The 71,835-nt window shown below is 47.7% G+C and overlaps 2 protein-coding genes across 2 annotated transcripts; both read left to right on the forward strand.

The window, feature by feature from the left end:
• The first annotated feature begins 7,929 nt into the window (after positions 1-7,929).
• Positions 7,930-14,997, forward strand: LOC146201650 (uncharacterized). Its single transcript, XM_084599019.1, has 3 exons — positions 7,930-8,638; positions 12,198-12,314; positions 14,792-14,997. The coding sequence occupies exons 1-3, from the start codon at positions 7,930-7,932 to the stop codon at positions 14,995-14,997; spliced, it is 1,032 nt and encodes a 343-aa protein (XP_084455145.1).
• A 6,207-nt stretch (positions 14,998-21,204) lies between these two features.
• On the forward strand, positions 21,205-56,799 carry LOC146201651 (annexin A13-like). Its single transcript, XM_084583318.1, has 12 exons — positions 21,205-21,472; positions 32,373-32,626; positions 36,372-36,814; positions 37,982-38,057; positions 39,137-39,231; positions 39,350-39,557; positions 40,845-40,924; positions 41,121-41,177; positions 42,843-43,032; positions 47,510-47,568; positions 48,651-48,773; positions 56,537-56,799. Exons 2-12 carry the CDS (start codon positions 32,422-32,424, stop codon positions 56,624-56,626), a joined length of 1,626 nt encoding a protein of 541 aa, XP_084439444.1. The 5' UTR covers positions 21,205-21,472; positions 32,373-32,421; the 3' UTR covers positions 56,627-56,799.
• The last annotated feature ends 15,036 nt before the right edge of the window (positions 56,800-71,835 follow it).

A 71,835-nucleotide genomic window follows, 5' to 3' on the forward strand; every position in this document is an offset into this window, starting at 1 on the left:
TACGCCCGGACATGTCCTGTTTGCCAGGTAGCCAAGCCCCGGGCGGGGAAACCCGCTGGCATGATGGAGCCGGTAGTTAGCAACTATCCGTGGCCAGTGGTCGCGTGCAATATCATGGGACCCCTCCCTCGTTCCGACCGCTGACATCAATATATCCTGGTAATAACGGACCACTATTGCAAGTGGGTTGAGGTTTTCTCCCTTAGGAAGCTTGTGTCAGAACGGGAGAACGAGTCCCTACCACGCTCAGAGCAACATAACCGAGAGAGTGAATCGGAATGTTAAGAGTATGCTGGTCGCGACGACTGAGCAGCACAGAGATTGGGACGCACGGATGTCCGAACTGTCGTTCGCCACTAGAACAACCGTGAACAGGTCGGTGGGTATGACACCTGCTTACTTGAATTTTGGGAAAGAGATCGCTTTTCCGCTAGGGAACGCCCTACTTGACGCGGCGGGGCCCGTGCCCCCTCCGCTTACGCAGTACGCGGCAAGCTCCGCGAGCGCCTTGAGGCAGCGCAGCGCGCGGCTCGTGAAAACCTCGATGTCGCGCGCATGGAGCAAGCGGATCAGTACAACAAAGGTCGTCGTCACGTCGTTTTCAACATGGGCGACTTGGTACTGAAAAGAACGCACCCGCTTAGTAACGCAGCGCGTGGTTTCGCCGCGTCGCTAGAGCACAAGTGGGTTGGACCGTTCGAAGTTACGGCACGGACTACGCCACTCACCTGCCAGCTGCGGTTGTTGGAGAGCGGTGAAACCGCTGGTCCGGTGCACGTCGCAGACTTGAAAGCTTACCACCTTCGCAAGGACGATAACTGCGAAGCGGGGGAAGCTCAAAGCGATGCAGCGATTTCCCCCAAAGTATGGCATACAGGTAGCAACCCGGTTCGCAACCGACGCTATAACCTAAGGCAAAGGTAGTGCACTACTTTGTCTAACGTCTTTGCTTCTTTCAGAATGCATTCTGATAACATTTTGCAGCAGCCAGATGAAACACCGTCGCTGGGGCGGGAAACTGCACCCAGCGCATGGTTCAAGGAGGGGCCACTTAAACAGGGGGTATCCCCCTAGTTTTCAGTGGTTTGTGGCCCATCATTGTGACCAGCGCGGCCATGCTGGCCGTCTTCAACGAGTCTGGATTGGAGCCCGCTACCCAGGCCTGGAGTACGGGCCTCAGGAAGCCAGGTGTGCCCGGGGCGGAAACGCCTGCTGCAAAGGGGTCCCGGTGCATCCAGCACGGCGCGACGTGGAAAGGGGTCGACAGCGATGTAGAGTAGCAACTCAGGGCCGCTGCCAGGCGTACCCGTGGCCGAGCCCAGCTGCGCTGTGACCCCGAGGATGTGGCCGCTGCCGGAGAGGGACCAGCCGGAACAGTCCCGCCATGCCTGCTGCTTCTCCCGTCACATGGACCAGCTGAGATGGCATCCTGCCAGAGCCAGGCGACAAGCCTCCATATTTTACGCCGACTCGGGCTCGGACATAGACATGTCCCGGCTGTTGGCGGCGCCCGGGTCGGACGCTGAGGGGGGGGGGAGATGTGGGGCCGTGCGTCACATAACTTTAGGGCCCGTGGAGCGCCGCGGATTCAAAGGCCGCGCCACTTCCCAATACTCCCTGCGCGCTGCCTGTTTCCCTCTAACCGCTCGTTCGGGGATAACCGGTGCCGCGCGAGGGGGCTATAGGGGAGAAAACCTGTGCCAGGGGGCGCTGCGCCGCTCTGTGCGTCAGCGCCCTCCATGGAGACACCGTCAAAACCTCCGCGCAGTGCGGCCGCGTCGTCTGCTCCCCGCCGCATAGAAAAGCATGCTGTCGTCTGCTCCGCGCTGCTTTCCAGCACGTGTTTGCGCGCGCGCGCCGGGTTGTTTCTCTCCTCCTCCGGCCGCATTCTGGCCGCCATCGCGCTCCAACAAAGGGAAAAAAAAAGAAAAGCGAATGAAAAAGTGACTCGTGAAAGTGTTTTTCTCTCTTCTCTCTTTCGTGTTGAAACGATGGTTGTCGGCTTTTTTTAGGCATCTCGCACCTCTGTTTGTAACTGACGGTGCCGCAGCAGCCATCGCGGAACGAAGTGGGCCTCAAGAAACAGATATATGTCATTAATGCCATCACTCGGCGCTTATAAAGGGAAAACATACGTTAATCGTTCTATCCTCATACGCGATCCTGCTTCGGGAGCTCAAAACTGCACATTCGCTAGAGGAGATAACTGAACTAGGGATTGCACAGCGTAGCTGTGGAAATAAGAAGACAAAGGTTTACTTGGAGGGATGTCCCCGCCTGCATGAAAAGTCGTCAGGCTCTTCGTCTCGCTCTTCGTCTCGTGGAGAGAGGAAACTGCCGAACAAATGGCATGCCTCGGCTTCTCGTCAGTGATCCAGGTCGTTAAGAAACCTCTCATCATTAAAGGTAGATAAGTCATTGATATCGGATGGCAGCGCCACAGCATCGAACTCCCCCTGACCGCTGTCAGCAGGAACCGAAGGGTAAGGCGGCATGCTTTGTGCCTTTGTAGGGAACGCGTCCTAAACGCGCCGAAAACAGGCACCACGGCGCCGGCAGCATCGCCTAAAACGTCTGTCCCCAAAGAGTTGAATAGGCCCTTTTCAAGTGAGCAGTCACAAATGGAAAGGAAGCTCCCCAACCAGCGCCCGGAGCACTCGTCGGTGTGTGCACGCGTATCAATTCTCAACGAGAAGGCTGGACCCTTCATTCTCTGAACAAAATGGAAGAGACATCGAGAGGTGCCGCCTCAAGTACTTCAAAAAACCTGTCGCTTGCCTCTGCCTTCGAGTACTGAATTCGCGTTCATGTTTTTTTTTATCTGAGCCTGCCAACAAGCGCTCTTTGAAAACAATGTCCGCGGCGATCAATTAATCATGATTTCTCACTTTCGAAAGCACCGATAAAAAGCGTGCCTCCAGCCAGCCTCTATGTCAGCCGGAGCAGAAAGCAAAAATAAGAAACACCACTGGCAAAGAGCGCCGGCTTTGCGCGCACAGACGCACGACCATCCCCCCTCGTCCTCACTCTCCTTCTCCCGCTCCGCGTGCACATGCGGCTGCCTGTAGCACGCGCTCCCGAGCGAACGGGCTGCGCAGACTCCGCAGACAGCCGCGCGCAGCGCGGGTAGCGCGGGCGCGTATGCGCGTAGGTTTTGTAGTTCCTCTTCGCTCCGCTGGAAACCGAGCGCTGGCGTCGCGGAGCAAACTCCAGCTTTGGTTCCCTATAGACCCTTTACAGCGCGAGCGCATGGGCGCTGCCATATTTGATCATGTGACCCTTCCGCCATCGCCGGCCTTCTGGCTTTCTGGTTTGACGGCTACCGGCACGCTGATACTCGGCTGCACGGTGCGGCGTACCAGCTTTCGCTGGGGACACGAGCTTGTAGACAGGCAATAAACTTCATGTGAATGCGTATAGTATGTGTAGGTGCTAAAAAGTGTTTAATTTAACCACGTAGTTCATTTATTGCGTCCTCTTAAATGCCTGCATTGGCTAGAACGTTTCGACAAACCTATCAGTCGTCGACTCGGTTTTTTGTTTTGCTTTTTTTATCAATTCCCTCTCTAGTGCTCTTTGTGGAAAACGTGACTTTCTGTAAAACTGAATAGATTACAAACTGATTATTCCCTCAAACTTATTTTTTTTTTAATTTTCTTGCGCAAAGGGCGAACATGCTCAGACTATGCTGGCTGAGACGCATTATGAATGTTCATTTAAGATTGTGCATAATACTTACTGCTCAATATGGACGCGCGTGTAATCCCCGACAATGGATAAGATATAATTTTATCTCCTGTAAACGTCCTGGCTTCAAAAGACTATTACGCTGCTTGAAGGCCGCATCATGGCGCTCAGCGGCGTTCACCTGCGCTCGGGCGAAGGTGACTGGAAACTGCACTGGAATTCAGAACGCACAGTACGCAGCCCAAGCAAGCGGGGATATAAAAAAAAATCTTATCATGGTAAATTTCATCATTGGCCCGCACATTAGTTTCATAAAAGCATGCAGTTACATTTCAGCAGTACTTGTCTAATTAAAGTTTGGTTTTGTTTGTGCGGTGTTACGTCCCAAAGCGACTCAGGCTATGAGTGGAGGACTGCGGAAATTCCCATCCCCTTGGGGTTCTTTAATGTGCACTGATATCGCACAAAACACGGGCGCCTGGGTTTTTGGCTCCAGCGAAAAGCAGCCGCCGAGGCCGAGATTCGATCCCGCATATCCTAGGGAATTAGTACTATAATTAAAGTAAACAGATTCACTTACATGCCCACACTAACTTTCCTTCTCTGCGCAATCAATTCGTGTAACTGCATAGACATTGATAGCAACGTCAATTGGTACCTCTTAACGCCCTGCGAAAAAAACTCGGCAGCTGTGCAAAGACTCAATATCCAATTCCTAAGAAAACGTCAGGGTCGTTCTCGCATTGCCATGGCTACGGCCGGTGCTAAAACGAGCTGGGGCGTGAGATATAGCCATTCTCTTCAATTCACAGGCGCTTTCTTGTCCCAGAAAGGAACATGAACTCGTGATACATCTCCCAGAAAAACGGTTGCCTAGGCCATGATGTGCACCTTATGTAGAAAGCGTCTTCTGTTCTTCCGCCAATAAACAACAGGGTCATTAGCTCTACTTCCTCGCAGAATACTTCGACAATACAGATGACGCCTGCATCAAAGCAGCGCTGTTTAAAAACGTCAGCAGGTATTCTTACACAAGATACACAGCAGCAGTTAGCACTGCGCGCCGATGCGTTCCGAAGGCTAGCAATGACGGCCATCCTAGTGGCGGCACCTGTTAGGGAAGAGTGGAACTACTCGCTGTAAACGGTCTATAAAGGTAGGCACGCGCCGCCGTCTCGCCCTCTTCGCTCCTGCTCTTCGTTCCAGGGCTTCGCCCTGGCTCTTCACTGCCTGGACGCGCTGGCTGTTGGCTGCCTGCCCTCCCGGACGACGACCCCACACCGCCTTGGACGACCCCCTGCTGACGAGAGATTAAAGATGTTTGTTACACGGCCCGCTGTGTATTTGTCGTGCGCATCCCTCGGGCAGAGGAATCGCCCACAAAATATCTGCGGGCGGTCTGCAGGCTGCTATCCATGAAGCAGAGAAGGGGGGGGCACCGCTGCCGCCAGTAAATGACGGCGGCCCCGAGGAAGTCCTTCTTCGAGGAGTAGGGTGCCGCGGCCGCCGAAGCGGCCCGCCGGGCTAGGCTTCTAGGACAAGGTTGCTAGAACAATGCTCTAGGAGAGGTAGCGAGTGGTCGCTGACGCGGCCGGTTGCTGGGAGGGCTGCCTAGTAGTAGGAACCCAACACCAACACCCGCCAGCTCACAGTCAGAAGCGCGTTGCCTCAGACCCGGCGGCCGCTCAGAAAATGTCAAAAATACAGCCATCCGCTCAAAACTAACCCGAATTATGCGTCTGTACTAGTGTAATCGTGTTTTAAGAATGCAGTTGTGGTGCTTTTTCAATATTGTTGGATATTTGTTCAGTTTACCTTTAACAGGGTCAGTACGACCTGTCTCCCCACAGGCAGATCATATCACGTGCCCCTGCTGCTCGTGATGGATGGGCAAGGGATATGTCCTGGGGGCAACCTTGCGGCGCAATGATTAGTTCTAAATTGGCGCTTCTGTTCAGTACGGTGCCTTCGGTGATAGTACTTTGCCCATATTTTAATCGTGGCTGCATTGCTTAAAAAAACATTACATGATTGCACTTAGCTTCGCTTAAGAGCTTAATGGCGAAAGCCCGTCATCCTTCTCTTCTTCCTCTTGTGTCTACCTCTTCTTAATCTATCTTGTGTGTTTGTGTACTGGTTATAATTTCATTACTTTCTTTAGCTTTGTCGTAATAACCTACAGAGGAAACTATGTTGACGTCAGAACTTACTGCGACGTCTAGCTGAGGTATCTCGCGAACAAATCTCGCAGGCGCGAAATACTCACCATGAGCTTAGAAAGGTTCGCCTTAAAATAAGGCTCCCCGACTGTGCGCTTTGCCGCAGACATGCGGGCCCGTTCCTTCTCTTCGACATTCTGTTCGTCGCGAGCCCGCATGAGGATTACGATGAGCGGAGGTAATCGAATCATTTAGATGCGCAGCACATTATTATTAGTTGTTGCTGACCTTACAACAGATGGCACATATATACTCAGTAGGATCGGCCAGACACTGAGGGGAGAGATCGCTGTTCAGGTGTATATTTGCATGGCCAAAAATTAAGAAGGGTTCAACGCTGCCGAACCGAATATGGAGCGAAAGCATTAGCTGCGGGTGACCGAGCGTTGTTGTTGTTCTTTTTTTTTTCTTTCTCTTTTCCTTCTTCTCACGTCACACCACCTGTTAGGCGCAGCGCCGGCTCAGGGACACGGCACGCAGCGCCGAGCGGTTAGACCTGGCGTAGTATTGCTTTCGCAATAAAAGAAAATCGTCATCATCATCAGCATCATCGTCATCAGCCTGACTATACCCATTTCAGGGCGAAGGCCACTCCAATATTTCTCCAGTTGACCCGATTCTGTGCTAGCTGCATCCACTTGACCCCTGCGAACTTCTAAACCTCATCCGCTCACCTAACTTTCTGCCGCCCCCTGCTACGCTTTCCTTTCATTTGAATCCAGTTTGTTACCCTAAGCGACCATCGGTTATCCTCTCTTCGCACTACATCTCCCGCCCATGCCCATTTATTCTTCTTGATTTCCCCTAGAATGTCAATAACTTGAGTTATTTCTCTGACCCACTCTGCACGCTTCCTGTCTCCTAATGTTACCCCTACCATTTTTTGTTCCATAACCCTCTGCGTTGTCCTCAACCTAAGTAGAACGGTATGAGGGAAAACAAGACAAAAAGATACATACGCAGCGCACCACACACCAAGCTTGATCAGCGAGAAAGGAAGAAGAAAGGCAGAACGCGGGGGGGGTGGCGCGTGCACTGGAATCGCATCTCGCGCCTTGACGCCTTGACCCAGACGCCTCGGTGAATTGGAATCAGCTGGAGACCCGAAGGACACCGGTAGCCCTGTGAGTAGACCGAGACCTCGTACACCCTAGCGCTGTTGGTTCAATAATCGGTGCGAGAGAAGCAGCTACGAGCGAGCAATCTCGAATTTGACGTGTTGCGCGAGACCCATTTCATCAGGCTCACAGAAGCCTCGGTTCGAGAGGCTTAGCTACTAGAGGCCTTGTAGCCTTAGTATATTTCCCTTGGTTGATTTGGGACTGCTCTTCCGATAGTGAGGTGATAACTCGCTGATGCCCGAAAAAACATGACTCGGTAGCGATCCACTCGGCCTCGTGTAGGGGAGCCAAATTGCCCCTTCTCTAGTGAACACTTTTCGCAGCACTGCGACATGAGGATATTCCAAATCATCGTGTGTTGCGTGCTGTCAACTGATCGCACCTTTTAGCTGCCGTGTGGGCTCGTAGAGCTTTCATGCTTAGAAAAAAGGAGGGGGGGGGGGCAAAGCCTGCCTTCACTTATTTTCTCGCTTTTGTCGCCATTTAAATGTGCGTAGGGTGCCTCGATCCCCGCATCTCTGCTAAATCTGCGTGCCCCACCCACACCGCCGCGTTCTGGTTGCCTGCCGTTTGTGCGTCGCTCTTTTTCTGCCATTTATTACCTGCCACTAAGAAGAATCGCGCTTCGCAGATTTACATACCAAGACGTTTGGGCACCTGATTTTTATTTCAATTTTGCGATTTATATTATATTGGCAGCAGGTCCCAAAGCTTTCAAGATACCGCAGTGAAGGGTAACGATGAGGCTGTAAGTCCTCGAAAACGAGGAAGAAGCTGAGCGATTGGGAATGAAGCTTTCATGCACATTCTCTATTATGGCCTACCTATACAGACAGGGAATCGGTGTTGTACATTGCGCCCTGACGCCCAGCTCTTCGCGCATTGCAGGCGGTGTTAAAAGGATGAGTTACCCGTCGGGCCAAGCTTACCAGTCGTTCGGCACCACCACCACCCCCACCGCTGGCGGGCAGAGCTATCCATTCGTTCCCCAGGGCTACCAGACATCAGGCATACAACAGCTGCAGCCGCAGACGCGGCCGCTGCCGCAGCAGCTGCCACCACAGCTGCCGCAACAGGCCTTCGTCTCAATACCCAGCGCCCTGCAGGCAGCTGCACTCCAGCAGCAGCAACAACAACAGAAACAGCAGCAGCGCTACTCCGTGAGTAACCAGGGCTATTATCCTCCCGGAGCAGCAGCTGCCTACCAGCAAGCCTACCAGACGGCCGCCGCACTGCAGCAGCAGCTACATCAGCAGCAACAGCAGCAACTGCAGCAACAGTTGCAGCAACAACTGCAGCAGCAGCTGCAACAACAGCAACAACTGCAGCAGCAACAGCAACTGCAGCAGCAGCAACAGCAGCAGCAACAGCAGCAGCAGCTGCAACAGTATGCACGTCAAGCGGCGGCGACCGCGGCCTACCAGGGGTACCCGGCACAGGCTCTTTCTATGCCGCCACAGACAGTCCAGGCTCCCTACCAGCAGACGCCTGGCTATCAAAGTTCACGAAGCTACGCTGCCGTCCCGGCGACTTCCGGCTCGGCCTATCCGCAGAGCACTGGGGCAGCCTACACTACTACTACCTGGTCGTCCAACGCTGCCGCCGCTGCAGGTTCGTTTGAAACGGAATCATATGGGACTATGGCGCTGCGTGTTTGCGGTGGGCTATCTTAGAGCGCAGCCTTTATAAGAATTTCTTTGTGCAGGCTATTGTAGACACTCTCTATGGACTGTTTTAATCAATTTTTTTTTTAATGAAGGGAACAGGAGGGGGTAGAGGGGGGGGGGCAGGAATCATGCGTATTTAGGCATTACAGCCACTTCTAACGAAAGCCACCACGTTCTCAACATCATTAGCATGCTGGAAGCTATATTCCAGGTGTTTCAAGTAAATTTTAAATAGAGGCGTTTTGAAGTATAAAGGGGGCTTATGCATTCCATAATAGCAGTTTTGACGAACATCTGAACAAAGTGGTGATAACTAGTGAGATAAATAATTTCTGGTAACAAACTCTTGATTTCCGAGACTTAAAGCTTACTGCTAGTGATATCCATTTCACTTTTCTAGAATCTCGAAAACGCAAATGTGCCCTCAGCACTGTGGCTTAACCTTTTTTGACTATTTCGCGCGAGCAGTCATGCAGGCATTGCGAATTCAAAGTGCTGATGTGCCGCATGAGAAAGTACTAGAGAATATCTATAGGGACTGGAGAGCAACCATAGTTCCCTACAAGGAAATCAATACAATTCTCATAAGGAGGGGTGGCAAGCAGTCACGATTTCTCTAGCACTATTCACCGCTGGCTTAGATGAAGTACTTAGAGACCTAGATTTGGAACAGGGCTAATGAAGAACACTTCACTCATCTGCTGTTAGTAGCATATCGAATGCGCGGGCTGTATTGCGCCACCGAGCCTGAACCATCGCTGTGTCTTGCACTTGTTGACGGTGTTAGAGGTGTGACTCGGGTGCCGCTGGATGGATCCTCGGCCGCATCGACGCCCGCTCCACCTCCGGAAGAAGTGCCATTGAGCGAAGAAGTTAGGAGTTGAAGGACGAAAACTTTGTCTATTTACATTGTTAGTAGTAGGAACTAACTCCGAAGAACTGATGATGCCTGCACACACACATAGTTTTAGAGGGTCTGTGTTCCCCCGGTTCCCTAAGTGAAGGGCGGGCTCGTCATCGAGAGAGTGTCCTTATCGCTTTTATGTCACATGCATTAACGCACTTTCACTCTTGCAGACCCGCACCCTCAAAAGTTTCGACTTGAAGGTGAGGAGAAAGCCGTTGTGGCGGTGTAGAGAGCAGCATATGAGGTGCTCGCTGACTTCCGGCGTCTCATAGTCTGGGACGCACCTACGTCGATCGGTGTCTGTCGGCGCCCCATTGTCGGGGGCAGCCCTGCGTCTAATGCGCCACCGCGCGCCGTCGGCAAGACGAATTGGAGAAGCGTAGTGTAGATGTCAAGAGAGGAACTCGGCGTCTGTAGGCGCCTTTTGGTCTGGGCACCCCCATCGGCGTCGCAAGGGCTGCCGCGCGCTGTCGGCCAGGCGAAGGGGATGACCGCGTGGTCGCCTTGAGGGTACTGACCCATGCGGGAGACGCCGGGATCCACTTGAACCTTTTGTTTCCCGATGGCCAGACTTTGACCGCTGTCGCCGTCCGGCCGAACACCCCGCGTTCCTTTCCGGTGGGGAAACCTTGTCTCGATGGTTGAAAGCAGCAGCTCTCGCGCCCGTCTCGTTGTCACCATCCTTAACAACGGGTATACCTTAGGGGTGCACTAGGCGTGCGCACAGTCGCTTCTCAAGACCGAGTCATTGAAAACACTTTAAAGGAGGCCCACTAGCTAGTGGCGTCGACTGCTTTTCATGACGTTGCGGTTTGCCGCACTTGACGAAAGCACTCGGCCACCTGCAGAGTCACACTAGGGAATTAGCCACAATAATGAGTGTTGGTCGGTGCCATTGGCTTGGACCTCTTTGTGTGCCCTTGAGTTGTATCCAGTTATTGAAGTACCGACTATATGACATCTTGTTTATGTGATAGCACACGTCCAAGGGGGAACCTGACCTAATTAGCAGGTGAAGCTAACGGTTGGCGCGCTCTCGAGACCAAGACCATGAGATCTGGTTTTGGAAATTCTTGCACACATATATTTACGAAAGCTTTTAATTGGTCCTTTCAAAGTGAGAAAGCGCACGGGCCCATCATTTCAGCACACAGCGTTGACGTCCACTATGAGGCTGCTGTGCACCGATGGATAAGGGGGACGCGTTCAAATGCTCCGGATAACACGTATTTGGGCTCTGGCGCTGGCATAACTCGTCAGTCTCACTGCTCCTACTGCAAATATTAATCCACACGTCCTTGCGAACATGGCATGCCTCGAGTGGCTATAGTAGCTTTACCAGAGCCTGACATCGATCTGGTCACGTGGCATCGTGTGGAACAGGATAACATTTCGCTTGTTAATTTCGAAGGTCGAAGCAGGTGAACCAGGGAACAAGTGTCTTGATTGCCAGTTTGTCATCCCTCAACGGAATGTAACCGCTTAACAGCTGGCGCGCCACGTACCTTTCAAGGCATACATTGGAAAGCATGAGCAATCACTTAAGGCCAAAGGGCGCAGAAATGCCGGGATAATGAAGCATAGGGCATTGTGGGGATACAACAGGTATGAGGTTTTGAGGGGTATTTGGAAAAGGAATTATGGTGCCCAGACTTACTTTCAGAAATGCGGTTTTGTGCCTAAAATAAGAGGTACAGTCGACATTAGAAATAAATCAGAGAGCCGTTGGACGATTAGCACCAGGTGCCCACGGCAAAACCACAAATGAGGCGGTACAGGGAGATATGGGCTGGGCATCTTTCGAAGTACGGGAAGCTCAGAGAAAAATATTATATGAGGAACGCCTGAGGAAATTCGACAGTAACAGATGGACAGCTAAAGTATTCAAATACCTGTACTTAAAAAGCGTTGACTCACAATGGAGGAAAAGGAACTCGGAAACTAACTAATAAGTATGCTAGTCACAAGGACGGAGAAATAAAGAGCATTAAGCAACAGGTGAAAAACACAGAAGGTAAAAATGGGATAAATTCGATGGTAAAGAAACAGTGTGTGGAATTATACCGAAAGTGGAAAATGCAGATCAGGCAGAAGCTTTCTTTGATAACTCAAGAGGCAGTGCCCTACTTTTTGAAGCTAGAGCAGGGTGCCTTAGAACACGCAGCTACAAAAAGAAATTTAATAATGAAGATGACGCATGTGCTGTATGTGGTAACTCCAGTGAAACAATTGACGATATTATACTCGAATGTAATGGCATCCATCCGGAAGTTGATGCAGGCGCAGTCAGTGTTCCTGAAGCTCTGGGGTTTAGAGATACCAGTGGCCGGGTGAATAAACCGGCGGTGGAAACTAGCAAAAACGACTGGAAGAGTGGTGGCTTAAAAGTAGAGAAGTTACATAATGTTAGTAATGTAGAAACAAAAATTTAATAAATAGAATGATGGTTTAGTTAACCAATATAAATAAATAAGATATAGGGAGAAAAATGAGCATGATAGCTACTGCTACCACCCCGTTTCAAAGGGGACGCTCCTATATTTCTTCCATCCATCCAAGACTCTCTCTCTCTCTCTCTCTTTCTCCGTCCATACAGACAAGCAGTTCTCAAAAAGTCCGTGGGCCAGTTACCAGCCGACGGCCGCAGCGTGGTCAGCCCGGTGTCCCACGGCACTGAATGCTGACAGCGGCCGCCAAAATTACTACCCCTACGGTGAGCACTGTGGAATCTGGGGCATTTTGCCCTATGTTTTATCGTCAAGTTGTGAATAAGATATTGTCGATCACTTTCTCAAGACCGCCCCATAAGAACGTATACTGCGCTCTCGTACAGATTGTTGATTGGTCAACTTTGTTGTGCTGTTTACTTGGAATAGTCGCAAGTGATCACGGGAGTCATTTGGGCTGCTGTTTGCTACAGCATAGTTTTGAACGAGCGCACAGAAGACAATGACAATAAAAAGGGTGATGCACATCTTGAGGCTACTTACAGCCATTAATTGCAGCGTGGCTGAAAGCGAAAGTAGCGCAATAAATGTTCGAGAAGTCTGTGTTGTTTGTATTGAGGGCATTGTCACCTTTGCTGCCCTAGCCTTCTATGCGCTCATATAAGTAAATCGTAAGTTTATGGACTAAAACGGAGTTTAAACGAGTTCCACACACTGCAGCATCCTGGAAGACAACGAGTTTAGTCTTTTCCATTCGAGAGGTACATTTTTCTTCCTTTCATAGCGGTCTGATTTGCGGCGGTCCTATTGAGCAGCTGGACGAATTTAATTGATTTGGCTCTGCAGGTTAAAATTTCCTGCGAAATTGGGGGGGGGGGGGGTCATTTAGATATTTACAGTTGCAGACCACATTTTCTTTTCCACGGCCCCGCCTCTGTGGCTCAGTGGCTAGGCAATGTGCTTATAGCAATTGTTAAATGTAAAAAAAAAAGTTTATTGTTTGCCCTTCAGTGATGTTTGATTTGATTTGACAAAAATAAAGTGAAAAGGTATACGCTGCTACAAAGTCTTCACTCTAGATATCACTCAATTTATAAATCGGAGGGTAGCTGCTGTTCATGTATGCTTAACTGACTGGGAGGGGTGTTGCTGATAGCATCAGTGGACTGATTTAAGGAACTCAACGAGGAATCAGGTTGGCTAGTGTGTCAACAGATGCCCTGTTTGGCAGGTTTCCAGGCCAGTTCCCCAGTCTTGCATTGCGAGGTGGGGCTCCTGTTTTTCTTCCAGAGCACTAGGATAATCTTAGGCAGTTCTTGTCATTGCCTACGATGATTTCAAGCGCTACTTACTTATCCCCGATGAAACTCCGCGTTACTTGTTTTCACACTGAAGTTTTTTTTTTTTTTTTTTTTTTTTTTTTTTTTGTCCACGCGCGAATACAGCTACGCGTGATGCCACCAAAAATGTCTCGAAAGTTACCGCGCAAGTCTTGTGACACCACGACGACGTCGTGACGCTGACTCTGCTCTCTAAACCTTAAGCGAGAACTGATCAGGGCTTGGAAGTGCCCACTACTGGTAATGAATCGACGTATCACGAATGCCTGATATTATTATTTATGATGCCCGAAGTAAGCTTACATTACTTCACGTTATGAAATTCGATATAGCTACGTACATGATGTAGAACAATGCCGTGCTGGAGTTTGCTCTAGCCTGCAATGCCGGTTCGCGCCAGCATTTACTCCTGAGGAGCGAAATGAAATGGTGTTTGCAAATGATCACGCAAAGGACTGTTGTAGCAGTTGTGAATTGTTTGACTACTAACCAAGTGATTTTGGTGGCTCTGAGACCGATGGTGGCAAATCGGCATATCCTGCCCATAAGCGGGGACCCGTTTTCTCGGCCATATCTTTGTCGAGCCCGTTTGCATTTATTTAGCAGCGATGAATTATTGCTTGTGCTAACACCTTGCTGCTCGCTATATTTCAGTGTCATAGTACATACACATAGTTTTGTTTTGGCAGCCGTTCGAATTAACAGAACTGCGTTGTTTTTACCATGCTGCTATATTTTGGCTCATGTCCAAGTGAAGAAGCCCCGCGTACATTATTCCGGTTAGGAAGTTCTGCCTTTCTGTTCTTGTATTTGTGGGTTGGAACCTGAATTAGGCTGTGAACATTTAAAAAGCCAACTAGTTTTACAAGCAGCTTTGCCAGATCTGGCGCAAATGCAGTTTCAAAGCAGGAGAAGTGGCACTACTTGCTTATTTATACGGCTTCGAGTGATACACACATGTATATACAGTACACACACAAGCGTGCGTCGCTTTAATGCACATTGGCTTGTACTTTTCAGCAAGCGCTCTCCAAAGGTTTGCATCAGCCAAGCTCTTCCTGTGTTACTGCGGCAGAACCGGTTCAGTGTGTAGTTTTCTGCTTTTGGCTTCCAGATACTCTTGTTGAAGCGAAATCGGCAGAAGTGTGGTTCAGATCCAGCCGGTGCTAAGCGCGCCACCTTTTAACGTGATACCACCTACGTGTAGCTGTCAGCAGGCTTAATGGTGGTTGCCATGTTTTATATCGCCTCGAAGCGGCACCGAACTGAGGTGTATTAGTCTGAAATTGACTTCACAACCAAACTCGGTGATATTTACCGTTGTCAGTCGTCGCATACGACGACGTCCGTCTCCATGTGTACGTTAGTCAAAATTCGATTGTGGCGCTTTCCGGCCCTCGCAGGCACCACCACCTACCAGAGCACTGGCTACCCTTCAGGAAACAGCTACCAGTCAGGAAACGTCAACCCTTCAGGCAACAGCTACCCTTCAGGCACCGGCGCCCCTGCCACCTCTGGTTCAGCCGGATACAGTCTTCCGGGCTACACTCAGGCCTACCCACAAGGAGGAACCTACCAAGTGCAGACGCGCTATCCCACGACGCGCTAGGGGCAGCCCAGTCTTCCCGGGCCTAGCACGTACGATGATGTCCAGAAGAGAGGTTGGCATGAAGTTGGGGCTCGCCCTGCTCAAAAATTAAAAGTTTTTCCGAGGCGTCCAAGGGTGCCCGTTTCTTTTTCACATAAGTCAGCACCACTATGCACAAAAGCGCCTAGCATGCGCTACTGCTTTAGCGTGGTCCACATTTCGTTACGGTTGGTGGTGGAGTGAGAATGAGAAAAGTAACTCTGTTTAGTCCCTTAATCAGGATAACAAAGTAAGGTAGTCACCGTAATAGAAGTTTCTGAATTTTTCTTCGGTGATTTTGTATTTCAACATATAACTGATAACACGCAGCAGTCATTTAACACGTCGGATGCATTTTCGCTCACCTGGCTGATGCTGGCCTTGGTTACTCTGCTCACTTCGAGACTTGGGAAAAAAAAAAAGGTATAGATTCGAAACCGAAAAACATTGCTCACGAGAGTACTCAACTAGTTGCTAGTTGTCACCCGTTAATAATTAGGTGGATTATTAACGATGCACCCTTAACGGTGCGCACACTCCCCGACACCCTTTGAATGGGGGTAGCTGTTCCGATCGCTAAGGAGATGCCCTCGACTTGCGTGGCAAGCTCAGCCGGAATTCAGCTACCTTGTAGTGACAGAAGTGGGTGGCCGTTTGGTGCCCAGCTTGCGCCGGTTCAAGGCAGAGTAAGGGTCGGAGTCAGAAGTAACAAACAAAGCACACTATACACAGCAAGAGACGATACAGAGGAATACACACGATCACTTAAACTGTACAGACGAGGGGTTCACAGAAAACAATGCTAAGCATGCAATAAAGAGGTATTCAATAACACAGAGGCTTCACAACTCTGAACAATACACGAGAGAGTCACAAACTAATACAAAATAGTTTACCGGGCACTGTTGCAGACCGACGCCTCGAGAGTCACGATGTGGCCGCCATGCAAGACGAGCGCCGCTCCCTCGCAGGTTTGTGGACTTGCCAGCAGCAGGGGATCCCCGGGAGTCCAGTTGTAGCACTTGCAAACACGCCGCAATTGCGGACTACGCCAGCGACGCTCCCTCTTTAAATAGGGCGCGCCGCGTCTGTTAAGACGCGCCAAGGCTAGCGTGCACACACACTTAGCTTCGCTGGTTGAAGCGTTCCCTTTTACTCCCGCCGAGCCGCGCGTTGTCATTGGCTAGGTCCCGTCGGACCTTCTGGAGACGGCTGGCATCTTCCGGACTGATGAATCACCGTAATCACCGGGTGATGAGAAAGAGGGTGACGCCAACGCGTACAAAGCTACGCGCTCTCTCGCGCGGGGAAGGAGGCGTTTCTGAAATGTCGAAATTTTGATGCGGCGCCGCGCCGGCTTAATAAAAATGTGCGCTCATTTCGTGACACGAGTACTTAACGTACACTGGAGCTTCCCGTCGATTCTGTCCACGTCTTAGTGCACATAAATCTATTATAAAGTTTCAAAATGTTTATTTGCCTATTAGCTTACGCGTTGCTTTGCTGCCTAATGCTCGAGGGCACATTTTGCTGAGGCGCGTGATATTCGATGCTGTTAAGAGCCAGTTAGGTAAATGGGCTTCTCACTGCCAAAGTAGATCCTTGGAGTAAGAGGTGCGGCGTGGTGGAGAGCTTACGACCAATTTAGAAGCACGTAAAGACTCGTGCAGTCGGAATTCGTTTGTCACTTGCTGAGGCGTAAGACGTGCTGTCGGTGTAAAAATAGGCAAGTACAGGATTGCGTAATTCCTATCTCTCTACGGTAGGGTCCTGGAACTTCGTTCCCCTCACTGGTTGTATGTCAGAGTAAAACGGTGATTCCGGCGCAGAAGTGTTTCTGAACCCAACATATGGCAACACACACAAAGCGAAGGCGGGAAATAATTACGGAATTAAATAGTTCGAGCGTGTCCATACCACAGCATTTAATGTTTCCTCCCGACTCGTATGCGACTGTTTTTTCGATACTTATAATTAAAAACATCATATAATGCAGCCTAAAGGGGAACACACCACCCCCGAAAAATGTTTATTGTTGTCAATTGTCAAAGAACAAGAAGTGCAGAAAAAAAATAACGGAATTGGATTCGATCTGCGAGCGAAAACGCAGCGTTAATCCATTACGCCACAGCAGCGACGGGAGCACAGGTGTTAGTTGTGCTCTTCTGGTAGCTGTGTTCTTCGTATTAACACTATTTTTGCTATTTGTCGCCAGGTGATACTGCTCAGGGAACCCTATCGTTGAGAAGACAGAATCACGCTGCAGACTTGGCTATCTATGAGTGTCGATAGCAACAGCTAGGCCGTGGCAGTCTATCGGGAGGCACCATCACTTTGAAGACCTACAGGACGGCCCACTCGAATTTCTCACTACAAAAACATCAGGAGTTGCGAAAGCAGAGTGAGTTCGATTACGCTGCCTGGTGGATTCGCCCAACACTACGCTCGCGGTATAGCTCGAGCGGACCTTGCCTGTGCTCGCCCAGATGGCGTATGTGTATGGAACATTTACCTAGGTTAAATGAAGGAGCGGTGCAGATGGATTTTATGAAGACGACGATGTTCCTGTGCGAGCGGAGCATAGAAGCTGCTGAAGAAGTTGCGATATCATTAGCTTGCGTAGGAACGAAAGCTAAACTAGCGACAACAAAACTTTCATAAAAAAATTCAGCAAATAGAGGATATCTCCCTCTGAGGCCAAAATGCTAGGCCAGAGAAAGTTGAATAGGAAACTTCAAATAATTTGGACACCGGCGCACGCAGCCGTCAGTAAGAACGAAGCGGCCCACGAGTTGGCTCGAGATCACCACCGAGCCACTAGAAGGTACTTCGACTAACGGTGGAATGGAGAGCGTCTGCTAAAATGTGTGGGAAATTACGCAGCATTATAGAGTGGAACGTAGAATCCCCCCCCCCACCCCCCTCATCCTACAAACTCAAAACTAAATAACAGACAGGCAATCGCGTGGAGACGATTGCAAAACTACACGTGTACCAACACCCGGTTATTGCGAACCTGTTCCCGAGGCCAGGGATCATAAATGCCAACACTGTGGTGAGAGAGGGACCCTCGATCCCATAGTTTGGGAATATCCGCATTCCCCTGGAGGAGCCCACGAATAGATAGTAGAGAAACCTGGGAGACCTTGTCGCCTAGCCTCAGCCCCTGAGATCCAGCCCCTAACCATATCCGACTCACCGGCGGGACACAAGACCTACCGGCCAGCATCCAAAGTGACACCCCCTCCCCCCCCCCCCCCCCCCTATTGTCCCGTGGGCCTGCGACTCACGAGGGGTCCGAGGGACCAGCCATTTCCTGTAGGAAATAAATGCTTTTATTGAGTTACCAATACTGCGCTCGGTGTCAGCCCGTCGCGTAGTGCCGGGAAGGGCCACGTTTGACCTCGACGCGCAGCCGAACCCAAGTTGGCAGCACCTGCCAGCCCACATATAAAGCCCCGCTTTAACCAAGCCGCATGAACGTGCCTTAGTGGTCTATAGGGGTAACGTGATTGCCAGGGTCCTGGCAGGCTGATTCTGACATAACCGTCCCATGTGAAAAAAGAGACCCAAGTTGGCAGCTCCTGCCATTGGACCACGGACAGGGACACGGCACACAGCGACGAGCTGTTAGACCTGGCGTAGTATTGCTTTCGCAATAATAGAGAGTGACGAGGTACAGAGGGAATATATGCGCGCTTCGCTTCCGTGTAAACACTTGCTATGCAGTCTGCTAAAGAGCAGCATCGGCGTCGCTATGAAGCCAGAAAACGACAACGTGCACGAGAGACTGCTGAGCAATGGCTTGCAAAGCGTCGTGCTCAAGATGCGGCCAGACGATATCGCTCTACCTCTCAAAGTGACTCTGTGTCCACTACTAGTGATGAGTTTCAGCTGCAGCTTCTTGCCTCACAGAGTGGTTCCATGTCGACTGGGGAAAATCTCTGAACAGCCGAGAACGCAAGAATAAAGCCAAGCGAAACATATCGAAATATTTCGATATCTAAATCCGCTGCAGTTTTCTTTTTATTTATTTTTTTAATCCTGCACTACAGATCCAGACGCTCCAGTCTGGTAATCCTTTTGCCCCAGACTGACGAGACCTTTACGAGGATCTTCACAACTTCCCGACCTTTCGAATGCTTTATTTGATGGCGATGGAAAGACACTGTGGAGTTGGAACAGCTCCAGAAATGCAGACGCACGAACGTGCGCGCACGAAATACCGAGACCCTGGAAAGAAAAGAAAAATATATTTGCAAGCTGGAGGGTTTAAATGTTCGCATTCCACATTATTTAAAATACTAGATATTCGTCGCCTTTCCTTCTCTTCCGACAGTCGGCCGCGAGAGAGAGCCAGCAAGCTGTAGTAACGGCAAATCCATCGTGCACGAACCTGCAAGTGTCTGAAGTTTTCTTTTTTTCAGTTAAATCACTTCGGTGTCGTAAATGAGCATACATGGCACAGTGACTTGGAAAACTAAGGGACCCCTGCGCAGGCATCCAGGTAAGTAGCCAGTCACTGACATGAAGTTCAAACTCCACGAGTCGGCGTAGCAGTTGCAGAGTGCCATGATGCACATGGCTTTGTGCGATGGCTACGTTTACGCTGGCGCCGTTGTTCTTTGGAAATGTCATGAAATAAGCAGTACACAAGCCGTACCAACGTGCTTGCTGCGTGGCCTGAGAGTCGCGGGCGTGATTCGGCGTCCAAGAATCCTGGAAAGTTAATACTTATCCCCCTCTGTCACCTACAATGAGCAATCCTAGCTGGCTGCTCCTCACAGCTTGTTGATGATCATGCGGTCTCTTCACGCCACACAACCTAACGACAAATGAGTGTCCTGCCGCGCAATCTGCCATCTATATCACCTGCAAGAGGTATGCCGAAGGTCTGTCACAACGCTAACAACGCCGTATTTCATGCAGAACGGGACCGAATATTATCGCGTTTAGCATGGGTGCCAGGGCCACTGCGTATGAGCAGCCGGTGTCCGGTAAACCAGAATACGTCCACGATAAACTAAAACCCTCGAAGAGGCTTTTGGCGTTGCAAAGAAGTACTAGCGTATACGTGTACTGCATGGTTTACCGGAAGCCTTCTGCTCACGGCCAGTGCCAGGAACAGTGTCAGGCGGGACCACTAAGTAGGCGCAGCGGGCGTCTGGCAAACCGGTACACATGTATACGCTAGTACGAGTCCTCTCTCCTAAAAGACGCTATTGTTGCCTACTGGTCACCTTCGACGAGCCTCATATTTATAGGTGCTCCAGAAAAGCGTGCGTAGTAATATTTGGCGAAACCAGAATCTTACGGACGCTGCCAGGAAGAAATGCAGACATGCAAAAAAAAAAAAAAAAAAAAAAAAAAAACAGTCGACGGCTGATGGGTTTGTCGAAACGTTCTAGCCAATGCAGACATTTAGGAGGACGCAATAAATGAACTACGTGGTTAAACATTTTTTTAGCACCTACACATACTATAGACATTCACATGAAGTTTATTGCCTGTCTACAAGCTCGTTGCCCCCAGCGATAGCGGGTACGCTGCACCGTGCAGCCGAGTACTAGCGCGCCGAAAGCCGTCAAACCAGAAGGCCTGAAGGCCAGCGATGGCGGAAGGGTCACATGATCAAATATGGCAGCGCCCATGCGCTCGCGCTGTAAAGGGTCTATAGGTGCTCCAGAAAAGCGTGCTTAGTAATATTTGGTGAAACTAGAATCTCACGAGCGCTGCCAGCAGGAACTGCAGACATGCGCATGAGAAGAATCTTGATTTGTGCGCTGGCTTGTGCCATATTTTGAGGTGAATTAAACGAACAGTAAAATTTAACAAAAGAAAATAAAGGAGACACGATAAGCACATATCCATTATTCGTGCTTATTACTGCGCAGTTTTCCCTTTCGCACTGTTTGTATGAATTCTTATTCAGAAGCAAATTATTCATTCTTGTCGTTTAATTAGGGCTTTATTTGATTCCGTGGACCTCCCGTTGTAAGCGCAAGCACCAACGTACCAAATAACTGAAGGCCGCGTTAAAATATTATTTCCTCACTTGACGAAGAACAGGGACTGCGTTCTTATAGACGGCGCAATGTGTGTGCTGCTACGGACAAAACAGATTTATTCTTTTTTTTTGCCAATTTGTCACCCGCCACGTCATTCCCCTGCCCCTTAGAATGAAAAACTAAGCAAGACAAGCGTACAAAAAAGTGAGTCACGATTTTTCAGCTCCGATTTAGGAAGACTGCTTTTAACTTGGCCGTTCCGGTGACTTTCAAGGCGGTTTTCTATAATTTTGCCTACGTCGCGAGTGAAGCGAAAAGGTATTGGCATCGTATCCTTGTTGCTCTGCGGCCAGACCTGCACAGAAGCTTTGAATGCCGATCTGAACAGAACGTCGTCATTGCATTTTCGGCAACAGCGTGGGAATATCCGCAAGGCGCTTGGAAATGCGGTAAACGCCTTCTTTCCTATGCATGCGTACCACCCGTCGCCAAAGTATGCATCATCTGAGTCTAATGGTCAACCGTCGAAAGCAGCGGCCTTTTTGGGCCCGTAACCTTCTGCTGTGCGTCACGATGTAGCAACCACCTGATGAGCTCTGGGCCGAGCTTTTATTCGCGCCCAATTGTTGGCGTCACAAGGAGGCTTTCAGTGAAACAAGCTCATTTATACTAGTCTCCAACTAATGCTATCACGCATTCCTGATGTGTGTACACATGCGAAAACTCGCGCGAAATTTGAGACATCTACCAATTATAATTAAAGGGACCATGAAAGATCGTGCGAAAGCCATGCTTAGCGAAGGTAGAAGAGCGGAGTGTCGGGATAGTTGTTTCTGCTTCCGGCCACGCCAGTGAACGGACGCAGGATGCAGGGCTCCTCAGGAGCGGCTTCAGCGGCCATGTCAGGCCGCGGTAACAGGACTGCTGAACAGGACAACACTTACCAGGTCGTTTTGCCTGCACTTCCAACAGGTCGGTTTGTTTTGAATACCGTTTTTTTGCACGCCGATATCAGGGCCCGCCCGTACCGGGTGGAAGATTTCCGGGATGCTTTAGCACAACACTCGCTAATCCCCGATGTTATCGCTATGGGGGCGTATCGGATGAGCCACGTCTGGGCCGTCACTCTCAAGGATACTGAAGCCGTCAACAAGATTGTCAGTGTAGGTGAGCTGTCTGTGAAAAACGGTCGCTGTTTGGTGATTGACCCGGCGAACCAGGACGTGCGACTCAAGCTTCACTGGCTACTACACAACGTGCCAGATGAAGATGTTCGTGCTGCATTTGCGCCTTACGGAAAGGTGTCGGAAGTTTCCCGGGAGCGTTGGCGTGTTAAAGGTATGCTAGAAAAGGGCTCTACAACTAGACTCGTAACGCTGAAGCTGAAAGCTGGCATGAAGCTCGACGACCTGCCGCATCAGTTGAATGTTAGCGGCGAGCTCGCGCTCGTCATTGTGCCAGGCAGAGCCCCGTTGTGCCTACGCTGTCGGGGTACGGGTCACATCCGCAAAGAGTGCCGGGTTCCTCGCTGCGGAACCTGCCGACGGTTCGGGCATGAAGACAGCCAGTGTGCCCTACGCTAGCATTGCCGGACCTGGGACCAGCGAAGAGTCGTCCGAGTTAATTATGGAGGAGGAGGCTGCTGACATTAGAGGCCAGTCAACGAAACAGGACGCGCCTTCCATGACGGTTTTAACAAAGAATAAGGTGACGGTCTCAAATGAAATGAATGAAACTCGGCATGTCTTGAACGTACCATCCCAGGACCATGAAAGCGCATCAAAGGAAGTGTCAGAAGACGTAGCCAAATTTTCCGACGCTGAGGATCATCTCAGTACTGAGCCTTCCTTTACTGATGCCATGGAGGTTGGGCCGGAGACAGCAGCCTTAATTGCCGCGAAACGTCCGCATGAGGAAAGCGTGGAGGAGACTCAGCTGCCAGGCGGTGTTTGTGGTGAGCCGCCGCCGAAAACTTCTGGCATCCGAAGAGCCACGTTAAGACCGAAGCCGAACTTCTCGGCCGACACGCGGCAGGCGGGGAAACCGCCTCCGTAGTTTTTGTGGTGCCCTGAACGATTTGTGGGTCGGCTGCCTACCGACCAGCGTCAGGAACCTTCTGCAACCAAGTGGTGCGTGTGTGAGCAAAAATGAAACAATGTGCTTGGACTTCGTTTGAATGCATCCCGACATTCTGCTGGGAGGACATTACATGCATACATACGCCGCTGTTCGTCAGAAGCAGAAGCCATGCAACCATGAAGGTAGGCACCATGCGGGTACGGGCGTCTCTCTCTAATACATGACTCTCAAGCTTAATTCGCCGGTACATGTAGCTACTTTGAATGTCAGAGGACTGGGAGCGAGAAGGCGACAATGCCAACTCAGTCGCCTCCTTTTGGATAATGATATAGATATAGCAGCTGTGCAAGAGTCAAAGATTGAGAGCCAAGAAAGCACTGACCGTATGGTGGCTTCTTTTCAAACAAACTTTTATGTGTGTGTATGCCATTCTGTTGGTGTATCGGGTGGATGCCTTTTATTTATACGCAACACGCTGGGAGTAAGCGTAGAGTCCGTTTTTGCCTGTCCAAGCGGTCGGCTTTTGGTTACCGATTTTACCTACTCTAATTTATGCTGGCGTGTTGTGTGTGTGTATGCTCCCAATTCAGGATGTGAGCGTGAATTGTTTTTTGAGTCTATTGAGGTGTGGCTGAAGACTGACAAAATCTTGCTTGTACTTGGTGACTACAACTGTGTGTGCGCAGCTGTGGACCGAGCGGCGAAGTGTAAACCTCGAAGAGACAGAAGCTCCGAGCTGTTGAATGCGCTTGTGCATGAGTATGGCCTTGAGGATGTTGGTAGTGTGTTCTCCACTGGAAACCAGCCAGAGTTCACGCACTTTCAGCGTGACAGCCATGCTAGATTGGACAGGGTGTATGCCTCGGTAGATCTTGTTTCCCTATGTACTGCATATGAGGTCAAACCTGTGTCTTTCAGCGATCATTGTCTCGTGAGTGCAGTGTTTGGTCGCAAAGGAAAGAAATCGCGCTTTAACTGGTACCTATGGAAAATGAATGCCAAACTTCTTGCCGATGAAGAGTTCCTTACGGAAGTTAAGACCGAGTTTGAAAATCGTCTTGCTATGCGACCAGTAAGTTTTGCAGAGGAATGGGACAGCTTCAAAGAGTGGGTCAAATTGAAATCCATAGAAAAGAGCAGTAAGGTGCGGCATAAAGAGAAAGAAAAAGAAAAAGAACTGAATGAACAACTCCAGTTTTTTTTGAGCATGGAAAGTTCAGTGCCAGGGCATTTCGTCAGTAAAATACGAGAGATAAAAAGTGAGTTGGAAACAATCGACAGCGAAAGATACACAGCGGCTGTCATACGTGCAAGGGCTGAAAAACTTTGGGCTGGAGAAGTTCCGACAAAACGAGCGCTAGCAGACGAGAAAAGATACGCCTGCCAGAAAGAAATAAGGAGTATAAGGTATGCCGGCCATATCACAGAAGACGCTAAAGATATTCAGCGTGCGGTAGCAGAGCACTTCGAAGAACTGCTTAGCGCTAAGCCTCAGACTGTAGGCGGCTTTCAAACAGATTTTCTGAGACTGATGCCTGCACTGGATGACGAAAGTAAAGCGCGCCTAGAAACACCGATAACGTTGCAGGAGATAGTATCTGCAATAGATGACCTGACAACTGGGAAGGCCCCTGGGCCGGATGGCCTAAGCGCTGCCTTCTTTAAAACGTTTCAGCAGTATGCGGCTCAGTTTTTGCTCTGTGTAATCACTGAAGCTTATGAACGTAATACTGTCCCATTGTCTTTCTCTACATCGCACATTGTTCTAATACCCAAGACAGATGATCCGGAGAAACGTCTGTTGGTGGGGTCATATCGACCGATTAGCCTCACCAATGTTGACTACAAGGTGTACATGAAGGTTTTAGCAAAACGACTGCAAAGCGTAATAAAGAAATTGGTTGGGTCTCATCAAACGTGCGGCATCAAGGGTCGATCCATTGCCACGAATATACATGTCGCAAGAACCGTACTAGAATGTGTTGATGCACTCGGTGGTCAGATAGCCATGATGCAGTTAGATTTGGCGAAAGCCTTTGACCGTGTTTCTCACGAAATTCTGTTTTCCATTTTGGAGCATTCTAACCTTGGTGACGTCATAGTGGAGGGTGTTAAAATGGCGTATGCGAACTGCACGACCCGTATTATAGTGAATGGTGAACTGACTGACAGCATCGCAGTACGTTCATCGGTAAGGCAGGGCTGCCCACTCTCACCCCTGCTGTTTGCACTGTATTTAGAGCCACTTTGCTTGGCTATCATTGATAGCGATCGCATTTTAGGGTTCAAGCTGCAATCAGAACACGTGAAAATGCTAGCATATGCCGATGACATAGCAGTGTTTTGTGCAACTAGAAAGAGCATTTGTGAAGCCACGAGTGTCGTCCAAACATTTTGTGATCAAACGGGATGTAAGATCAATTGGGAGCTCTGGGTTTTGGCACGGTGATTGGGACGTGACACCTGATTTCTTCTGTAAGCTGCGATGGTCTGCTCTCCCAACACGATATCTAGGCGTGCCTTTAGAATGTTATCAAGATCCCAACGTGCACTGGATGGAAGAAACATCCAGAGCGAAAGAAAAAGCGGATGCCTGGCAAGGAAGGCAACTCTCAATATTTTCGCGCGCTTCTATTTGCAATGTTTTTCTTATTTCGAGGCTGTGGTACCTCATGAATGTGTTGTGTGTCTCACGAACCTCAATTCAGAAAATGCACCGCGTTTTTGCTGTTTTTATTTGGGCATCCACATGGGAAAAAACCGCCCGGACGAATTTGTTTATTTCTGTTAAAAGGGGCGGGCTTGGCCTTGCACATCTGTTCTTGCGTCAGGTGGTTTCGCGATTTATATTCCTCCGTGATCAAAAAGATACCTTTTTAAGAACCGTGATGCAAGTGCGATTACAGAGGCTGCTCCCTGAATGGATTGTGTCATGTGAAAACATGCCTGGTACTGTGACTGGCTACCTGCGCGAGGTTGTTTTTTCGTGCAAGTTGCTTGAAGTGCGGTTTTCTTTTGATTACCTTTACAACGTTCCTAGAAAAAAACTGTATAAAGATCTCATTGACGTGATGCTGCCGGTGCCTTTTTACCGGGCATTACACTGTGGAGGCCCAGGGCAGGACGTTTTGAAAAGAGTTAAGAAGATGCCCGTGAGGCCATCAGCTAAAACATTCCTTTTCAAACTTCACTCTAATACGCTCCCTGTTAAAACCTGGCTGAATGAAAAAGGTATCTTCGTCCCATGGACAACAAATTGCCTGTTGTGCAAAAAACCGGAAACAATTGAACACGTTTTCTTACAGTGTTGGGATGCTGTATTTCTATGGGACGTCCTCCAAAGGACAATTAAAAAGGAGCTTCCATTAACTCCTTACGGTATAAGATTTCTACCAGTGCAGAACGATGATGCACCTTATGATTTAATTATGCTTCTTGGCCTCCATAGTTTGTGGAAAACACGAATGCAGGTGCGTCATGCAGATATAGATACACGATCTTCGCGTGAAAACTTTATTGAAAGTGCTGTTTATATACGTGAAACTTTCATGAGGCAGCAGGATCCGCCACAATGGCATTGTCTCTTTGATGAGTTAGTGCACTTGAAAAGATTTTAGCCACTTACGCGTTAGCTCAAGTGTAGTTGACGTTTTTTATCATGTGTATTTTTGTTTTGTGTTTCACGGCAATAAAGAAAAAAAAAAAAAAGTGTCGGGATAGTTAGTATACTGCACCCCCAAAGAAGCGGTGCGATGAACAAGGACGAAACAGGAATGAAACGGTCTATGTCCGTCTCTTCTTTGGCGTTTCGTCCGTCTTACTCGCAATGTTTTGTTTACTTATATAATTGTACTTAACCTATTCACTTATCATAGACGTTGCTAATAATTGCCATCTTAGACAGGAAACGACATCGTGGGCTAAGCTTGACCGTTTCTCTATCCGAAGGTCATGGGTTCGATTCCTGAAAACATTGATATGAACGTCGTTCTTTTTTTCAGCTCAATAACATTCTTCTGGTTGCAGGACCCTCCCCGGAAATTGGGTGGCCGTCCGAATGTTTTGACCTTGATCTGAATTTCATTGTTTCATCGGAATGTTTCCCTCACGAATGACGATGATGACGCCGCCGGATTTTTTTTTTTTTGTTTACACGGGAATCCTAACGCGGTCTCGTTAACTATGAGGAAGCAAGACAATGACATCGTACAGCTGTTCGTTTCGAGAGACTGCTGCGCTACTTGAGACACATAAGCCGTGCGCAGGCTCCGGCTCTTGTGTCTTCATCGCTAGCGTGCAGCGCCTTCGGCTCACATTCTGCCGTTGGTTAATTGGTTATACGGAGATTAGTTTTTTTTTCAGGGTCCTCATAAGGACACTGACACTATTTGTAACCTTAATAAGCTATCGTCAACTGAAAGCATCCACAAGACACACTTAAAGAGCCGTCATCATGCGGACCACATGATGCTGGGCCCTCTGGCTCTGAACTCCACGAATTCTGCTGCGTTCATTTTTTTTTTCTTTCCAATACGAGGCTTTGTTTCTCTTAAGCCTTTGCTCTTTTCAAAAGTTGGTTTCATCGCCTAGATCACGGGCAGTGTGTTTAAAGCTAGAAATAGACCCAGTTATTCTCCGCCATAACCTTTTGCAACAAAACTTCATAGTTATTCAGACATAAGAGCAACTATAGCGGAAAAACCTCATTCCACTTCCTTAAGCGAGACAGTTATACGCTCAGTTCGCTCTGCGCGTATCTTCCACGGGGCTTTTTTTTTTTTTTCTTCTTATAATCTGATTCTTTGCTGCCCAGTTTCTGGCTTCTTATATTTTTGCTCTGTGGACCGAGCACTGCACTTCTGTCCTTTGACTTTCTTTCTTTCTTTCTTTCTTTCTTCTAATTTTTTTTTTTTTTTTTTTTTGCTGCGATAACGCTCCGTTTTGCGACCACTTTTACGGATGGACCAAAATATCTGGTTAGCAAACAAGCCAAGATAAACTTTTCGGCTTTTTTCTCTTTACCTAGCAGGCGTTGGACATACATACGGCTGGGGAGCGTTTCCAAGATTCGAACTTCTATTCGCTTGCTAAGCGCAACCATTTAAATTACGAACACTTTGTAATCAGGTAATAAAAAGTTCCGAAATCGTTGTTATCAAAGGACTGCATACAGCAAGTCTGCAAACTATATCACCGGCCATCGTTGACTCAGAGCACAGGGGAGACGAGAATCTGCTACAGTTTAGGAGCTATAGACAACATGCTATCCGAGGATGTCTCCGATTTTCGAGGAATTGTAGCTGACGAGGACACATGCGTGACGCAGATTGCGCTTTCTGCGTGGAACTTACCAGGAACCAAAGCGGCAAATGGACCGTGTTCGCTTTATCATAAATCATAACGACTGTATAGGTGCAAATAAAGCTAAAAAAAAACAACAACAAAGCTGCCATCTAGTGATAACTTTATAAAGACACCACAAATGCGCGTAGCATTGTCGCTGGTGCGCATGAATTGCAACTCCTGGAGCATCTCTTATGACTTTGTATTTGTATGATTGACTTTACACTTTGTAGCGCACGTGAGTGAATAGGCCGGCTATCAAAATTCTTGCGCCGCACAGTACGGCGACTGTTCGGAAATTTCACGTCGGTTCGATTAAGCCCATCGCCTTGATGTAAGCGGACGTCGTAACTTGCAACCACCCACTCAGGCAGCAACGTTACCAGCGCTTCGCCAAACTGAATCCTTTCGTCAACGTGGTTGCAGGCGCCTGTTTACATGCTTGCACTAAACACCGCTTCCCGATCCACTTCACGGTTACGCATTGGCCTCTGAATGCTCTTACCGGTGAAGACGGGTGCCTATATTCCAGTTTTTGGTGCTTGCTGGGCAGCTAATGGCTATTGGCAAGCTTGATTTTTTAATTGCTCAGCTCTGGTTTGCTTAAAAGGGGCCATATTGTCTGCTCCGCTTACCTTTCACCATGCACCTCACCGTGACTACAGACTCAACATGCATTTAATATCGACCGCACATAGATTCCCGATCACAGAACAGCGTGTATTTGGGTGCAGTATTTGTTAATTAAATTTCGTGTCGTGCTCGTGAATTTATAACTGCACTTGTTTTCCACTGTTCAATCAACACACCTTCTTAACAGCCACAACCATTCTCACCTTCGTTTTCACAGTCCCCTCAATGCTTGAACGAACGTTTTCTCCTCCTGCTGCTCGTTAGCTGCCTTCTGTGTTCTAGATATTCCCGGCCGCGGCAGCCACTTTTCGACGGAAGCGGAAAGCAAGGCGCCCGTGTCCTGTGCGATGTCAGTGCACGTCAAAGAACCCCAGGCGGCCGAGATTTTTGGAGCTCTCCACTAAACCTCCCAGAAAAGGCCGAGTTGTTTCGGGATGCTAGACCCTCTAAACCATCTAAATATTACCATTTGTTTCTGTCCCCTTTTCGCTTTTGAAATGAAGACGCCCCGCCCCTTCCTGTGGCAGTTCCTGTTTCCATTTCCTCCTTTCCTGCTCTTTTTTTTTTTAATTTGAGGTTTGCAACTCGCATAATATTAGTTTTTTTACCGTGCGCCTAATTGAAGAGGACGAAAAAGAACTTGCACTATACTCCACCCGTTTCAGTTTCATTTAAAGCCATCGTTCGTGCACGCACTTTCAATTCTTCCGCCTTATTTTGTATGATAACGCTTCAACAAACACAGGAATTTTTTTCTTTATTATTTGATTCTAAAGCTTACCTGGTTGTTAATATTATTGATGATTAAGTAGAAGAACGATGAAGATTCCATATTACTGCAGGCACCATAAATAGCTTTTTCTCCTTCATGCAATCGAAAACCACCCAAGCGTAAACGCTCTGCCTATAACATATTTATCCCATCGTAAGCAGCATATCTTGGTTCTAGTTGTAATAATTTCTCCTCTTCTTCGTCAGAGCTTCATCAGCTACCTGTTTTCGCGTGCACACAACCAGGTGCGAGCTCGTTCTGAGGCCGCTCGAGGTGCCTGCCGCATCGGCGACGTCAAGCGCTGCATCCTTGCCAAATTCCTGAAAGCTGCTCGTAAGCTTCTTCCACATTCTCTTGCCAATATTCCTTCAGCGTCTCAGCTGTTCTCAATCCAGTGAAGTGCATCGTGCGCGCTGCACTGCCGGTTGGGCATCTAAGAGCTTGCAAAGGTGCCCTGATTAGGCCTAAAATTTCTGCTCGTTTCCTAGTGCTTACCATCGTTGCACAAATTAATTGGAGGGCACAGGAGTATTTTATCTAGACGACTGCCACCGTGTCAGCTGTTAGCTTTCATTAGATAGCTTATACCAAAGCCTGTAGCTACCCGCTAGACTTAGTACAGTCACCGCATGGGTCATGCTCATCCACGTTCTGTCCGTATTGATTCATCTCCTTCGTATGTTTCCTGGTATCTGACTAACGTTTACGAAACTTAATTAATTCTGAAATTTTACGCCTTCAATCTTAAACAGAGTTAGAGTGGGGACTGTGGACTAACGATGCTTCGATGGAATTCGCAAGAGCTTTCTAGCGGTTGCTGACGATTGTTGCTCATCCTGTTAAGTAATCGATCCTGCACAGAAAAGAAAATGGCTAAAAGGTTGTGTTAGACGACCTGGTGGATAGCTAATGTTGGTTCTAAGTGTTTTGTTTTGTTTTCTTGTCATGCCCTTTGTACGGTGTGTATTTTTTCCCCGTCTTATGCAGTTGCCACAAGACGTAAGTCCTTGAGTGATATTTATGGACCGGAGCTGTAATTCAAGGCTTGAATATGGTGGTATAACCATTTCAAAATTAGTTGCCTAAAGCGGTTGCTGACCTTTTTTTTTTGGTGACTTTTCTCTTGTAGATTCTAGGAATATGTTTTGATTGTGAACATTAGGCAAAATAGGCGAAATGGCTGTCAACTGAGGCTTGTTTACAGGGTCTTCGGTCAGCCTCATCTCTGTGGCGGTGATTCTGCGATATGTATGCTTAATTCATGCGCTTTTCTTGCAGGGAAAAAAGAGGCCATTTCACAGGTGTCTCATTTTTTTTTTTTTTGCACTCCTCAGAGCCTCGTTATCAGGAAGCTGAAGCGGCTTTGGAATTCAACTAAATTAGAGCAGTTGAGTTTGTGAAGGCTGGGGGCAAAGGATACCAAGTCGCTTAGCGCATTATAATTGGCGACGTGTCGATGACATCTTTTGCGAACGTTATGCATTTTCGAGACACAAAAGCTTACACTTAGAAAGAAAACCAACGTCAGTGAAAGCAAAGCAAGCGAGATGTTGTTTGGCGGAATCGGACATTTAAAAGAAAAAAAAAGGAATTTTGCGAAAGGAGTTGAAATTTGGACATCACCGATTACGACGTCATCGTAAAGTTTCTCCGCAATGCGTCACTGCTCTGGTGAAAAGCCCGGATATTGTCGCTACTTTAATAATTGAATACATGAACAAGATATCTTTAAATGCCAGCGCAAAGCCACTTGGCGAGTTTAATCACCAAGTTTCAGATATTCCAATGCATATATCTCGTGAAATTCTCGAAAACTGTTTCATCTTCTCTTTAAGTGCCACGGAATGTCCGCGATCAAACATTCATCTCGGCTCATACTGTAAGCATAGTCGGTCTACTCGGTCGATGACAACCGTGACAACTTTGAAAATTTTGAGCTTCCCGCTTTCTACATAGGTCGGGCGAACTGACGATGCCTCTTACATGACGTGCTGACACCTTATGCCGTAGCCATGCTTATACTGCAATCAGTGCACAGATTAACATTGACAATAATGCCACTTCACATGCCCTTGCTCTTTTTCGATGCCAAAGCTGAGAGCTTGAAGATTAAATGTAGAGAAAAACTAGGTCTGAGTGGTGATTGGTTTGGAAGCACGCTTGAGATCGATGCTAAAGCTGAGAGATAGGTTAAGCGTGGACGGCATTGTGACTCGGCAATTAAATGCGTTACTGTCCAAGCCCGTATCGAACAAGTGCAATCCAATTTCTCTACTTTGGGTTGAAAGGTAGTTAAAGGAAAGTCAATGTGCATAAAGTTGAGTTAGAGTGTTAGGAGGAGGTTAAGGGATGAATGAAGTAAGATCAAATACTTGGGTGGGAGGACTGTGAACTGCTTCGATGTTAACTGTCAAAACTTTGGGCACATTTAGGCCATCATGCCTCGTGCTGGCTAGCATGGTGACAAAGTTTCCTCTTTGCGAAAGCGTGCCCTATAAACGTTTCTTTTTCTTTCTCTGTAGGCGACCCGTGGTATAGCGCGGCTCCGTTGACGTGCCGAACGCGTTAGTGATGAGCGGCTCCTCCAACGGGGCTGATGGCGGCCACCCCTCGAGCTCTAATCCGAGCTATCCCCCTGGGTACCCGCCTACACGTTCGTCTAGTTACCAGTCTTTCGCTGTGAGACCGGTGGCCTTTGTGGATTCTGACGACTCGCCGCAGCGAAGTATGCCGACCCCAGAACCCGGTTTTGCGGACCCCTCTACACCCGACGTAGGTGCGTATGCCGCCACATGCGTTCACTGTTTACTGGCGCCCATTTTAATGCTCTGTTCACTTGTGAAAGCCTAGTCATTCCCCTTACATGGGAATGTGAGATTTTTCCCTGGTACCTGAAAAGCTCGATACACATCTGGCCTCCTACCTCACCTTTCAAAAAGATAAACGTGATCCTCCAGCCGATGGTGATGCCACGCCTGACTGCCACTACCATTCAACACCATTAGCATTGCTTCTAAACAAGCAAACGTAACGACTGCAGCCTTATAAATAATTGTCTAGGTTCATGTATTAGTGGGGGTATACTCTGAACAGCAGTCCGACGAAAGTACTCTTTTTCGAATTCTGTTTCCCGAATTTCATGGGGGGGGATACAAGTCTGACATGGCTATGCCCTAAGTTGGGCGCGCTGTACAGTCGGCCACTCTTTTAAAGGTATCGCGCCAGCACTGACCACCAAGTGCCGCAGCGCCGAGGCGAAGCAGACGGATAGGGGGAGATGAGACGAGCATGCGTGCCGATCATGCTGATAGAGCCAGCGTCGTCTGCTTTGCTGTTCTGCTTCGTGCGAAGCAATGCCCACGAAATTTTGGGGCCACGTTCTGAGCGCAATTGTTTCCTGCTCCATTGGATGCGTCTTTTGTTGTTTTGTTTTTGTTGGGGCAAATGCTTAATGTTCTAACCACTGCGCTCGGCCCCGGTTTTGTTTGCGGGTACCGCCTTGAGGACGTTGGTTTTACCTCACTAATTACGTCGATATCGATACTCCTTTACTCGTAATTAACAAGAATTTTTCTTTTCTTGGGGGGGGGGGGGGGGGGGAGCAGTTTGAGTTAATTGTTTATCGAAAAAAAAAAAAAGACTCTGTTGCAGTTTCTTCGGTGTCGATACATATAGGCTGATTAAGGGCAGGTGTCGTCGCATTCACCAGAAGGGCCTAGCAGACGACGCTCTCTGCAACAGAAGGAATTGCGGGCGCGCCTTTGTTCTCGCATGCCTTCTCCTCTTCCTTCGGGTGCAGCACGCCGAGCATTCGATGCTCGCGCGGTACTTAAAAAAAGAAAGAAAAAATGTGGCCGACTGTGCATATGTGTTCTGTAGGTGTCCACATTTTTTGCTCTCATTTCGGCAACGGGAGAATGGGACATGAAGTATACTGGACGGGGACGGCGTGAAAAACGAGGGAAAATGGCTATTGATGATTAAAAAGGGAAATTTCCAACGCAGTCATTCTCTCCAAAGCCTGCCGGCTCAATCAAAGGTGCTTAAGATATCTGAGGGATGATAATGGTTATACAAATGATTCACACGTGCCATTAGATTAGCTACGACTGATCACTACGCTTGTATTCGCAAGGTGCGTTCTTGCATCGAAATGCGTGTCCCTATGCAAGGGAGACAGGTCTGTCATTTAGCTGTTTTTATCGTTTTTCTGTCACTTCACCTTGATGCCTGCTGCGGGAAGCTGGAGTAATGGCTTTAATCTCGCACTGTGCATATTTTTGTCACAATGAAATCTGCTTTTGTCCTGGAAGCACTGATTGATTTTCTTTTTCGGTAAAGTTCACAACGATATCAACTTCCTGCGGAAATTAGGCTTACTTGGATTTACTATGACTTCTCAGGCAAAAAGGAAAAAAAGAAAGGTAGTAACAAAAATGAAAGCTATCGCCTGCGATGTCAAGGTACAGCGCTATGTTTCATTCCTATAGCGTGCATTTAACTTCTGCATCAGCCGGCTCCACGAAAAGGGTCGGTTTACTGTTACCCATGGCTTTGCATGCTTAAGTGAGGTAGCTCTGTGCTGTGCTTCAGATATCTGCATTTCGGGCCATAGATACGCAGTATGGTAGTTAAGATCACGTAGGACTGCAGTAGAGAGGAATTCAGTAAACGTTATTAGAAACGAAACTAACGAAGGAAAAAGAATACAGGATTACTCGTGGCCAGTCGTTTACAGTGGATGCGAACTGATGTTGAATGGGCACCGTTAGATAAAATATATATGCATGAAGCCTAGAATCTTAACGATTGTTTGCTTTCGGCTGGATTTTAAAATAAATGCTCCTTACTTCAACTACAATTTCGGGCACGTGCATGCCTGTGCCTAACTATCAACAATAACGAAAATGCAATAACGAATTTGTGCTAACATCGCACATAAACGTTCGGTAGCAAAAAAACGAAGCCTGAGAAAGACTATCCTGTGCCATTTTTCACATATAATAGCTTGCTGTAGAGTGTATGACGAACAGTTGTGGTCGATATTCATTGCTACATGCTAGCGACGACAATAGTATGGTTTGGGAATCAATTCACTATGATGCCCAACATCAGGCGTGCACTACTGTTGCAAGAAACCCCGTTTTTTTTTTGTTTGTAGCTAGACGCACTTTTCTGGCAGTGTTTGCATGCGCTCTCGTTCGTAAAGCAAGGGCCATATAACGTGTCGCAGGCCATACTGAACTGTGGTAAGTGCAGTCTTAGTCAAAAGTGTAGAGTCCAGGGATCTGCTTCTGAGTTACTTCGTGCTGCTTGTAATGCATTCCAGTGTTTAGAATCTCTTGATCGTAACACGATTTTTTGTCCTACCCTCTAAGGGGGTTATTCTCGAAAGAATGCGCCACGGGGGAGGGCTAGACGCTACTGTCGCCTTCTAGCCCCGGCGTGCCAGCCCTAGAAGACAGAGCTGACACCCCCAACCCGCGGTGCGAGAAGTCGCCACTTCAGCGGGTTCGGGCCAGAGGGGACAAAGACTAGTTGCGCACTCGAATAAGCTTTAATTTGCCAGAGCAGTTGGACACGGCAACGCACAACACTCAAATGCAACCGCCGTACCGAGCGAACGTCCCGCTCGCGTACGGGGGCAAAATAAACCACCTAATGGGGAAGCATACGCAAGGAGGTGAGAGGAAGAGTCAGCTCACCTGGCGCGGCTTCGTGCTCACAGCCCGTTGCGGTAGGTGCGTACGGTGACTGCGCGATTCTCGGTGATGGCGGTGATCTGCACGGCGGAAATCATGAACGGCGCGGGTGCGCGCTCAACCGCCGAAAAGCCCCGAGCGAGTTACCACAGACGCGCTCCTCGACTCGGACAGGGGAGGAGTTCTCCCGAGTAGGCCGGGAGGAGAGAAGGAAACCCGCGCGGTGTTGCCGCGGGATCCTGGGAGGTTGGAAGGGGTGGCCAGTGTGCCCTCTCCTCGCGGTCCTCCCTAACAGCGCGCGTAATCACGCGTGTTAATTACACGCGCTGGTTATAATGGGGACAGGGGATTGTGAGTCCCCACACCTCTCAATGGAAAGGCCCAGAAGCAGACTCCGAGTGCTTTGCCAACTTTTCTGCTGCCTGCTTGGGACGCGACAGGTTTTGTACTCGAAGCAGGAAAATGGAAGGTGCTCAGTTTTTGCACACGCTGCTAAACGAAAAAGAGTGTTTTCCAAACGAAAGTAAAAACAATAATCACAATGAAAGGGGAAAGGACCTCGGAAGTTGTGTGTGTGAAAGTTCCTTCAGGTCTCGGTGGTCAAGCCATGCATCGCTCTAACGAAGCACTGCCAGCTCTACCGCATTCACTTAAGACGTCCATTTCTTTTTTTGCTCATCGTCTGTGTATGTAGACACTGACTTTTGCAGACTTAATACTGAAATCTGGCAAGTAATGTTATTTTAGAGGCTGCGACGTCTGCCGCCGAGGAGCGTTAGGCGAACATGAAAAATATAGGAATACTTTGCTTCCTTCCAGGATACTCGCAATTACCCTCAAATGCGGCGTCAACTTCGGCGCATTATCTTCCTTCCCATACTGGAGGCCCCCCTCATGGACGTACTCCGTCGAGATCTTCTTTGTCAACCTCTCCTGGGGGCTCCTTGCAAGCAGGCTCAGTTGCAAACGTGCCGTTATCAACGTCGCCTGTGCAATACCCCAGTGGCGCGTACCCACCTTATAGCCCTCCGGCCATCAGTGCGCAGTCTGTTTTCGGGCCAAGAAATGAATTCTGTACTCACAACCACTCTACGTCTACCCACTCGCCTAGCTACATAACTCCCTTGGACCCCGCGAATGCCATGCCCTACCCGCCGACCACGCCCAGTAGAGCTCCCGAAAGAGACGCAGCGTTCTACGGAACTTCTGCTGACTACTATGGCGGCTCAATGACCACGGCAAGCTGTCACCCTCCAGGAAAGGTGAGCCTGTTGCGGTTGCGTAGTACCGAAGCTGCGATTGTTGGACTTAGAACGGCCTTGCTCTCGCAACTTGGCAGTTCCACTGGAAGGAATATAAAAATTGCGCCCGGACATTTTCACGGTTTATATCACAGAATGACATCAAAGAGGGGATGCGGAAGAAGAGTGGTAACCCTAATCAATACGTTTATTGTTTCCTGGTCGCACATGACGGGCGACAAAAACAGAATCTCCGTTTGCCATTATTTTCATCCGTTTCGTCCGCGGTCTTTGAGTTGCGCAAAATATTTCTACTTCTAAAACACAAGGCGAAAGATGCACAATCGCGAGATGCAGGTGATGTGTAAGTAGGAGCGTTCGGTCGGAACTAGCAATTTTTACTGGTGATAATTCAGCACGTCATAAATTTCAGAAGATTAATACGCACTGGACATGAATGAAGTTTTCAACCCAGTTTTAGCTTTAATGTCTGCAAGAGATTAGGTCGTGCACGGTGCGTTGGGGAACAGCATAGCGGAACGAACATGCTCTCTTTCTGCTTTCTGCTATTCTCATCTGCCTCTCCCTTTAGCGTACAGCCTACGACCTGTTCTTCTTCCTCATCATTTTCAGGAGCGTACATGCGCGGATATTATTTTTGTTGGCTGTTTTAAATGCTGACCATTTTCAGGACAACTTTTTCACTTTCCTGACGCTAGGCGTAGTTTGGGCAGAGAAGTCCTTATTAATGGGACTTGCCCCTGCTTTTGTGCATCCGCCTGTACTTCCGTTGTTATAAGTTGGGATCTAAAATTATGCGCAAGCTATTGCTGCTGAGTTTGGATTTAAAATTAAGACCTAATCAATAAACTGCTTAACGCTCAGCGACTCAAAAGCAACGAGTGGAATCGAGGTGCACAACTTCGACTATGTTATGGAATCTTGTTGATTTCGTCAAATGCCACAGGAAGACCAGGGTGTTTGAGTCTGCGATGTGGGCTCGACACTGTGTAAGAAAAGGCATGTGAGAAGTAATCTCTTGCGATTTGTAATGGACGTGCTAAAGAAGCACCAGACACTGGAAATGACAATCATTAACTGCGTATTCAGAAGGTACGCACCAAATGGATAGCCACATATTTTTCTTTCGTGGAAGCGTTAACGACTAATTTGTTACTGTATACGCAGGGAACTATCAAGACCTACTTGAACTTCAATGTCCAGCGGGATGTCGAGGCCTTGAAAAAAGCCATGACAGGATGGAGTAAGTGCAGAAACACCGGCATATAATGCGAGGGGCGAGACTGAGCAGATAATGTATATTAGGCAGTGCATTTTTCTCTATTATCAGTAGAATACAACACTGATTCTTGTGCATTGCACGCCAGATCTACCAGCACAACCACTTCGCGGTACTGCGTCCGATTTGTTTAGCTGTGATCACCGCTTGCAATCGTGCGGTCACATAATGTCGCTCTTGTCGAAACCGTTGTTCAACGGGGAACTGTATTAACTGCAACCGAAATATCGTGATCCTGTGTTTCGTTGAGCACCAGTAGTTTGGAAACTCGCCGCTTTCTTATCCTATACTGTGGCGTGCGTCATGATCCTCGGAACTATTTCGGCCCCTCCAGGTTATACAATGGAGCTGCATACTCAGATTCTAGCATTCGTCTTCATTTCTTTTTCTCCAAGTAATAAGGCAGGGAATACGCATTAATACGCAAGTTCTTAAGGTGTGCGGGAGCACACGTCTTTATATACAAGGAGAGACGCCGAGATCTATAAAACTCCACGATTTTGTTATTCGAATTTTCAGGTCGCTTTGTAAATTTCTCAAATTATTACGTGCGTGGTTTCACTACAGTCAAATTTAAGCTAGGCTGCTGAGCACACGATCTTCTAGCCGACTGTGGACTGTCTCATTAGCGTCAATACTTTTATCAATCAGTATGTAGTGCTTATGTAATCTGCTATACTGAAAATGCACTACAGCTCACGTAATATTTATCAGTGTTCTCATATTTATTGGGGTTACATTTAACTTCGGTACATTTTTGTGTTAACTACCCACCAAGGGCCTATGTTCCTCTACATCTTTAGTTTGTATGTTCGGGGGCATTGCGCTCCTTTACGTACTAAACCTACCGCTTTTAGTTAGAAATAACACACTAATGTTAATGCCGCCCAGATTTGTTCGCTGTAATGTACCATCAGGACGCTCAAGCTGGCTAATTAGAAGCATGACGCACGCAATCAAAGCACGGCGAGGAATTCTGTTCTCCGGTTAGCTGCGTAAGCTAGAGACAAGTGAAATGATTCACTGAGTCGCTTAAATTCCAGCTGCAGACCACGCAGTGATCATCGACATCATATGCGCACGATCGGAAGCCCAACGGCTGGAGATCGTGAGAGTATACAAGCAGTCGTTTGGACGGGTAAGTTTTCCACTCAATTTGCTGCTCGCTTCAGCCAATGGATCTGCCGTATAAAGAGAGTAATGAGGAGAGAAAAAGAGAGAACGAAATCGGGAATTCGCTCGCGATACTGTCGCAGGAGGTGGCGGCTGATGCGGAAAGCAGTCTTCCAAATGGTCACCTTCAACAGGCTATACTGGGGCTTCTGTCCCAGTTGAACGAGTATATTGCTCGTGAGCTGCGTGACAGTATCCCGTGGCTTCAGGACAATGACGAATCAATCATCGAGACCTTCTGCACCCTCAGCAATTACGACATCACGATAATCAAGGACCACTACCAGAGAAGTGAGCCGTGCCGCACTAAATGCAGCAGTTGATGTTGCTGGTGCTCAAAGGCCTTCTTCCGTCCCTAGTTTTCAGTCGTTTCTTATTGTCACGGCGCTTTGACCCTGCCAGGCGTGAAATGGAGACCATAAGGGAGAACAAAAAACTGTGTGTAACACTAAAGCTTCGCCATTAAGGGTATGGCGGAATAGCGTTAATGGCTTCGGTTTGTCGGCGCCACTTGCGGTTGCTAGCTCGCATACATCTATACTCTTTTCATTTAGTTACCGATCCCTTAATTCATGTCGTAATATCCTATACATTCTCATTCACATGCAGTCGCAAACTGCCACTCAGCAGCTGCCGGTCGTGAGTGACTAACCTATACACAGGTATAAAGCCCTCTCTTTAAGAAAACCGTACGAACGGGCCTGCGTGAAGTATATATAGGAGTTTCGCGTACGTGACCTGCCATCAAAGTGCCCTGGAAGGTTGGTTTCTATCACAACCTCCCATCTCAAATGAGCAACGTGAGGCACTTTCGACTTTTTGATATAGTGTGGTCTCGTTACATCACGCAACCCATCGACGAATCAGCGCTAGGCGTATCACCTTCAAACTACTATGCACCTGCCAATTGCTGCATGTGCGTGTTTGACGCTCACAGCATTCGAAGGCCGGATATTTTGCAGGACGGAGTATAGCATTTAACGTTATCGTATAAAAGTCTCAGGTCGGCACTTAAGTGTGGCACAGACATTTTTTCAGCCTTTGGAAGGCGCTACCATGATCCAAGAGCTGGCCGCTGGTAATCACTACACAATGATTCAAATTTTAGCAGCAGACAGGATTCAATCAGAACCTATAGATTTGATGTCCGATCACCACGAGGAGGACTGTAACGGGCATTTTTTTCTTTTGCACCTGTTCAACCTTGCACTCATCGAAAGATTCGAGTGTGACTGGCAGATCGTATTCGTGACTGATTACATTCAACAGAAGATTTTCGGGTGACTCGCGCATGTCTAGAACTCGGAACGGAAATCGCAGTGCGTGTACATCGTTTATTTATTTTTACGTTTACCTGGTATGTTTTTCATCTAAGTTCGGATGAGATTGTCTTTTTAGGTAAAATGTAAGCATGACGTAATTCCTCTTTCGAGCATCTAACTACATTTGCCACTAGTGACACGCGATGTTGCTCGGTATCTCATGTTGCTGCTGAGCACGTTTTCCTTTCCTGCTCGCTAATGGCAAATCGCTCGCATGCAGCAGAACGCTTACTGAGATTTGTTGTTCGTTTTGCAGTGTTCAAACGAAGGTTGGAGAAAGACGTCGAACGAAACACCTCAGGCGGATATCGGCAGCTCTTGGTGTCTCTTTGCAGAGTGAGTAAAATAATACACACTCAGAAGCGTACATACAAAGTTACAAGTTCGCTTTCATGTTGGCCGCTCAGTGTGCAGTACAAAAAAAGTAAAATTCCTGCTTCATCGGAGCGGGGAGATGGCCACAACCACAACCGCTGGCTTTTGAAAGCACTCATCGCTTCTCTGCTATTGTTCTCCCACGTCTGTGTTGCAGGTCGAGCGGGAAGAGGGAGCACCTCTGGATCTGGAACGCGCACGCAAAGATGCCGCTGTGAGCTGAAAAATTCTCTAAAATTCGTCCTAGTGCAAAGTCGGTGGGAAATGCGCGAGTCTTCTCGCGCGCCTCTGAATCGGTGAAGTATAGTTTCGCCAGGCGAAACAAGAGCGCAAAATATGCTGATGTCAATCCGTTTTTCTTTTTTTCAGCATAGGCGTAAACCGAGGCTTTACAAAGTCTGTGAATAACGTCTGTGCGCACGTCCGTGAAAGTGTCGTTCCTGAAAGCTTGTTTCTGTCACTAACGCCGTGAAGAAACTGCTCCCTCCAGATTCGAAGCTTAGGAGTATTAATGTTCCAAATCATTTTTTTTTTTTTACTGTGGTTGAATTGACTTCTCTAATGCCGATTTAGGTAAAACACCTAAGACGGAATGTTCTCTCATGTTTTCGTTTTTTTTTTAATCTTGAAGGCTTGAAAAAGCTGCCTAGCTGCTTTTTCTTTCTTTTACTTTTTTTTTTTTTTACAGCATGCTCAGTTGATCCTAAAAGCTTTGTTGATTGAACTGCGTGTTGCGGCGCCATGGGAGTAAATAATTAATGTTTTTACGCGCCATGGGTACTGCAGCCCTCTTTGTGTCCTCATTACTACCGCTGTTAAGATTTTCCATTAAGGTCATATGTCAAGCTTCAAACTGACTCAAATGTGTTTCAGAGTATGGCACGTATACACAAGCACCCCGTCTCAGTTACATTCTTAAAGAAAAATTTGAGATGGCTATGACATCAAAATCTATGCTCATGGTGCCACAAAGAACACGAGTGTAACGCGCTCAATGAATGCTTTAAAGATCAATATACTTATTTATGCGCTCTACAAAGAAAAAAAAAAAGTGGATGAAAACTAGGGAGCGAGGAACACGAAAAAAGTGTCTCAGCTGTCGCCACAAACGGGAAGCTTTGTGCGATGGGGCTTCAGTGTATGCTTCCCCACAAGCATGCGAACAGAGATAGTTTTAGAACATGGACCAAATAGAGCGCGAAGTGAACAAAACTAGCCTGCTAATGGTCTGGCCGAACATATGAGTTGATTGGAACAGAAGCATAGTAGAGGTCGTCAAGAAGCTCGTGGACCGCGGATAAAATATTACATTCTGTGCAGATCTATCATGTTCGGTACATTCGTCTACCTAAAGTTTGGAACTGCGATGAAAAAAAAAAAACCGATGAAATGAACGAAAACTGCGCTGTTAATCCGCAGGGGCCAGCTATATCAAGTGCTATCGAAGAACCCGTCAAACTTAATTCGCTCTAAAGGAAAGTACACATTTGAATCAGTGTTGGAGCATCTACCGCGTACCCCTGAAACGTGTATTAAAGTGATTTTGTGCAGCGTTTTGTAAATCGCGTTCCCCCGCCCTTCTTCCCTGAGATTTGGATATCAGAACCCCACTACTGGATTTTACATCAGTCCTTTGTGCTGGAATCGTTAGTCAACCCAAAGAAAAGAACCTTCAATACGTAAACAAAAAGAGCGACCACTTGTGGGAAAGAACGCACATGTATAGAATATATTTGGCTGATGTTGAACCACCAGAATATGTGCACAAAGTAGCACTGCATGCGCTATGAGATGCCACCTAGCTCAAATCTCAGGAGGAGTTCACTCTATTTGTACGCTCGAGAGAGTAGCTTAGCTTTCTGGCCGCGGCCGTCTGCAGGAGCTCCACAGAGCGGGAGTGAAGAGCTGGGGCACCGACGTCTCTGCGTTCAACCGGATCATTGCCACCCAAAGTTATGAACAGCTGCGGCTCGTGTTTCGGGAATACAACGCTCTCGCCAACCACACCGTGATGGAGGCTATCAAGAGTGAAATGAGCGGCGACCTAAGGAAAGGCTTCCTTGCTGTCGGTGCGTGCTGCTCACCTGCACATTCTCCGATTTGTAGCTGTAAACCGATAGAAGAGATTCAGCGTTGGCCCTGGTATACAGTAAAACTTTCATGGAAGGCGTAACGGATGAGCTGGAGGCCACTGAAGAGTGCTTTCGTTTCTGACGTGCAGTGGGCGAACACTGCGCTTGTCATCAGTTCGTGCCAGTTTTTCGTGCTAATATACTTCACCGCAGAACTTACTTTCTTTTGCCATTTCTGAGACAGCCTTGGGTGATGCAGAAATAATGAATGAAAAAATGAAAAAAGACGCGCGAAAGGAATTATGCAGTGATACCGGACTCTAAACTGAATATCGGCCGTGGCATTAACAGGGGTGCTTACAGGTATGCACGCACATCCGATGAGGTGAAATACCTTACTTTTATGTGCTTTGATGTCAACCACTGCCGCTAATGAGTTTGCTGTCCACACATAGCGTGATGATCTGTGACCTGTTATATTTTGAGCCACATAGGTGTTTGTTTTCGTACAAGTCGCCAGCAGGGACTTTCGCTACCATCATTACAAGGCTCTGCACGAATAATGCCTACCGAGAGCGATGCCCCGAGGCAGCCAGGTGATTCGCGATCGCAATCAGTCGGTTGTATTGGTGCAGCATTACCCAGAGCTTGCAGGCTTTATTGTTAATCATCTGCGTATGATTTCGTGAGCTTCGCACTGCTATATCGCCCGAGCCTTCGGCTATAATCACCTGCTTCAGTTCAACTAGAAGTGCGTGTGTGTGCATCGATTACGTGGTCTGCATGTCATCTTAAAGATGCTCAAACATACACCTCTCACTGCAGCGCATCAGCGACAACTCCCTTTGGCAGCTGGGGTTGAGATAGCTTGTCGCTGTGCAAGCACTGAGTGTATTACAATACTGTTTCGCATCACCAGTATCCCCGTCGTTCTAAATTGTTTACAGTTGCGAATGGACCGCACTGCAGCTTGCGCGTTCTAGCTTGCGACACGATAAGGCTGCGCGCTAGACGCACGCTCAATAACAAGCTATTTGAAACTAGCAAGGCAGCGCCATATGTCGCTGGTGCACCACAGAGCGCGCCTTTCCAGCGGTCTTGACAGGTGTTTGGGCATATGCGGGGTCCACGACATTTCATACACCTTACGAACACGCTGCCGCTGACAAATGATTAATATGTACCGACACTTGACTGGCAGGGTTCTGTGGTCCTCTATATTGCCTCCGTCGGTCTCGAAAAGGGAGATCGGAGAGGAATAATTAAGTTAAATTCATAGGACTCGCTCTACGCGTTCAGTTGTGAGTAAAAAAAAAAAAAAAAACAAGATTAGCGCACGTTACGGATCACCGCATGGCCGAAATGAGAACGCGTAGCACTGCGCTTCACGAAGATGCTGTTAACAAGGGTACAAGGCCGTTCCCATCTTCATCACTACGGGGGGAAGGGGAGGGGGAGGGGGAGGGAGGAGTTCAATGAAGCGTGGCGGCAAGAAGAACCAGAAATATTTGTTTTTTTTTGTTTGCTGCTTGAAAGTAACAAAACGAAGCCATTGTTACTTATGCTGATTGAGTTGGAACGAAATCCCGCATGCGCAGTCACGTAAGGCCAGAACTTTGATGCTGGTGGTGCTATGATTGATAATGCTTACTCCCCCCCCTCCCCCCTTCTCAAGCAAAAAAAAAAAAATGGGAATGGCCTCATTGCCATGGATGGATGGATGGATGGATGGATGGATGGATGGATGGATGAATGGATGGATGGATGGATGGATGGATGGATGGATGGATGGATGGATGGATGGATGGATGGATGGATGGATGGATGGATGGATGGATGGATGGATGGATGGATGGATGGATGGATGGATGGATGGATGGATGGATGGATGGATGGATGGATGGATGGATGGATGGATGGATGGATGGATGGATGGATGGATGGATGGATGGATGGATGGATGGATGGATGGATGGATGGATGGATGGATGGATGGATGGATGGATGGATGGATGGATGGATGGATGGATGGATGGATGGATGGATGGATGGATGGATGGATGGATGGATGGATGGATGGATGGATGGATGGATGGATGGATGGATGGATGGATGGATGGATGGATGGATGGATGGATGGATGGATGGATGGATGGATGGATGGATGGATGGATGGATGGATGGATGGATGGATGGATGGATGGATGGATGGATGGATGGAATATAGGAGCGTCCCCTTTGAAACGGGGTGGTAGCAGTAGCTATCATGCTCATTTTTCTCCATATATCTTAATTATTGATTTAGAATGGTTAACTAAACCATCATTCTATTTATTAAATTTTTGTTCCTACAGTACTAACATTATGTAACTTCTCTGCTTTTAAGCCACCAATCTTCCTGTCGTTTTTTGCTAGTTTCCACCGCCGGTTTATTCACCCGGCCGCTGGTATCTCTAAACCCCAGAGCTTCAGGAACAGTGATTGCACCTGCATCAACTTCCGGATGGATACCGTTACATTCGAGTATAATATGGTCAATTGTTTCAGTGGAGTTTCCACATACAGCACATGCGTCATCTCCATTGTTAAATTTCTTTTTGTAGCTGCGTGTTCTAAGGCACCCTGATCTAGCTTCAAAAAGTAGGGCACTGCCTCTTGAGTTATCAAAGAAATCTTCCTTCCTGATCTGCATTTTCCACTTACGGTATAATGCCACACTCTGTTTCTTTTCCATCGAATTTATCCAATTTTTACCTTCTGTGTTTTTCACCTGTTGCTTAATGCTCTTTATTTCTCCGTCCTTGTGACTAGCATACTTACTAGTTAGTTTCCTAGTTCTTTTCCTCGATTGTGAGTCCACGCTTTTTAAGTACAGGTATTTAAATACTTTAGCTGCCCATCTGTTACTGCCCAATTTCCTCAGGCGTTCCTCATATAATATTTTACTCTGAGCTTCCCGTACTTCGAAAGATGCCCAGCCCATATCTCCCTGTACCGCCTCATTTGTAGTTTTGCCGTGGGCACCTAGTGCTAATCGTCCAACGGATCTCTGATTTATTTCTAATGTCGACTGTACCTCTGATTTTAGGCACAAAACCGCATTTTCGAAAGTAAGTCCGGGCACCATAATTCCTTTCCAAATACCCCTCAAAACCTCATACCTATTGTATCCCCACAATGCCTTATGCTTCATTATCCCGGCATTCCTTCGCCCTTTGGCCTTAAGTGATTGCTCATGCTTTCCAATGTATGCCAATCCTTCGTTTACCCATACCCCCAGATATTTATATTCAGCTACTCTAGGTATTTCATGGCCTTGTATTTTAAGACCCTGATCAGTTGAGCCGTTGAAAATCATCAGACCCGACTTAACTGCGCTGAAACTGAAGCCTAAAGCGTCCCCTTCGTCTCCGCAATACTTAACTAGAGTTTGCAATTCTTCCTGACTCTCAGCTAGCAGCACAATATCGTCTGCATACATCAAACCGGGGAGGCGCTGCTCTACCGCCTTTCCACCTAATATATATGACAGGTTAAAACCTAGGTCATGTATCCTCCGTTCCAGGTTTATCATATAAAGAATGAACAGCACCGGTGATAGAGGACAGCCTTGTCTTAATCCTTTGCATACTTTGACATGCTCCGTACTTCTTATCCCTTCCCACGTAATTTCTACTATGTTATCCCGGTATATTTCTTGTAGGAACTCTATTATCTCATAACCGATACCTTCTTCTTTTAATATGTGTGTGAACCGCAGCGCCGCGTAGTGCGAGTTACCAGAGCTCTGGTCGCCAGTCAGCTGTACTGATATGTTGACTCGCGACTGTACATTGATTCGTTTTTACGGTAACAATGTGCTTCAAAGATATAGGCAGGTTAGCGGGGCTATCACTCTTTCCTGTTCGCCGCTTACATGACATCTCCTTGACTGTTGCTGCTGGAAGGTTGCGTACTTCCCCCTTTCATTAATGTAAGCGTCGACGGCGGTGACTCGGACATTGGGTCTTTGTAAGGACACCAAAACGTGTTAGTTCCATGCCTACTTTTTTGCACTTGCACACATTTATTCTTTTTGTCGTTGAAGAGACGTAATCGACATTCTTCAATACTTACGGCAGTCCACAAACGCTGATATTCTATTGAGGTTCGCCTATAGAATATTTGTTTGTGTGAAGAGGAAGAAGTGCACGGGGAACGTTCCAGTCAGTGGCATCGGGATCGCTTCGCGTGTTGGACCTGACTGTGTTCGCTGTCGCTGATCTGCCCAGTCTGAGTACCTCAATAAGTTTGTCGTGCGGGATCTAAAATTCAGCTGGGCTTGTTTGCCGCGAACTTGGTGCAAATATTTATAGAGGCTGGCTTTGAAAGACCTCTTGTGTTATGGTCTGAGCGTACATTAAAGTAACGCGCTAGCAGCACGCTTCCTAGCGGGCGATTTATACTGGCTTGTTTTTTTTTTTTTTTCTTACAGTCAAGTGCATCTACAGCCCTCCCCTTTACTTTGCGGAAACGCTCTACTTTGCCATGAAGGTGAGTTGGTGTAACTATTTATTTATCAAGTTCAAGTAACTGATTTGAGAACACGGCTTGAATAATCTAGGTTTTCTGGTATCTACCGCGCAAGGGCAATGTCCCACAGCGTTCATACTTTTTTGTGTCAAGCACCCAGAGAGTATACGTGTTATAGGAAACAGGTGCATAGCTTCACGTCTTGTAGTTGGTACTCCCTGCGCCAAAAACAAACGTGCATTCATTTCTAACAGTGCAATTATTCTTCTGGCTCAGGTGAAGCTAATAACTGTTCCTTTTGAGGGTATTTTACAGCATACATTCTGAAAATTGTTTCGCCAGGCCAATAACAAATACGATAGGAATTCCTGGCCCACTGTCGAGTTCCAAATGTGTGGTATTTTGGTTCTGTCTTCCTAACTACGAAGAACCAAGGTACTTGTTGAATTAAAAAAAAAAAAAAAACTCTCACACAGGTAAATTATGTAATTCCTATTCTACTTTACCGGGCAATAGGAAAGCCGATGTGTCAAATGACTATATCAAAACGCACTATAACTTGGATGATATTCTCCCAAACGAGCTGTCGATGGTGTACGGAAGCAACTCCTTTAAAGAGACGCTGAAAATATATTTGCGGTCATATTTTGAAGCGACACATATGCTAAGGTTAAGGTGAGCATTCAAGTCAAATTTAAACGATCTACGTGGCTCCTAAAATTTACTAACAATTTTTAATAATGGCTCTTGGCATTTGCTCACAATCGATTAGGGGAGAACCTCAGCGCCCTTTCTTAGCCGTTCCTTCCCGTTGACTTAAGCAGGGCCCCCTGCGCGCCCTCTCATTTGACATGCCTATGTGACGCCAGCGAACGGAATGCGATAGAGCGCAGTCATGACCTGTTTTATTTATTCTTACGCGTCGGCTTCGGCTCCTTTAAGGAGGAAAGGAAAAGCGTTATTTTGAATCTCCAATAGTTTCAGCATTAGCAAAATAGCTTAAATATTTTTGCGTTGCGAACACGAGTGATGGAATACCGATCATTCGCTCGCGTTAGTGAATACCCTTTCATCATCCCTTTAAGTGCACTGGTTTATCGCAGGGACTCGGCGCCAGCGACAGAGTGCTCAAACGAATCGTGCTGTCGCGATGTGAGAAGGACTTGGAGATGATTAAGCAAGAGTACCTCGACAAGTACAAGGTTACCCTGGCCAGCGACATTCAGGTACGCTGTGTACACCTTTTATAAGCGTGGAGATATTGGGGCTGATAGAAATCAGTAACAAGGAGAGGACATGAGTAGCTTCGCATAATTTCAGCAATATGAACCCCTCTTGAAACTTTCGAAAGAAAAACGAATACTGAAGATTGATTTCAAGCCTAACTTTTTCAACAGTTGCGTAGTAGTAAGCCTGGAATCACGTGTGAGGGGTCCAGGATTCGAATCTCGGTGCCGCTTAATTTCTCCACTGGTTTACACCAAGACTTGATTAAGAAATCCCACACCATAAATGTTCTAACATTTCAAATACCAACATGGTCGCGAGCCGCACTTTGTTGATAAGAACATCTGTAACTGAGGCTCTAAGAAGCATAAGAGAATGCTATTTTCGAATTTGTCTGTTGATAAGTAAGGAGATAGTGCGATCACTTTGTTCTTGAAAGATAACTGATTATAATATGAATAAAAACAATCGCATGGCGCTGATGGGATCGGAACCCTCGACGTCCGCTCGCGAAGTGCAGAAGTCATAGGTTGGGATTCCACAGTGGCATGTGTATTTTTTCGTCGGCTTTCTATTGCATTATCTTTCATATCCTAGTGATTCACTGATTTTCGATACTATGTGCATTTTTTCTTGTAATTTAAGAAAAATTATACAATGCCTATGCTTTCCGTAGGTTCCTGTGACTTGGCTTTCTTTATGAGTGTATGGTCATGAGCGCCTAAATTCCCGAACCAAGCAGATAAGATAAATAAAAATAGCGGCACTGACTATGTTAACTATTGAGTGATGTGCTGCAGTGTATTAAGGAATGATTTAGCTAGGTTCAAACTACAGGGGTGGTCTCGTGGCAACAAAGGTAATTAGACATGATCTAAAGAACGCACTAAGTGAAAATCAAAGCAATGTAATTAGCCTCTTGTATGAAATAGCTCAAGTAGAAAATAATTTTAAACGAATGTGTACAGTTGGCAAAGAAACCATGACCCTGATGACAAAATAAATTAGAGCAAGTAAGCACAGTTGTTCCAGTTGTAACAAAGGAGAACGCAGAGGAAGTCCAGGGAGCAACGCAAAGCGGAAAAGCAGATGTGATGAAGAAAGTGCACATCGTTGATCAATGATGAAGGCATTGCACAAGAAAAACTTTCTGCCCTGCATACTCAATGCTGGGAGACCTTGAGCGCTATGGAAGCCTTGAAGAATACTAACATGTTACTTCAGAAGAAAGATGGCAGGGTTGAAAATGAATATATTTCAGTCCGTGGCTTACAAATTATCGACCAGGCTAATTGCTAATACGATTGGAACAAGCTTAACTTAAGTCAGCCAAAGGGCTAGGCTGGCTTCAGGAAATTATGCTCGACAAGCGATCATAAAAATGTCTATACTTGAGCTCTCCCTATTCAAAGCATTTGTAAGTAACGCGAAAGCGTTCATTTAATCGAAACATCAGCTGTTATGCCAGCAGTGCATAGTGGAGCCGTAAAAGAGGTGCCTGTAAAGGCGCTGGCATGTATTTATAGGGTCTATAGGTAACGTCCACAGTCTTCAAGAGAGGAAACGCCGGTTAGCAAGGGTATCGGACAGGGTGTAAAAGTTTCCGCTTCTATTCGCGATTTTACGAATGGTATTTAAAAAAAAAAATGTTGGACTGCAAGACTAACGATACTGCAGCGCTCAGTACCTCGAGGGAGGAAATGCAGTTTCTCATGGTGAGACTGAACAACCCAGCGCCGGCGAAGCACCGAAGTTAAACCCCGTCTAGTCGAGGGGTCAGTATACTTCAAGAACCCTGGGCAGCCAAACTTTCCGGAGTCCCACACCCTCCCACGAGCCATGTTTACATGAAGTCGACAGCAGTGCGTCGCATCGCATTTCGTAGTGCCTCACTGCAATGCGATGCGACAGCGTTTACATGTAGCGCATCATCTCTAGCGCGCATGGTGGCGGCACGCGGTGTAGCATATTGAACGCAACGGTGGCAACAGGCTGCAAAATTTGTAAATTTGATTTAATATATGTTTTACTTTTAACAGAGTAAGAGGAAATATGTAATAATAATAAAAACAGCGTATCAAGATTAACTAAAGGCTTGGTAGCCTGTCCTTATCCAACCCGAATCTATTTGAATATCCCGCGCCTTCTGGCAATTTCTCCATGGCGCCCAAACAAGGCTTACTCACTAAGCTAACAGCTGTCCGATTCCATTCCAGAAGATATCTTAGAATTTGAGGTGTTTTGTCGCCAGAATTGTGGGGTGCGGGCCATCTTCAGACAAATAAAAAGCTTCCTATTCGTTTGCAGCGAACGCGAGACACAGTGGAGCGGCAACGACGAGTTGGTGGTGAGGCGAGCGGCCGCCGCTTCGCCGGACGCCGCTATCTAGCCCTTCAGGCGATGCGACTGGGTTTACATGCACTGGGATAGTCGACTTACCCCTCTCAATCCCGCCCTGTCTGGCGCATTAATGCGATGCACTTTCCTAGCGCATTGCCCCTGCTTACATGAATGCGATGCGCTAGGAACCGGGTGGGATGCGATGTGGTTGTCGCATTCATGTAAACACAGCTGCTACGGCGTCTCTCGGCTCAAGGCCAAACACCCGAGCGAAAGAATGAATTGGGAGTTGCAGTACGAAGCGCAGAGCTCACGCTCTTAAAATATAAGCGTGCCGATTGAATTTCATAAGCAGGTCTGGGGTGCAGCCTCATCCCGATGACCGCAGCCGGAAACGCATTCACTCAACAAAACAGAATTTGGCCACCCGGCTGCAGTAATTTCCCACCGTCTCCTTTATGAATATACCACTAATGTACCTGTTAACCCCCGCAGCGGTCGCGGAAGAAGTGACCACGGTGGTTGTCAGACCTGTGACGCAGCGGAGGGAGAATGTCTGGCTCTAGAAAGGCCATCATTTTAACTCAAGCCGGCGTCGTTTAGCGTTAGAAACTTATTTTGTAAGGCTAGTCCCGCAGTCATGGTGTAGATAGCGCCAAAAACGAGGACCATCGTGGGAGAAAGATACAGGTGAGCGCTCGTGTCGTCTTTCTCCCACGTTGGACCTTGTTTTTTGCGCTTATGATGTCTGCATCATAAATCAGATTCAACTCGACCATCTTTACATCTTACTGCTAGTCCACAAGTGCTGTTCAAAGAACTACCCGAAATTAAATATCATATAATAGAGCTTAATGAGAATAGGACAAACGAAGTATAAAATGCGGCGCCTATTATGCTATCATGGTTTAGCGGAGGAACGAGAATTACGTCTAGGGTAGTTAGTCATTATAGGACGTGACTGCTAACATAGAACAGTTCTGTAGCATCACCGGCAGGGGGCAGGTATCTTACTTAAGCTTAGTGTTATACATTCAAGGAAGAGGCACTTTAGCTGCGCCCTTAGTATAATGAGGCGATAGCTTTAGGGGCCCCCGTTTGCCAGCTCCCCTTTCGGGTACTCTTCTGCGCTCATGCACTTTTCCACTCTCTTATTGAATATTTATTTTACTTGTGCGGCTGTTATTCCACACGTACTTATTAACGTACAGTCGTAAACTACCGTATCATGTGAAAGCCCACCCGATATGGATATCAATCCCCGCTTCCTAGAGGCTGGATTTCCACCTCACGACCCCGTTATTCAAAACAGACCCCCGAGTTGCTGGCGCTTGCCAATAGGGTCATTCCACGTCAGTGGACGGCCATGTCAGCTGCCATATCTACCACCCGCATGAGCGGTGGTTTTTCGCTCCCAACGCCTACAACGCCGACGCCATATTTTCTGCAGAACGGGGCCTTTAACGCCGTCGCGTTTGAACTGCCCACCTTATAGACCTTATGCAAAATTGCTGCCATCTATCGGCCACCGCGCGCGTTTCCGCCATGTTCAAGGGTAGCTGAATTGAGGAGCAGCAAGCGGCATACGGGGTTGCACAGCTGGCTGCATTAATGGTCGTTGTTGCCGATAATATTGACATACTGTTGTGCGCCCTTTGTTGTTCGCAAAATTAAATTAAGGGTGTAGAAGAAAAGAAGCAGCAAATTACATCCCTTGAGCTTTTTTTTTTTTTTTTTTTTCTTGAGGCTTGTGTTAATCTGCTCTCGCGTGATTGTCGCGCTAGGCGCACTTTCGATCAACGGCGCGCCTGAATTGTGAAATATCTTATTTACCGTGCATTGGAAGATTGCAAATCAGTACCCGGTGCTAAGGCAGACAAAATATATCGCCCACGGTTTGTTAAATTTTCCTATAGACTGAGTGCGCATCGCCTTTTCACATAAAATATGTGCAAGAGTGTTGTTCCTGATTTCCTTATTGCGCCAATTCATCTCAGCTTTTAAGGTTTCATGCATACAAGCTGTCAACAGATTTCGTCCGTATGTATACGTCCAGGTATCCAGATAGAACAGGTTTCGGCACTTCAAAGGCGCCAGACTACTGTCTTAAATTCCAGGGCGATATTCTAACGTTTTTACGCATTCGATTCATCGTTGAATTGAATATAGTCGACTACGTCCAGGCTGCAGTTGCTCAGACGCGTCTCCAGAACACTACTTGCAAATGAAATTACTGAGAGTATATACGTGGCTGCAACTGCCCCTACAATTTAGCTGCTCTCGTCTACCGCGAGTTCGCATGATTGCTGTTGCTATAGTGATAACGATCACCGCCCTGTTTGCTTTTTTTTTTTTATTAGTGCGAGATTTCGTTTCTGCGAGTTGTGTGAGGTGCATCAAAAAGGAGTTACGCCTTAATTTGGATCACGCCAGTTTTCTTTTCTCCCATCCACATCACTGAATAATGCCGTTTTTTTCGTTTAACCTTCGTGGCGCGCCTTGAAAACAGTGTAATGAGGTAGGGATTGAAACTGTCAACCATTTGACGCTATCCACAGAGCAGTATCGTTTGTAGCGAGCCTTACCGCGCTTAGCAGTGAGGTTCGCTACTGCGGCTATCGCAGTAGAAGCAAGAATGAGCTCACACGTCTTCCAACTTTATTTTGTCTAAAAGTACCCAGCCCTATACATGTATGCATCACAGTTTCTGTATGCCCATTGCTTGGTACATTCTACTACTTCCTTGAATTGCTGCTGGCAAATAATGTTTGTTGTTCTGCAATATATGTAAAAAAAAAAAAAAAAAACCATGCATCACAGCTCCACACTGAAAACATTTGTGTTCTTTCAGGTGTCAACTGACTGGACGCCCCATAAATTCGGACTTTGCAAAATAGGTTCGGCAGCTACAAAAAGAAAACCGCACATTTATCATTAGACAGCCAGTATACGTTCGCTGCATTTTTTCAAAACGATTTCGTGAAGAATGTCGCTGGTGTCGAATATTGCATGAGAACGCAGTGCGATTAGTTTTTTCATTCAATATCTTCACAAGCAAAAAAGCCATTAAACCTCGTTCGCCCCCCCCCCCCCCCCATCCCCCATCTCACTACTGAGTTCATCCCTGACAAGGACAACGAAAAACAATTGAAATATTTCAATTCCGTCAATAATTACGGAAAGAAAAAGAAAAAAATTCGGTATTGGAGAGGAGAAAGGCTTTGCTGCAAAAACTGCGCATTGCACAAAGCACTGCTCGAATACGCGTCCACGAAGGAGCTTGACATTTCGTCTGGGTATAAGGCAGACCTCTGCTGTGTGACTTCGCAGGCAGCAGTATCTGCTATATATTGATTTTCACGAAATAGAACCATGATGTGACGGCAACAGGAGCTACATATCTGAGGAGGATCAGCGCGCACGGAATCACGTCGTTGACCTGTCACGTTGCGCCGGCAAATTCACGTGGTTGGGGGGTTTTAGCCAGTAGCATATAGAATATGGGATCTGCCATATGGTTGATTACACGCTAACGTGATACATCAGCTGCTAAACGTTCAGACCGAGGATGGGAACAGTAGTGCGCGCGCTTCACTGAGAACTGTGAGGGCCCATCAGAGCGCCGTGTTTATTAGGCATCAGTCCTATATTAAAAGAAAAAAAAAAGAAACAACATTAAGCTCCTTCGTGTACCCGTAATGACATCGCAGAGATGTTTTACACCCGGAAGCACGTGAATTCACACAACGCCTAACAGACACTGTAACACATGATGTGCACTAGCCCGTCACTCGATCTGCAATTCTGTTCTGTTACCACCGTTCGCAAGAAGTTTTTGGCAGTACAGTATCGCTTCACGAAGTATAATTGGAATGTAGGCAGCGTGGACAAGTGAATCGTCTATTATTTCGTCATTTTTTGCTTTGAATGCTAACAAATACACGGAAATCACAGCACACAGCAGATGCAGCTAACGCGACGGCAGCAGCCGTAAGCGCAGCCGACGCACTCAACCCTTGAATATGGCGACGCGAATCGCGGTTCGATGAAGGTCCGATAGATGGCAGCAATTTTGCATAAGGTCTATAGGTACGCCGTCCTAGGTGCGCAGTCCTAGGTAGTCTTCTGCAGCTTTATCGAACCCACGTTTAAAAACCTCCCACCTCAACCGGAGGCTTATTTGGGCCGAAACTGCCCACAAAGCTTACGAGTTGTCCCCTTCTTTATGAGGTAAGTTTAACCATGGTGCTTACTTGATTTGGCCGCGCATGATGAGAAAACAGAACCGTCTGCGACGGGACTAAGAAGCACAAAAACGCAAATATTAATTTTCTGCCGAAGGGCAGCAGTGGCGCAATCTAGCACCGTTGCAGGAACGTGTCACACTTGCTTCGGCGCTTTTGACGGCAGCGCTTTCCTCCAGCGACGCCAGATGGCGCCAGAACTGCCTTTTCGCTAGACTGTGCTGGCGTTTTTTGCTCCTCAGTCTCGTCGCAGATGGCTGTGGTTTCTCATCACGCGCGGCCAAACCAAGTAAGCACCATGATAAAACTTACCTCGTAAAGGAGGGGACAACAACTCGCAAGCTTAGTTCGCAGTTTCAGCCCACATGAGCATCCGGTTGAAGTGGGAGAATTTTTCAAACGGGGATTCGTTAAAGTTGAAGAACACTGTGTAGTATAGGTACGCAGGTACGCAGAGGGAACGAGAATTTTGGTTCAATGCAATCATAATCTTAATCTATAAGAAAGGGGACGCCAATGAAAAATAGACAGATCCGCTTACTATCCGTATCTGCTGAGGTAATCACTAGCAGAATTAGGGAGTCATTGCAACCTTCGATTTCACTCAACCAAAAGGTCGGACAGGGAGGCTTTCCTAAAGGCTACTCTAGAGTAGATCACATCCACACTATCGAAGCGGTGTGAGATGCTCTATCGAATCAACTCTTAAGGTGAAGCGTAATCGTCCTTGCGAAGTTCACAGTACTACTGGACAAACAATAAAAAAAAACAGTGTTTATTGCATGTGCGTTGGACAGCCGTGACGCCTGCTGTGTGGATGTGTCAGCAACTGCCCGGCTATAGGTGTTGAATTGCAGAAAACCCCCGTTATTCAGGATTCATTGTTCGCCGAGCTGCCGACAGACAGACAGGAAGGGGCTGGCGTTAAATGTTCTAAAAGGCGCAACCTATCTGTTTAAAGTCTGATTAGGTCTTAACTAATTACGACTGGGGCAATAACAGTTTGGGAATCTAAATAAGTAGCATACAACGTTTCACTGATAACCACGTGTGATCCGCTTGCAGCCCGGTGGTTGTGAGAACGGATATCTAAAAAAAAAAAAAAAGTGTAGTCAATGCTGGCTGCTTCTTCCGTGCCCCTTTCCTTTTCGGCGCAAAACGTATTTTCTCTGCCGCAGACTCACGCCTCCGGCAACTACAGGAAGGCTTTGCTCACCATCGTGCAAGGAAACAACCTCGCAGTGCCTGACGGCCAGCCTCAGAGTTAACTGCCCGAGAAGAGCCCACAGGAAGCAAAAGAAGAGCAGAAGAGGCAGCTTGCCAGCATGACGGGACAGTTTTTTTTTTTATTGCTGCTCTTCGACACTGTAAATTAAAACATGAAGGCTATGTACTACATCAGTTTTACAAATGTAGCCGAACCCAGGCTGGCGGGTCTGGCTTTGTCACATTAAAATTCTCTAAGTGTAACCAAGGGTTCTAGCTTTGGTAGCCACTCAGGAACACAGTCTTGCAACTTTTGTATTTCTACATACTTAAGCATATTTTCCCGAAAATACATTCGCGCTGGGCATGTGTCCGGATCACCATGATACCCAGCCATACGAGAGCGCCAAATACTGTGGAGGGCCCACTAGCATGACTAAGTCAAACGGGAAATCGCTCTCATTTTCCGTTGACAAGAACCTTATTCCATATGAGTGTAGCGGAAGCTCTTTTTTGATCTTTTTTGTTCGAATCGTCCTCTGCAGCACATCCAAAAAATAGACCCCTTCCCAGCAGTGCATAAATACATGGTCGATTGTTTCCGGTTGCTTGCATATAAGACACGGTGACCCCCATGGCAGAAACATTTGTTTTGCCTCCAGAAAGGTTTTCACTGGCAAAGTCCCAGTGTGTAGTTTAAAGACGTAGTTCTTGATTCCCGGTGACAGCTTCATTTGCTTTACCCATTTCAATACGTTGCCACCCAGCCCTCCAGAGTACAAAGCTCTGTACAAGGGAATAGGGAAAATAACATCACACACATTCTTATATAATACCTTTCTGGTCACTGCACTCAAATATTCTTTTGAAAACCGGGCGTTTAAGAATTTAACGCTGGAGACTATCTCCTTCAAGAAACCAAAAGTGGGACCTGCCATGATTTCAGTAGCAATAACAAAATCTGGCAGAGCCCGCCCAAGCCTTGCTTGACACACTGTGCGCAAAAAAGGATCTTGCACGTCCCGAAACATCTGACCAGCTGCTTTACAAATAAATGCCCCAATCCCGGTCCCCCATCCCTGACTCTCCTGAACAAATTGGTACGCGTACACCTCTCCCAATTAGAGGCCCATTAAGGCGAGAGCAATGCATCCCTTGCATCACGTGCCAAAGTTTACTAATGAAAAACAAATTGCACACGGTGGCTCGCGCAAATATAGATAGGTGTGACCGTTTACATTTTTCAGCTTTTGCCCTGATTTCTTGCGTTTGCTGTGTCCAATGCGGTTCACTGTCTCGGTAACATTCTAACGGAACCCCCAGGTATTTCACCGGGGTCGTGTACCAGGTGACATTTACGAAAATGTCTGGCGTCGCCGGCCACTCTCCATGCCAGAACCCCACACACTTTGCCCAATTAACTCTACTGCCCGTTGCCTTACTGAATTTTTACCCCCTCGACAGCATTACGTATGCTGTCCTGACTAACACCAAACACCGCCACGTCGTCATCATATGCGAGAACCTTTACCTCCGCCGCATGTAGCTTAAACCCTCTAACAGCATCATTCGGCATTATGTGCATACACAGGGATTCTATGTAAATGCAAAAGAGGAGAGGGCTGAGGGGGCAACCCTGGCGCACAGAACGTTGCACGTTAATGGGGGCCCCAAGCGATTTATTAGCGATTAGGTTTGGTTTGTGGGGCTTAACGTCCCAAAGCGACTGAGGCTATGAGAGACGCCGTAGGGGAGGACTCCGGAAATTTCGACCACCTGGGGATCTTTAACGTATACTGACATCGCACAGCACACGGGCGCCTCTTCGCTTCGCCTCCATCAAAACGCAGCCGCCGAGGTCGGGTTCGAACCCGGGTATTCCGGACAGTAGTCGGGCGTCTTACCACTGCACCACCCCGGCGGGGCTATTTACGGTTAACCTCGTATTCTTCGTCATGTTAATGTTGGTGAAGCGATCACTGAGGGTGTGGCTTTGGCGTACAGGAATTGTACAACGGGGTTAATCGTTAATAACCTCGTTGTACAGTTCCTGTACGCCAAAGCCACACCCTCAGTGATCACTTCACCAACATTAACATGACGAAGAATACAAAATAAAATGTCATGCGCCACACAGTCAAACGCTTTCTCGAAGTCCAACTGAAGAACAGCCACACAAGCACCAATGGCGTCACAGCACTTCAACACACACCTTGCTTTGTGATTGTTAGAAGCTATTGACCGCCCCTTAATCCCACAGGTTTGGTGAGGTCCAACAATTTCTTTAATTACCACCTGAAGCCTTGCAGCTAACACTTTCATAAAAATTTTGTAATTGACGTCAGTCAGTGATATGGGCCTATATGCTGGAACCTGTTTGAGTTTTTGTACATCGTCCATTTTAGGGATGAGAACTAGCTGTGTGAGACACCCCGTAAGATGGAGGCAACGCCTTACGGTCGTAGGCTTCATTAAATAAAGACGTCAGCATAGGAGTTATTCCTCTCTTAAACATTTTGTAAAATGCAGCGCTTAAGCCATCTGGGCCTGGGGATTTCCCACTGTTTACGTTTTCAATAGCACTTCTGTTTGGGTAATCGCCTTCTCTAAGCTTTCTTTCCGCTCGTCGTTTAGCCGTGGCATAGCTTGCAAATACTCGTCTTTAAATCGGCAATGACGGGACAGTTGGTCAGCGTGGCATCCTGCAAACAAAAAAAAAAAGTTTTTTTTTTTTCACTTCTGTTTTTCTACTCTTCATTACCTGCCGTTTTCCGCATGTATACTTGGTGTGCTCTTTAGTACCACGCCCTTTTAAATCACCTCTGTGATGTCATCTGGCGTTGTATTTAATCACTATTGGCCTGGGAATAGTTTTACCCACGCAGTTAACTTATAGGAGGTTTTCTTGTAACAGTGCCTGGAGGTTTACGCAATAGTAGGTACACTGTTAAAACAAATCGTCGGGGTAGTTACTGAGGCAGACCTTACAACAGCTCGCCACAGATGTTGGTTCTTACTAGTTGGAACTGCAACATGGAGAAAACACTAGGTTCATTTCATTTTTTTTTAAGAGTTTGAAGACAAAGATAGGCTGTATTCTGTAACGGAGAGTTGCTTTGAAAGCGCGTTAAAAAAAAAAAAAAAAACGAATTGAAAAAGCTACGAAAAACAATATGCTCGATAAATTCATCATGGTTTCACACAGTATGCGCTGGCAAATCTGGGAAGCAGTTTGACTGTACAGGTGCACAACAACCTGAAATGCTACAGTAATACATAGTGGTAGGACAACCCGCAGCAGTAGGCTTAACCGGAGTGATAGGACCGCTCGAAGTAGTGGGCCCGCCTCGTGCTGCAGTTATGCTCTCAGTAACTGGACAGTTCCGTGGGCGCAGGCCTTTAAGGTACGTGCAAAAGCTGTAGATCACCAGTAGAAGGACAAAAAGCAATAAGCATTTCATGCATGCGGTTACAAGAAAACGAACAACAAAACAGACTGCAGCATAGCGGAGACGTACATTCCGGGTCAAAAGTCCTGAAGTCAAACAATTTTCGTCTCAGCCGCAAAATCGAGCCGTCCCGCCATCATCAAAGGTCAAATGAAATTTCAAACGCTGGGAAAGAATTTGTTATTACAGTAAGAAAGGTTCTTTTCGTATCGCACGGCTCTTAAGTATTTAATGGCTTCATGACGGCTTCATTTTACGGTTGAGATGAAAATCCTTTGGCTTGAGGACTTTTGACCAATACTGTACATGTGTAGACATATGCTGATCTACCAGACGCCAGCTGCGTAAGCGTAATGGCAGGTGCTTGGTTAGGTGCAGCCACTGCGCGTGCGTAGGAGGCTTGGGGTAGAGCGGTATACATCTACGCTGGTAACTCCCTACTGCGCTGAAAAGTTCCTTTTCACATGTATGCAAAATATGCTACTATATATCAGAAAGGTTGATTTTCTGTCGAAAGCTTTTCCTTGGTCTGATTAGGGCGACAGCATCTTTCACTCAACAGCTTAAGCCTTTGATCTAAAAGCAGAAATCTGCCACGGTTAGGGGAAATTCCCCAAAGCGGGTCGAATTTGTAATAAAGAAGTGATTGCTATATCGTATCTAGCCAGATAAGGAGGCGGTGGCCCGTCCTGCTTGGCACGGGCGTTCCCAGCTCGAACAGTGCATGAACAGCACTCGCCACCTCCCCCCTTCCCCCTCCCTCCTCTCCCGGGTTAAAAAGCACTGACCGGTCACTAATAAATGTCCTCTATTCCTGCTCCCTGGATGGACTGTCTTTTTGGTACGCTGTGGCGCGACATAGCACTGGCGACGAGGATGTGATCCCAGGCGTGGGCGGACAGCAACTGAAGGCAAGTGGGATGGCGTCTCGACCCCCCGTTTTCGACAACACTGTGAGCACTTGGAGCACGTATCGGGTGCGACTAGAAGCCTATTTTGAAGGCAACGAGATTACCGATGCGGGAAAGCGCCGGGCTCTGTTGGTTTCGTCATTGAGCGACAGCGTCGTCCGCGTCTTGCAAGGACGCCAACCGTCAGTTTCCATCAACTCCCGGACGTATGAGAATATCGTGAAATGCCTGGAGGAGTGCTACAATCCGGAGACCAACGAAATGACGCAAGCTATTCGCTCTTCATGTGCAGCCAGTTAGACGGAGAAAGTGTGCGAGACTACGTCACCGAGCTGCGGCGTCTCGCCGAAAACTGCAACTTTGGCACAACTCTGGACCATATGCTGCGAGACCGCAATCGTGTGCGGAATTCGAGATGAAGCAACCCGCCGATACTTATTGGCGCGTAAAAAGTTGACCTGAGAAGAAGCCGAAGAATTCGCCCTGGCTTCAGAGAAAGCGAATGAAGACGCTCGCGGCATGTGGGAGACTGGCGGAAAGGGCAGTGGCGTCAACGTAGGAGATCAGCACCGGCAAGGACGGCCCTGGAGGAAGAGCTGCGAGTCACGAGCATCTAGTCTTCAGTGTGAAAGATGTAAGGGGGCTCACGAAACGGCTGCGTGCCGACATCTCAACACCGCCTGCTACCAATGTGGCAAAAGAGGGCATCTGACCAGGGCTTGCAAGGTAGGCCATTCTCGCTCATCAGGAACGTACGCTGTGAGGGAAACTGATTCCGAAAGCGAAGAAGAAATGCTACATGCGCTTGTAGCACAGAGTTCGGCTAACAAAGACACGGTGCAACCTATTGAGCGCGTGTTGACGTGGGAGGGCCGGTAGCTGCGCGTGATTATCGATACGGGGTCGCCGGTCAGCGTGATACCCAAGAAAGTCTTCAAAAAGCATCGTAAATGGTGGCCGGCGTTACGCAAAACTTCTCTTCGCCTTTCATATTTCTTGGGGCCGCTGCTGGTTTTCGGCAGACTGGATATGGAAGTGCAGCGGGGGTCAACGGCGGTGAACAGCTCACTTGTGGTGGTGGATTTTCGAGGGTCTCTCCTTTGCGGACGAAACACGATAGACGCGTTTCACAGAGCGGGTGTGTCCCTTTTGGAAGAGAGCAAGTCTGCTTGCGTAAGTGTTGTTCAGGCTGGCATCCAGTTACAGAAAGTTCTAGACGACTTTTCAGACCTCTTTGAAAAGAAGCTGGGGTGCTGCAAGGGACCACCCGTGAAGCTATACCTTAAAGAAAGCGCTCAACCACGATTTTGTAAGGCCCGGCCGGTCCCGTATGCCATGCGGGCGCAATTGTCCGCAGACATTGACCGGCTAGTGGAAGACTGAGTGCTGTCGCCGGTTAGCGTTGCAGAATGGGCAACGCCGGTAGTGTCTGTGGCAAAGCAGAATGGGGACATCTGGCTGTGCGGAAGTTTTAAGCTCACCGTCAATCAAGCGACACACCTTCAGCTGTACCCTCTCCCAAAAATTGATGACATTTTTGCAGCCTTCTCTGGAGACGAGGTGTTCAGCACACTCGATTTGCGCAACGCGTACAACCAGCTTCCCCCTGATGAGGAAGCCAAAAAGTTAGCTTTGCTCAATACCCACACAGGTCTCTACTGCTACAACCGGTTAGCCCCCGCTCTGTTTTAACGCCGCATGGGAGCTGTTCTTCAGGGCCTACCGGGTGTGAAGGATTACCTAGACGACATCATAGTAGCGGAAAAAGGACACGACATGTCACTTCGGCGGAAGGTGTTCCAGCGGCTACGAGACAATGGTCTGAAGCTGAATCAGGCTAAGTGCCGATTCCGCGAGAAAGAAGTGTCATTCTTGGGGAATCGAATCGATGCAAGAGACCTCCACTCGTTTCACGACAACTTGGAAGCAGTGCGGGCGGCGCCGACACCTACATCGGTAAGCCAGCTGAAGTCATTCTTAGGACTGGCTACGTAATACTCTAAATTTCTGCCGCACTTGTCCTCCACACTGACTTCACTTACTGTCCAAAGAGGTCTCGTGGGGATTGGGGGCCGGCTCAGGAAACTGCATTCCAGGAAACAAAGCGCGCCATGTGCAACGCCAACTTCCTCGTTCATTACGATCCGCAGGAGCCCCCAAGACTTGAGTGCGATGCGTCACCAGTGGGAGTAGGTGCAGTTCTGTCGCATCGCATCAATAGAATTTATCATCCCATTGCATTTGGTTCAAGAACGCTGACGAAAGCGGAGCGCAATTATTCACAACTAGAGAAGGGAGTTCTGACATTAGTTTTCGGAGTTACCAAGTTCCGGGGTTATCTGTTCGGCAACAGATTTACCCTCGCTACTGATCATTTGCCCCTGACCGGTTTGCTGCGTCCCGACAAACCAGTCCCGCACTTGGCAGCTGCAAGAATTCAGCGTTGGGCGCTATTTTTAGCAGCATATCAGTACTAATTTGAGTACCGGAAGCGGGGATAAATGGAAATGCCGAGGCGTTACGCCATTTGCCTTTGAGGAAGTGTGAGAAGGATGATGAAAGCGAGCTGGCAGAGTATGTCCTGCATGCGCAGGCATTGGATGATTTCGCTCTTTATGCGCAGGAAATGGCAGACCAGACCGGCAAAAATGAAAGGCTCCAACAAGTGAAGACTTTGGTCTTGCGCGGCTGGCCTAGGCGGTCAAGTAAGAGCGAACAGTGGCCCCAGCCGCTTTTCATGCGCAGGCACCAATTAGCTGTAGACAACGGAGTTATCTTCTGGGGCTGTCGCGTTGTTGTGCCTGAAGCAGCGCAGGAATTTGTTTTGAAAGAGCTGCACGACATGCATCCCCGCATAACGGCAATGAGGAACATCGCCCGCACTATATTTTGGTACCCGGGGTTAGATAAGGATATCGAGAAGCTCGCAAAAGATTGCCCGTGATGTGTACTCTGCTTGTCCATGTCTGCGGCACAGATTCCGGCACATTGGCCGAAAACGGACCCACGCCGGTGCCATCTGCACATGGACTTCGCGGGTCCCATCGAAGGGAACATATTTATTCTCATTGATGCCTCAACTAACTGGATCGAGGCGGTACCTCTAAGAAGTGCGACGGCGGAAACCACAGTAGACGTCCTCCGGAACATCTTTGCGCGTTTTGGCCTTCACCGGACAATCGTATCCGATAACGGCCCGCAGTTTACGAGCGCAGTGACAGCACGATTCTTCAGGGAAAATGGTGTTCGTCCTCTGACAAAAGCTCCACGCTATCCTCAATCGAACGGCTTGGCAGAACGTGCCGTGCGCACTGTGAAAGGATTGAAAAAAAAAAACAGAACGGAACTTTGCACACTCGACTTGCCATGGTGTTGTTACGTTTCAGGTCCACACCGTCCTAGGAGGGGAAGTCACCGGCAGAAAAACTGCTGGGATTTCAGCCACGAACCCGTCTGAGCGCCTACTTTCCAGAGCAGGACGGAAATGAGCAAGGTGTCGACTTCTGAAGAGCAACCCCTCTCGCCAGGGATGCACGTATGGGCTCGACAGTGCGATCATCTTGGTGAAATGTGGCCACCCGGGACTGTGACGGAAGGGCGCCGTTTGGTCACCGTCAATACGCCAACGGGGGTGCAGCGGCGGCATGTGGATGGAGTGCGACCACGGGTATCGCCGACTGCAATCAAGAAGGAAGTCAGCGAAACACAGCTTAGTGCAGAGCAAGCCTCAGAGGCAGGGCCCTCCGCACTCTACGAAACGCAGTCAACAGACTATCAAGCAGCTCCAGCCAGGCAGCCATCAGGTAACGAAGAGACGACCGGCTCCAGCGAACCAATGGAGAATACAGATGCAGCAATGGAACCAACTTTGCCAAGACGCTCATTCCGCACTCGCAAGCCCCCCGACAGGTTGGACCTATATGGGGAAGGAAGTGCTACATCGTATCTAGCCAGATAAGGAGGCGGTGGCTGCGTCCGGCTTGCCACGGGCGTTCCCAGCTCGAACAGCGCATGAGCAGCACTCGCCATCTTCACCCCGGGCCACTGGTTTAAAAGCACTGACCGGTCACCAATAAAGGTCTTCTATTCCTGCTCCCTGGATGGAATGTTTTTTTGGTATGCTGTGGCGCGACATAGCAGTGATTATGCGCTAGCATTCACCAAAGCGCAGCGATAGGGCTACAAAGGGGAGCTATGCAGCTTTTTTAGACACTTCGCCGTTGAAGTATTTTCAGTTTCACGTTTTCCCCATGCTTCACCTTCTCCTCCGCCTGGCGCGAGATGGCGCTCGATGCGCGAGTGTGCTAGAGTCACTGGAAAATGTTTAGAGTAGCGCAAAGGTGCCCGCGGGCGCCATTTTCCTTCCAGACCGCCGGGCCCGGCCGGTGTCTGAACGGCGAGTGACCGCATTCGTATGCCTGGATCGTGTTTTTAAGCTCAGCAAAACGGGAAGGCTCTGGCACGTTTACTCAGAACAGTGCAAACACTGATTGTGCGGTCGCTAACTTTATTGCCGTAGTCAGCAATCGAGGGGAAAAAATAAGTGCGGAGGTGGATCGGCGAAAACGGCAGGTCGCCTGCTATTGAAAATCCCCGGCCCTTTGAGTCGACTTGTTTTCTACCCGCAGTGTTGGGGTGTTACAACAATATAAAATGGCAGAGTGTGAAATAGCATGTTAGCAAAGGTCGCAGGAACGTGTGTGTATATTGTTACGTCATGGACAATGCCGCCCGTCGGCGTCGCAAGGCCGGACAAGGTAAAATATGGAGCGAGGTGCGGATCGTTATCACGCCTTGAAATGATGAATCGCTTTGTACAAGCAGCATAAAGTGAAGCAGCAGGTTCGCAGAGATAGCGTAAACAAAATAACATACAACGTAGTATCTCCGTCGCTGCGCCAGGAACGCCAAGCAGGTTTAAATTGTTGAAGCATATTGTTTTGCGCGAATTTAACTTTTTTTGCGGCGCCGTCATTAAGCGAGGGAAAACTAAAGCACTGGTCTCGCCCATTTTCAGCGTGAAAACAAACAAACAAAAAAAAACAAGGCTTACTATATCATCGCTATCACGGCGCGGTTGTGAATATTGTACTTTTCATTGTTTCATGGCATCGCCTGATGTTTCATCGCCGTACGCCTTGTGCCGCCAATTTGCCAGAACCTCGCTCATTAACTACCGTCAAAAATTGAAATGGCATCCACATCGTACATTGATCGTTGACACACATTGTCCAGAAGTTGCCAGCTGCGAACACATGGTTGGTTGGTTGGTTTAGTTTTTTAACATCCCGAAGCGACTCAGACAATGAAACACCGCAGTGAAGAGCTCCGGAAATTTCCACCACTTAGGTTTCTTTAACGTGCAACTAGAAACAAATAACTAATAAATATGTGCATAAAGCGTTATGTACCCCCGTGGGCAAAAGCGCTACGAGAAAACTGCCCGCCAGATTTTTCCGACAGAAAAGCAGTTATTTCTGAGATGTGCATAACATACCCTCCTTGGTATACTTTCCATCTAGCCTGAGCAATTTTCCGTAGCACATTTTTTTTATACTGAAAAAAAAAATGCAATCGTTGCTACTTTTGTCCACGACTGTACGTTTACATTAACAATAAAAAATAAAAAAGGAAGAGGTGCGGGCGGTCATCGATCCGCACACGAACAAACGCCCATACACATTCATACACGAGTGGAGTGTGTGATTTCGCATAACTGAATATGGATGTATCTGCTGCCAGCTGGCTAGGTATTTACCTTACTGTGAGGATAGCTTTTACCAAATTCAGCAAGTAAAACTGATGCTGCATGTTCCTGTGCTAGAAGGTAAATGCATATATTGCGTTGGAAGGTAAACACATGTTGCGATCAGGCGCACCATGTTCACGTAGAGTATTTCCTACGCTTCTTTCGCGGCTAAACGAAAATAATTTGAAACCAATGAACCAGCGTATCTCGCACAAGAGGGTGTTCCTTGATGGCCCGAATTTTCGCCGGTCGGTTCTGTGAAGCCACAATGACCACCAATGCAGATCGGGATATGTTGCTGGGCGAGTTGGTCGTTCATTGTCAGAGAAAGAACACTAGCAGACGTGTGTGTCCTCCTCTTCCTTGTCCGTCGTCTGCAAGCGTTCTTTCTCTGACAATGCAGATTGCTTTTTTCGTTCAGGCACAGAGAACACACCTTTCCTAACTCAGGCCTGGTACCGCACCCAAAAGCACAACATAATTTCTCACGTGTACACTGCGAGAAACAATCGAAAAAAGAGGAACTGCAGTACACGATACGTATTCCGCGCACTCGCTTGGAAGGAATATGGTCACGCGAGGTCACGTGACGCATATCAGCCAGTAGGCGAGCCGGCGGCGCGCGGAAAGCGAATGCGGTACTTTGAAATTTTGCAGTGATGGTGATTCTAGAGTGTGCGTGGTTGCGCGTGCGTGCATTGCACTTGTTGTCGCGCCCGAAGCGAGCGGTGGGCAGCCAGTACCCGCCGGCGTGCAGCACACAGCTCATCGTTGCAGGAAGCGTGCCGCTATCTTGGGTGCACTATACTGACGCTGAACTGTTAGAGAAGCTCATATGGTTTCATGTTTTATATCTCGAATTATTGATATATAAAAACATTTCGATATATCCAATATATCACGTATCCGCAATCGATATAGCGCACTACCACTAAGATTTTGTCACCGATTTCGCCGATTTTGCCAGCAACCTGAACTTGAGACCTTATCCTTGAACTCAAAGCGGCGAAATAAAACGGTACTAGCTATCGCACATACTTCGGATTTGGCTACCTTATCTAAACCGGCTGCAGTTTTATTTTTTTTTTTTATTCCGCACCACAGATCCAGACGCTCCGGCTGGGTATTCATTTCACCCCAGACTGACGAGGCAGTTGCGACGATCCTCCCAATTTTCTAACTTATGAAATGCTTTATTTGAAGGCGGTGGCAAAACACTGTGGAGTGGGAACAGCTCCAGACATGTAGGCGTACGAATTTGCGCATACGCAATACCGAGACCCTGGAAAGAAAAGAAAAATATATTTGTAAGCTGAAGGGTTTAAATGTTCGCATTCCACATTATTTAAAATACTAGATATTCGTCGCCTTTCCATCTCTTCCGACATTCGGCCGCGAAGCTATAGAGAGAGCCAGCAAGCTGTAGTAACGGCAAATCCATCGTGCACGAACCTGCAAGTGTCTGAAGTGTTCTTTTTTTCAGTTAAATCACTTCGGTGTCGTAAATGAGCATACATGGTACAGTGACTTGGAAAACTAAGGGATCCCTGCGCAGGCATCCAGGTAAGTAGCCAGTCACTGACATGAAGTTCAAACTCCACGAGTCGGCGTAGCAGTTGCAGAGTGCCATGATGCACATGGCTTTGTGCGATGGCTACGTTTACGCTGGCGCCGTTGTTCTTTGGAAATGTCATGAAATAAGCGGTACACAAGCCGTACCAACGTGCCTGCTGCGTAGCCTGAGAGTCGCGGGCGTGATTCGGCGTCCAAGAATCCTGGAAAGTTAATTCTTATCCCCCTCTGTCATCTCCAATGAGCAATCCTAGCTGGCAGCTCCTCTCAGCTTGTTGATGACCATGCGGTCTCGTCACGCCACACAACCCAACGACAAATGAGTGTCCTCCCACGCAATCTGCCATCAATATCACCTGCAAGAGGCATGCCAAAGATTTGTCACAAAGCCGACAACGCCGTATTTCATGCATAACGGGACCGAATATTATCGCGTTTAGCATGGGTGCCAGGGCCACTGCGTATGAGCAGCCGGTGTCCGGTAAACCAGAATACGTCCACGATAAACTAAAACCCTCGAAGAGGCTTTTGGCGTTGCAAAGAAGTACTAGCGTATACGTGTACTGCATGGTTTACCGGAAGCCTTCTGCTCACGGCCAGTGCCAGGAACAGTGTCAGGCGGGACCACTAAGTAGGCGCAGCGGGCGTCTGGCAAACCGGTACACATGTATACGCTAGTACGAGTCCTCTCTCCTAAAAGACGCTATTGTTGCCTACTGGTCACCTTCGACGAGCCTCATATTTATAGGTGCTCCAGAAAAGCGTGCGTAGTAATATTTGGCGAAACCAGAATCTTACGGACGCTGCCAGGAAGAAATGCAGACATGCAAAAAAAAAAAAAAAAAAAAAAAAAAACAGTCGACGGCTGATGGGTTTGTCGAAACGTTCTAGCCAATGCAGACATTTAGGAGGACGCAATAAATGAACTACGTGGTTAAATTAAACATTTTTTTAGCACCTACACATACTATAGACATTCACATGAAGTTTATTGCCTGTCTACAAGCTCGTTGCCCCCAGCGATAGCGGGTACGCTGCACCGTGCAGCCGAGTACTAGCGCGCCGAAAGCCGTCAAACCAGAAGGCCTGAAGGCCAGCGATGGCGGAAGGGTCACATGATCAAATATGGCAGCGCCCATGCGCTCGCGCTGTAAAGGGTCTATAGGTGCTCCAGAAAAGCGTGCTTAGTAATATTTGGTGAAACTAGAATCTCACGAGCGCTGCCAGCAGGAACTGCACACATGCGCATGAGAAGAATCTTGATTTGTGCGCTGGCTTGTGCCATATTTTGAGGTGAATTAAACGAACAGTAAAATTTAACAAAAGAAAATAAAGGAGACACGATAAGCACATATCCATTATTCGTGCTTATTACTGCGCAGTTTTCCCTTTCGCACTGTTTGTATGAATTCTTATTCAGAAGCAAATTATTCATTCTTGTCGTTTAATTAGGGCTTTATTTGATTCCGTGGACCTCCCGTTGTAAGCGCAAGCACCAACGTACCAAATAACTTAAGGCCGCGTTAAAATATTATTTCCTCACTTGACGAAGAACAGGGACTGCGTTCTTATAGACGGCGCAATGTGTGTGCTGCTACGGACAAAACAGATTTATTCTTTTTTTTGCCAATTTGTCACCCGCCACGTCATTCCCCTGCCCCTTAGAATGAAAAACTAAGCAAGACAAGCGTACAAAAAAGTGAGTCACGATTTTTCAGCTCCGATTTAGGAAGACTGCTTTTAACTTGGCCGTTCCGGTGACTTTCAAGGCGGTTTTCTATAATTTTGCCTACGTCGCGAGTGAAGCGAAAAGGTATTGGCATCGTATCCTTGTTGCTCTGCGGCCAGACCTGCACAGAAGCTTTGAATGCCGATCTGAACAGAACGTCGTCATTGCATTTTCGGCAACAGCGTGGGAATATCCGCAAGGCGCTTGGAAATGCGGTAAACGCCTTCTTTCCTATGCATGCGTACCACCCGTCGCCAAAGTATGCATCGTCTGAGTCTAATGGTCAACCGTCGAAAGCAGCGGCCTTTTTGGGCCCGTAACCTTCTGCTGTGCGTCACGATGTAGCAACCACCTGATGAGCTCTGGGCCGAGCTTATATTCGCGCCCAATTGTTGGCGTCACAAGGAGGCTTTCAGTGAAACAAGCTCATTTATACTAGTCTCCAACTAATGCTATCACGCATTCCTGATGTGTGTACACATGCGAAAACTCGCGCGAAATTTGAGACATCTACCAATTATAATTAAAGGGACCATGAAAGATCGTGCGAAAGCCATGCTTAGCGAAGGTAGAAGAGTGGAGTGTCGGGATAGTTAGTATACTGCACCCCCAAAGAAGCGGTGCGATGAACAAGGACGAAACAGGAATGAAACGGTCTATGTCCGTCTCTTCTTTGGCGTTTCGTCCGTCTTACTCGCAATGTTTTGTTTACTTATATAATTGTACTTAACCTATTCACTTATCATAGACGTTGCTAACAATTGCCATCTTAGACAGGAAACGACATCGTGGGCTAAGCTTGACCGTTTCTCTATCCGAAGGTCATGGGTTCGATTCCTGAAAACATTGATATGAACGTCGTTCTTTTTTTCAGCTCAATAACATTCTTCTGGTTGCAGGACCCTCCCCGGAAATTGGGTGGCCGTCCGAATGTTTTGACCTTGATCTGAATTTCATTGTTTCATCGGAATGTTTCCCTCACGAATGACGATGATGACGCCGCCGGATTTTTTTTTTTTTGTTTACACGGGAATCCTAACGCGGTCTCGTTAACTATGAGGAAGCAAGACAATGACATCGTACAGCTGTTCGTTTCGAGAGACTGCTGCGCTACTTGAGACACATAAGCCGTGCGCAGGCTCCGGCTCTTGTGTCTTCATCGCTAGCGTGCAGCGCCTTCGGCTCACATTCTGCCGTTGGTTAATTGGTTATACGGAGATTAGTTTTTTTTTCAGGGTCCTCATAAGGACACTGACACTATTTGTAACCTTAATAAGCTATCGTCAACTGAAAGCATCCACAAGACACACTTAAAGAGCCGTCATCATGCGGACCACATGATGCTGGGCCCTCTGGCTCTGAACTCCACGAATTCTGCTGCGTTCATTTTTTTTTTCTTTCCAATACGAGGCTTTGTTTCTCTTAAGCCTTTGCTCTTTTCAAAAGTTGGTTTCATCGCCTAGATCACGGGCAGTGTGTTTAAAGCTAGAAATAGACCCAGTTATTCTCCGCCATAACCTTTTGCAACAAAACTTCATAGTTATTCAGACATGAGAGCAACTATAGCGGAAAAACCTCATTCCACTTCCTTAAGCGAGACAGTTATACGCTCAGTTCGCTCTGCGCGTATCTTCCACGGGGCTTTTTTTTTTTTTTTCTTCTTATAATCTGATTCTTTGCTGCCCAGTTTCTGGCTTCTTATATTTTTGCTCTGTGGACCGAGCACTGCACTTCTGTCCTTTGACTTTCTTTCTTTCTTTCTTCTAATTTTTTTTTTTTTTTTTTTTGCTGCGATAACGCTCCGTTTTGCGACCACTTTTACGGATGGACCAAAATATCTGGTTAGCAAACAAGCCAAGAT

Source organism: Amblyomma maculatum, chromosome 1 (genome assembly GCF_055883805.1).
Source record: "Amblyomma maculatum isolate TAMU_Amacu chromosome 1, ASM5588380v1, whole genome shotgun sequence".
Classification (NCBI taxonomy): domain Eukaryota; kingdom Metazoa; phylum Arthropoda; class Arachnida; order Ixodida; family Ixodidae; genus Amblyomma; species Amblyomma maculatum.

Bases quoted from the DNA above. Each gene is read 5' to 3' on its own strand.
- LOC146201650 (XM_084599019.1), top strand. From the start codon at position 7,930: ATGAGTTACCCGTCGGGCCAAGCTTACCAGTCGTTCGGCACCACCACC. The intron at 8,639-12,197 runs GTTCGTTTGAAA...CCGTCCATACAG, and splicing joins CAACGCTGCCGCCGCTGCAG to ACAAGCAGTTCTCAAAAAGT. The intron at 12,315-14,791 runs GTGAGCACTGTG...CGGCCCTCGCAG, and splicing joins CCAAAATTACTACCCCTACG to GCACCACCACCTACCAGAGC.
- LOC146201651 (XM_084583318.1), top strand. From the start codon at position 32,422: ATGAGCGGCTCCTCCAACGGGGCTGATGGCGGCCACCCCTCGAGCTCT. The intron at 39,232-39,349 runs GTAAGTTTTCCA...ATACTGTCGCAG, and splicing joins ACAAGCAGTCGTTTGGACGG to GAGGTGGCGGCTGATGCGGA. The intron at 47,569-48,650 runs GTGAGTTGGTGT...GGTTTATCGCAG, and splicing joins CGCTCTACTTTGCCATGAAG to GGACTCGGCGCCAGCGACAG.